Source organism: Oncorhynchus kisutch, linkage group LG6 (assembly GCF_002021735.2).
Source record: "Oncorhynchus kisutch isolate 150728-3 linkage group LG6, Okis_V2, whole genome shotgun sequence".
Taxonomy (NCBI): Eukaryota; Metazoa; Chordata; class Actinopteri; order Salmoniformes; family Salmonidae; genus Oncorhynchus; species Oncorhynchus kisutch.
Genome location: NC_034179.2, coordinates 1,325,748 through 1,397,836, shown reverse-complemented (window position 1 = coordinate 1,397,836; position 72,089 = coordinate 1,325,748).

Below are 72,089 nucleotides of genomic sequence, written 5' to 3'. Positions count from 1 at the left end.
CCTCTGTAAACTGGACATCTCTGTATACCCGTCGCAAGACACACTGGTTGATGCTCATTTTCAAACCCTCTTTGACCTCACTCCCCCCTGTATACCTAGTGCAGAATCATCCTCCACATACAACATCCTTTCTGCCAGTCACATTCTGTTAAAGGTCTCCAACACACACACATCCCTGGGTCGCTCCACTTTTCAGTTCGCTGCAGCTAGCGACTGGAATGAGCTGCAAAAAAACACTCAAACTGGACTGTTTAATTTCCATGCCCAATCAAAAACTAAATCATGGACAGTTGTCTCTGCTTCGTGTGATGTATTGTTGTCTCTACCTTCTTACCCTTTGTGCTGTTGTCAAATAATGTTTGTACCATGTTCTGTGCTGCTACCATGTTGTGTTGCTACCATTCTGTACTATCATGTGTTTCTGCGAGGCTGTTGTTGTCTTAGGTCTCTCTTTATGTAGTATTGTGGTGTCTCTCTTTTCGTGATGTGTGTTTTGTCATATTTATAAAAACTTGTTTTCCTTTATTTAACTAGGCATGTCAGTCAAGAACAAATTGTTTTCTCCCATGATGCTAGGAACAGTGGGTTAACTGCCTTGGTCAGGGGCAGAACGACAGGTTTTTACCTTGTCAGCTCGGGGATTTGATCTTGCAACCTCTAACCAATAGGCTACCTGCCTCCCCATATCATTTTTTAATTCCAGCGCCTGTCCCCGCAGGAGGCCTTTTGCATTCTGGCAGGCGACATAGTAAATAAGAATGTGTTCGTAAACTGCCTAGTTAAATAAATATATATATATATTGTTTTAGGGAGTATGTGAGCACAGCCAAGCCGACCTGAAGCTGATGCCTTTAAAGACAGCAGTCCTTCCTGCCAGCAGTAATCTTCTCTGATTGATTAAGAGATTGAAGGAGCTATAATCGTTTGGTAATAGATGGAAATCATTGAATATTTAAATTCATGCAGTTTGAAATAAATGATTTAACTTTGTCCCAGAAGCACTCAACTACAGGGCACTCCCACATCATATGAAGAAATGTACCTACCTGATTTAAGGGACACAGTGAACAGTTGGGAGTTGGGGCTAATTCATCATAATGTATATCCTTGGTGTTAACTACACAGTCTGTGAACAAACTTAAAATGTATGTTTATGGTTCTGATTACACAAGGTCACAAGGTCATATTTTTCCATATTCTGTTCGAGATAAATATTAAATGTTCAGATTCAATTAAATCTGTTGACCATATTTTTGTAATAGCTCCTTTCAGGAGCTAAGATAATTAATGTCAAAATGCCCTCATTGGAGGTTTCGGTAGTTGTGTTTCCCAAGGGACTTCATAGGCCTGCATTGCTGACTTAATTAAGTAGAAAATTGTCTGGTAATGTGTATGTATCTTTCAAATGTTGGAATGTTCTCAAACCATTATTGTCCATGATATTGGTAAGAGTACGGATTTGGACATTTGGACCACTGGGGCCGCCGTCCAGATCACAAGGCATTATTGTGAAATATTGGAGTATATGCATGTTAATTTGATTCCCAGTTAAAACAATGTTATAAAAAATTTGACAAATAAAAAGTGTCTGAGGAATAATAGGACAAAAGAGTAGTTTACATTGTTTAAGGGATATATCAGTGGAGACTACCTCTTCCAGTACAATACACCATATTACATTGTTTAAGGGATATATCAGTGGAGACCACCTCTTTCAGGGTAATAGGAGACACTATGTTACATTGTGTAAGGGATATATCAGTGGAGACCACCTCTTCCAGGGTAATAGGAGACACTATGTTACATTGTGTAAGGGATATATCAGTGGAGACCACCTCTTCCAGGGTAATAGGAGACACTATATTACATTATTTAAGGGGTATATCAGTGGAGACCACCTCTTCCAGGGTAATAGGAGACACTATATTACATTATTTAAGGGGTATATCAGTGGAGACCACCTCTTCCAGGGTAATAGGAGACACCATATTACATTGTTTAAGCGATATATCAGTGGAGACCACCTCTTCCAGGGTAATAGGAGACACCATATTACATTGTTTAAGGGATATATCAGTGGAGACCACCTTACCTTGCAATATACATTTTGAAACCACAACACAGATTTTATCCCATTAGCCAGAAGGGGGAGCCAAGGGAAGCATTAAACTACAGAAATTCAGACGTGGCAAAATATTAATTTTGGGGTCAGGACCCGGCGAAGGTGACCAGGAAAGCTGCCATTACCATCAATACTACTCGCCAACGTGCAATCATTGGACAATAAACTAGACGAGGTACGATCACGAATATCCTACCAACGGGACATCAAAAACTGTAATAAACTATGTTTCATGGCGCTCTGTGCATATTTGTAAACAACAGCTGGTGCACGAAATCTAAGGAAGTCTCAATAATTTATATTGTGATAAATTGCAGGCCACACTACTTACCTAGAGAGTTCTCAGCTATACTTTTCGTGGCTGTTTATATACCACCACAGACAGATGCTGGCACTAAGACCGCACTCAGTCAGCTGTATAGGAAACCGGAAACCACTTACCCAGAGACGGCGCTCCTAGTGGCCGGAGACTTTAATGCAGGGAAACTTAAATCAGTTCTACCACATTACCATCAACATGTTAAAGGTGCAACAAGAGGGAAAAAAATTCTAGATCACCTGATCTCCACACACAGAGGCGCGTACCTCGCCCTCCATTTGGTAAATCCGACCACAACTCTATTCTCCTGGGTTTCTGTACAGCACTTTGAGATATCAGCTGATGTACGAAGGGCTATATAAATACATTTGATTTGATTTGATTTGATTCCTGCTTACAAGCAAATATTAAAGAAGGAAGCACCAATAAATAATAATAAATAAATAATAAAAAAGTGGTCAGATGAAGCGATACCTCGGCGTTACTCTGGACCCTGATCTCTCTTTTGAAGAACATATCAAGACCATTTCGAGGACAGCTTTTTTCCATCTACGTAACATTGCAAAAATCAGAAACTTTCTGTCCAAAAATGATTTTTACTGTTGTTTTATTTCTTGAGAGGCAGTAGTGCTGATTTGGTTAGATACATATTACTTGAGATAAAACTGAATTGATCTTCAATACGTTTGGGAGCGATAGAGATACAGACAGATACAGTGAAATAATATCTGCGAAAAATGAGATTAAGGGATCAGTCAATTTTAGGGACATTTGAGTTATGTTCAATTGATGAATTGCCTATGTATTATTATTATTTATTCATTGTTTTACCAGGTATGAGATCCTATATTTAAATGTATACATTGAGACACTACAGCTGTACTATCCAGGTAAGACAACAGAGATCCTATATTTAAATGTATACATTGAGACACTACAGCTGTACTATCCAGGTCAGTTGACTGAGATCCTATATTTAAATGTATACATTGAGACACTACAGCTGTACTATCCAGGTAAGACAACAGAGATCCTATATTTAAATGTATACATTGAGACACTACAGCTGTACTATCCAGGTAAGACAACAGAGATCCTATATTTAAATGTATACATTGAGACACTACAGCTGTACTATCCAGGTAAGACAACAGAGATCCTATATTTAAATGTATACATTGAGACACTACAGCTGTACTATCCAGGTAAGACAAGAGATCCTATATTTAAATGTATACATTGAGACACTACAGCTGTACTATCCAGGTAAGACAACAGAGATCCTATATTTAAATGTATACATTGAGACACTACAGCTGTACTATCCAGGTAAGACAAGAGATCCTATATTTAAATGTATACATTGAGACACTACAGCTGTACTATCCAGGTAAGACAACAGAGATCCTATATTTAAATGTATACATTGAGACACTACAGCTGTACTATCCAGGTAAGACAAGAGATCCTATATTTAAATGTATACATTGAGACACTACAGCTGTACTATCCAGGTAAGACAACAGAGATCCTATATTTAAATGTATACATTGAGACACTACAGCTGTACTATCCAGGTAAGACAACAGAGATCCTATATTTAAATGTATACATTGAGACACTACAGCTGTACTATCCAGGTAAGACAAGAGATCCTATATTTAAATGTATACATTGAGACACTACAGCTGTACTATCCAGGTAAGACAACAGAGATCCTATATTTAAATGTATACATTGAGACACTACAGCTGTACTATCCAGGTAAGACAACAGAGATCCTATATTTAAATGTATACATTGAGACACTACAGCTGTACTATCCAGGTAAGACAACAGAGATCCTATATTTAAATGTATACATTGAGACACTACAGCTGTACTATCCAGGTAAGACAACAGAGATCCTATATTTAAATGTATACATTGAGACACTACAGCTGTACTATCCAGGTAAGACAACAGAGATCCTATATTTAAATGTATACATTGAGACACTACAGCTGTACTATCCAGGTAAGACAACAGAGATCCTATATTTAAATGTATACATTGAGACACTACAGCTGTACTATCCAGGTAAGACAACAGAGATCCTATATTTAAATGTATACATTGAGACACTACAGCTGTACTATCCAGGTAAGACAACAGAGATCCTATTAAATTCTATATTTAAATGTATACATTGAGACACTACAGCTGTACTATCCAGGTAAGACAACAGAGATCCTATATTTAAATGTATACATTGAGACACTACAGCTGTACTATCCAGGTAAGACAACAGAGATCCTATATTTAAATGTATACATTGAGACACTACAGCTGTACTATCCAGGTAAGACAACAGAGATCCTATTAAATTCTATATTTAAATGTATACATTGAGACACTACAGCTGTACTATCCAGGTAAGACAACAGAGATCCTATATTTAAATGTATACATTGAGACACTACAGCTGTACTATCCAGGTAAGACAACAGAGATCCTATATTTAAATGTATACATTGAGACACTACAGCTGTACTATCCAGGTAAGACAACAGAGATCCTATATTTAAATGTATACATTGAGACACTACAGCTGTACTATCCAGGTAAGACAACAGAGATCCTATACTTAAATGTATACATTGAGACACTACAGCTGTACTATCCAGGTAAGACAACAGAGATCCTATTAAATTCTATATTTAAATGTATACATTGAGACACTACAGCTGTTCTATCCAGGTAAGACAACAGAGATCCTATATTTAAATGTATACATTGAGACACTACAGCTGTACTATCCAGGTAAGACAACAGAGATCCTATATTTAAATGTATACATTGAGACACTACAGCTGTACTATCCAGGTAAGACAACAGAGATCCTATATTTAAATGTATACATTGAGACACTACAGCTGTACTATCCAGGTAAGACAACAGAGATCCTATTAAATTCTATATTTAAATGTATACATTGAGACACTACAGCTGTACTATCCAGGTAAGACAACAGAGATCCTATATTTAAATGTATACATTGAGACACTACAGCTGTACTATCCAGGTAAGACAACAGAGATCCTATATTTAAATGTATACATTGAGACACTACAGCTGTACTATCCAGGTAAGACAACAGAGATCCTATTAAATTCTATATTTAAATGTATACATTGAGACACTACAGCTGTACTATCCAGGTAAGACAACAGAGATCCTATATTTAAATGTATACATTGAGACACTACAGCTGTACTATCCAGGTAAGACAACAGAGATCCTATATTTAAATGTATACATTGAGACACTACAGCTGTACTATCCAGGTAAGACAACAGAGATCCTATTAAATTCTATATTTAAATGTATACATTGAGACACTACAGCTGTACTATCCAGGTAAGACAACAGAGATCCTATATTTAAATGTATACATTGAGACACTACAGCTGTACTATCCAGGTAAGACAACAGAGATCCTATATTTAAATGTATACATTGAGACACTACAGCTGTACTATCCAGGTAAGACAACAGAGATCCTATATTTAAATGTATACATTCAGACACTACAGCTGTACTATCCAGGTAAGACAACAGAGATCCTATATTTAAATGTATACATTGAGACACTACAGCTGTACTATCCAGGTAAGACAACAGAGATCCTATTAAATTCTATATTTAAATGTATACATTGAGACACTACAGCTGTACTATCCAGGTAAGACAACAGAGATCCTATATTTAAATGTATACATTGAGACACTACAGCTGTACTATCCAGGTAAGACAACAGAGATCCTATATTTAAATGTATACATTGAGACACTACAGCTGTACTATCCAGGTAAGACAACAGAGATCCTATATTTAAATGTATACATTGAGACACTACAGCTGTACTATCCAGGTAAGACAACAGAGATCCTATTAAATTCTATATTTAAATGTATACATTGAGACACTACAGCTGTACTATCCAGGTAAGACAACAGAGATCCTATATTTAAATGTATACATTGAGACACTACAGCTGTACTATCCAGGTAAGACAACAGAGATCCTATATTTAAATGTATACATTGAGACACTACAGCTGTACTATCCAGGTAAGACAACAGAGATCCTATATTTAAATGTATACATTGAGACACTACAGCTGTACTATCCAGGTAAGACAACAGAGATCCTATTAAATTCTATATTTAAATGTATACATTGAGACACTACAGCTGTACTATCCAGGTAAGACAACAGAGATCCTATATTTAAATGTATACATTGAGACACTACAGCTGTACTATCCAGGTAAGACAACAGAGATCCTATATTTAAATGTATACATTGAGACACTACAGCTGTACTATCCAGGTAAGACAACAGAGATCCTATTAAATTCTATATTTAAATGTATACATTGAGACACTACAGCTGTACTATCCAGGTAAGACAACAGAGATCCTATATTTAAATGTATACATTGAGACACTACAGCTGTACTATCCAGGTAAGACAACAGAGATCCTATATTTAAATGTATACATTGAGACACTACAGCTGTACTATCCAGGTAAGACAACAGAGATCCTATATTTAAATGTATACATTCAGACACTACAGCTGTACTATCCAGGTAAGACAACAGAGATCCTATATTTAAATGTATACATTGAGACACTACAGCTGTACTATCCAGGTAAGACAACAGAGATCCTATATTTAAATGTATACATTGAGACACTACAGCTGTACTATCCAGGTAAGACAACAGAGATCCTATATTTAAATGTATACATTGAGACACTACAGCTGTACTATCCAGGTAAGACAACAGAGATCCTATATTTAAATGTATACATTGAGACACTACAGCTGTACTATCCAGGTAAGACAACAGAGATCCTATATTTAAATGTATACATTGAGACACTACAGCTGTACTATCCAGGTAAGACAACAGAGATCCTATATTTAAATGTATACATTGAGACACTACAGCTGTACTATCCAGGTAAGACAACAGAGATCCTATTAAATTCTATATTTAAATGTATACATTGAGACACTACAGCTGTACTATCCAGGTAAGACAACAGAGATCCTATATTTAAATGTATACATTGAGACACTACAGCTGTACTATCCAGGTAAGACAACAGAGATCCTATATTTAAATGTATACATTGAGACACTACAGCTGTACTATCCAGGTAAGACAACAGAGATCCTATTAAATTCTATATTTAAATGTATACATTGAGACACTACAGCTGTACTATCCAGGTAAGACAACAGAGATCCTATATTTAAATGTATACATTGAGACACTACAGCTGTACTATCCAGGTAAGACAACAGAGATCCTATATTTAAATGTATACATTGAGACACTACAGCTGTACTATCCAGGTAAGACAACAGAGATCCTATATTTAAATGTATACATTCAGACACTACAGCTGTACTATCCAGGTAAGACAACAGAGATCCTATATTTAAATGTATACATTGAGACACTACAGCTGTACTATCCAGGTAAGACAACAGAGATCCTATATTTAAATGTATACATTGAGACACTACAGCTGTACTATCCAGGTAAGACAACAGAGATCCTATATTTAAATGTATACATTGAGACACTACAGCTGTACTATCCAGGTAAGACAACAGAGATCCTATATTTAAATGTATACATTGAGACACTACAGCTGTACTATCCAGGTAAGACAACAGAGATCCTATATTTAAATGTATACATTGAGACACTACAGCTGTACTATCCAGGTAAGACAACAGAGATCCTATATTTAAATGTATACATTGAGACACTACAGCTGTACTATCCAGGTAAGACAACAGAGATCCTATATTTAAATGTATACATTGAGACACTACAGCTGTACTATCCAGGTAAGACAACAGAGATCCTATATTTAAATGTATACATTGAGACACTACAGCTGTACTATCCAGGTAAGACAACAGAGATCCTATTAAATTCTATATTTAAATGTATACATTGAGACACTACAGCTGTACTATCCAGGTAAGACAACAGAGATCCTATATTTAAATGTATACATTGAGACACTACAGCTGTACTATCCAGGTAAGACAACAGAGATCCTATATTTAAATGTATACATTGAGACACTACAGCTGTACTATCCAGGTAAGACAACAGAGATCCTATTAAATTCTATATTTAAATGTATACATTGAGACACTACAGCTGTACTATCCAGGTAAGACAACAGAGATCCTATATTTAAATGTATACATTGAGACACTACAGCTGTTCTATCCAGGTAAGACATAGGTCAATGAGGTAGGTAGCCTCGTGGTTAAGAGCGTGTTTATTTATCCATTATTTTACCAGGTAAGTTGACTGAGAACACGTTCTCATTTGCAGCAACGACCTGGGGAATAGTTACAGGGGAAAGGAGGGGGATGAATGAGCCAATTGTAAACTGAGGATTATTAGGTGACCGTGATGGTTTGAGGGCCAGATTGGGAATTTAGCCAGGACACCGGGGTTAACACCCATACTCTTACGATAAGGGACATGGGATCTTTAATGACCTCAGAGAGTCAGGACACCCGTTCAACGTCCCATCTGAAAGACAGCACCCTACACAGGGCAGTGTCCCCAATCACTGCCCTGGGACATTGGGATCTTTTTTTTAGACCAGAGGAAAGAGTGCCTCCTACTGGCCCTCCAACACCACTTCCAGCAGCATCTGGTCTCCCATCCAGGAACTGACCAATGCCAACCCTGCTTAGTTTCAGAAGCAAGCCAGCACTGGTATGCAGGGTGGTATGCTGCTGCCAAAGGTTCCATGGATAACAAGAAGAGATGAACTTGGATCAGCTTGTCTGCTGCTTTGAGTGATTCTGAAAATAGCATAGCAGATATTACATGTTTTTACTCAGACTGAGGGATTGGCTTATAGTATTTTAATCATATTAATCAAATGGGAGACAAAAAGGCATAGCGCCTCAAGTACAAAGACATACTTTGCTATGTTTAGTTTTTTGATGGCTCATGTGTTTATTTATTTGTATTATTCTACCATTTTCTAAGTCATGCCCCCCTCCGTTCTTGTCTAAGTCTATATAACACACTGCTGTTATTAGAATCGTAATATTACAAACAGAACTGGAGCTACAACTAGTGATAGGAGGGCATGTCATTATTTGAATGGTTTTCTCCTGTTGCCACTCCTTCTCCCGACAGTAGGGCCTGCTCCACTCCTTCTCCCAACAGTAGGGCCTGCTCCGCTCATTCTCCCGACAGTAGGGCCTTCTCCGCTCCTTCTCCCGACAGTGGGGCCTGATCCGCTTATTCTACTGACAGTAGGCCTGCTCCGCTCATTCTCCCGACAGTGGGGCCTGCTCCGCTTGTTCTCCCGACAGTAGGGCCTTCTCCACTCCCTCTCCCGACAGTGGGGCCTGTTTCGCTCAGTCTCCCGACAGTGGGGCCTCCTCCGCTCATTCTCCTGACAGTGGGGCCAGTTTTGCTCATTCTCCCGACAGTGGGGCCTGCCCCACTCATTCTCCTGACAGTGGAATGTCCACCGGCCAGTTGATAATAACCCTGATAATTGCCTGGAAACTGAACCTAAACTGAACCAAAACAACAGATTAAATATATGAAGTAAAGTATGATGGGAGAAAGGGGGAGAATGGGGGAGAATGGGGGAGAATGGGGGAGAATGGGTGAGTCGGTGAGGGAGGGGAAACGAATTATACATAATTATGTAATCGCCAATTGTGAATAAAGAACAGGGCCATTCTACTGCACTGATCCATTCTAATTCTAATCTCTATATGGTCGTATTCTCTGGCCTACTGAGGGTACACAGTGAGAGCATGCGTAATTTACAATGGCAAGAAGACCATGACAAATGGACGCACATGCTGTGTTGGCGCTGCTTCAAGATCTGAAAGATCTGACTCAAAAATATATCATGACATCTCTGATGATTGATTTTCTGATTCTGAGCCTCAGCCTGAACCTACATTTCCAAGGCCTAATTGTAAAAAAGCCAGAACGGTACGCGCTGAACAACAGGTACCTGCGTCACTACTAAATGAAACGGTGAGACAGAAGATCAGGCAGTAGGTGTGCAGAATGTGGTGATGAAGTGATGGCTTGTTGGAACCTGACGTTGGGGAGAAATGTCACCATGGTGTAATGGCCTTTGGGGAAAGAAGGTGAGGACCAATGCGCAGCGTAGTATGTGTTCGTCATTTATTAAACAGAACTGAACACTAAATACAAAGTAACAAAAAGAACAACCGAAACAGCTCCGTCAGGTGCAAAACACAAAACAGAAAGCAACTACCCACAAAACCCATGTGGGCAATCATAGACAACAATAAACAGCTGGCCCTGATTGAGAAACATACCCGGCCAAACACAAAGAAATACAAAAACATAGAAAAAGGAACATAGAATGCCCACCCTAGTCACACCCTGACCTCACCAAAATAGAGAATAAAAGCCTCTCTATGGCCAGGGTGTGACACATGGACAATTTCTTCAGTTCACTGTCATTGGAGACAAGTTGATTGCAAATAAATGAACTCTGGCTGGCACCATGAACAAAGCGAGATGGGAGCTCCCTCCCTGTGCAAGATATGGCACCTGCTCTGTCGTGGCACTCCACAACGGTGCTGAAGAATGACAAGACAACACACACACTATAGCAAGGCTAGGGAGACCGTTTCTGTCATGAGCACCATTCATCCCACAGTTGCCATCAACCGGGACACAATAAGGAGAAAACCAGACACTGCTACGCATTACAACCAAACAAAGGTATGTCACTATTACACAATAAGCATCTCCATCTATAGATAAGCATTATGCTCTTCTATATAACGTGTTGCTTTTTCTATGGGAAAATAATCCTTATGTTTTCTTCTCTATTCTGTTCCATAGGTCGGTGTGGATCGATTTCAGAAGGAACAAAACTCCACTAACCCCTACGAAGATCATGATGACAGAGTGACCACATATAAGTACCTGGGAATCGAAACAGACAATAAACTGAAATCCAATGACTGTGCCTTTGCAAAGATAAGCAAGTTGCAACAGAAAATGTTTTTTTTAATGCAAACTGAGCCATTTTAATGTTGCCCGCCATATCTTACGAAGGTTCTATAAATCTGTCCTGCAGAGTGTGCTGTCCATTGGTCTGATATACGGGTTCGGAAACATGCGAATGCAACACCAAGTCAAGCTTCAGCTTTTGATTAAGGCGACGGGAAAGATAATTGGTATAGATCAAGAATCAGTCTCCAATCTGTACACAAACTCATCCTCTGAAAACGTGAAAGCATTTCACAGGACAGCGCTCATCCCCTTCACTCAGAACTCAGTCACAGCAGCAGCCGGACAAGGGGGAAGAGACTTCTTCAAAAGAAAATGAAAACAGATAGATAAGGGGACTGTTTTATTCAAACAGCCATTAGGATGTATAATATATAGTCTGTTGGTCCCTCCAGTATACTGCACTTTCACTTTAATATGTAGTTATAACACTCTGAATGAATTATTTTGTGTCATTTCTGTGTTTTCGTGTTTTATGTTCTGTCTTTTTAGGCACATGACAAAATTAATTTCCCCCTGGTGAAATAATAAAGTTGATGTCGATGTTTTGAATCAGATGGCTGTACTCTGTGAAAGGAGACACCTGCTGCTGGGTGTTTTAGATCAGATGGCTGTACTCTGTGAAAGGAGACACCTGCTGCTGGGTGTTTTAGATCAGATGGCTGTACTCTGTGAAAGGAGACACCTGCTGCTGGGTGTTTTTGATCAGATGGCTGTACTCTGTGAAAGGAGACACCTGATGCTGGGTGTTTTAGATCAGATGGCTGTACTCTGTGAAAGGAGACACCTGCTGCTGGGTGTTTTTGATCAGATGGCTGTACTCTGTGAAAGGAGACACCTGATGCTGGGTGTTTTAGATCAGATGGCTGTACTCTGTGAAAGGAACCAATGATGCTGGGTGTTTTAGATCAGATGGCTGTACTCTGTGAAAGGAGAAACCTGCTGCTGGGTGTTTTAGATTAGATGGCTGTACTGTTGCTGTGTTCTACAACTTGCTTAACTTGAATGCTATCAAGCAGTGGATAAACAACACTATGCTCAGGAGCGACTTCATCATGAGTCTGGCATATGGGCTACATGAGAGACATATGAGGGCCAAGGCAGCAGCAAAGATTCTATGCCTTTTCACGAGCAAATTATGCACTGCTCCTGCACAGCTCCCGGAAGGAGACAGTGCATGGTGGCCAGATGCACAAAGAACAGAACTCCTGCGATGTGTTTGTGGGATGTGTGTCAAGCAAGTAAAAGTGGTGAAGATTTGTGTTGACAGTCAGGGATAATCGCTAAATGAAATCCAACTGATGCCATTGTGTGAAAATGCTCACCATGCAAGCACAAGCTTTTTACCCAAATTTGCAAATTGTCCAAAAAAGATCAACAAGGTAGGGAGATTATTTTAAATATATCAATTAACAATAAACATCTATGCCTTACTAACCTATACGGTCCAAATAATGATTATCCAAGCGTCTTAGAAAATATAAATAAGAATTGATCAACTCTACAAACAACAGTAGACTCTATTATTATGATGGGAGATTTTAATACCTCTATGGACCATAAGGAAAATCACAATACAAACGATCTGTTAAGAGAATTATGTTCTCAATGTTCATAAACCAATTCAATTAAACTACTCAGTCTGTTAATCAGGATTGGTAAGATACTGATTGAAATGAAACAGACCGAGGCCCAGCTATGATAGTCAATAAGGTTTATTCACGGGAACGTTCTGAAGTCCAGAATACAAAGACATCCATTTTATAGCTGCGCACATACTTCCACACAAACAGTAGATATCCTATACACATACTACCACACAAACAGTAGGTATCCTACACACATACTTCCACACAAACAGTAGATATCATACACACATACTACCACACAAACAGTAGGTATCCTACACACATACTACCACACAAACAGTAGGTATCCTACACACATACTTCCACACAAACAGTAGATATCATACACACATACTTCCACACAAACAGTAGGTATCCTACACACATACACAGAAACAGTAGATATCCTACGCACATACATACACACACAAACAGAAGGTATCCTACACACATACTGTCTCACTATCCAGCCAACAGAGATTAGGGAGTGGTGTGGGGGCTGTGCTTTGGCAAAGTGGGTGGGGTTATATCCTTCCTGTTTGGCCCTGTCCGGGGGTGTCCGCGGATGGGGCCACAGTGTCTCCTGACCCCTCCTGTCTCAGCCTCCAGTATTTATGCTGCAGTAGTTTATGTGTTGGGGGGCTGGGGTCAGTTTGTTATATCTGGAGTACTTCTCCTGTCCTATTCAGTGTCCTGTGTGAATCTAAGTGTGCGTTCTCTAATTCTCTCCTTCTCTCTTTCTTTCTCTCTCTCGGAGGACCTGAGCCCTAGGACCATGCCCCAGGACTACCTGACATGATGACTCCTTGCTGTCCCCAGTCCACCTGGCCGTGCTGCTGCTCCAGTTTCAACTGTTCTGCCTTATTATTATACGACCATGCTGGTCATTTATGAACATTTGAACATCTTGGTCATGTTCTGTTATAATCTCCACCTGGCACAGCCAGACGAGGACTGGCCACCCCACATAGCCTGGTTCCTCTCTAGGTTTCTTCCTAGGTTTTGGCCTTTCTAGGGAGTTTTTCCTAGCCACCGTGCTTCTACACCTGCATTGCTTGCTGTTTGGAGTTTTAGGCTGGGTTTCTGGACAGCACTTTGAGATATCAGCTGATTTACGAAGGGCTATATAAATACATTTGATTTGATTTGATTTTAGGGAGACCTTGACCTTGAGACGTACTCCCCGTTCTCTCCAAAATCTCTAGTCAGATCGGCACCGAGCTCAGACAGTCTGTGTTGAAAATACCATAATGACATAAACATTAGCTATATTGTTTACCCTAATTCTGACTAGGACTACACATTTATTGATTATGATTTTATACATTCTAATCAATTCCATACAATTATATGTTTCAGGGTGGAATATTCTAAACATTCAATTAACAGATAAATCCCATTAACACAATCACCCTCAGGCACTTGTGGAAATCATGAATGTCATGGATATATTAGAATTAGTGGAAATATGGAGGCTTAAATACCCTGAACTAGTGAGATATACATGGCAGAGGCTTGATCAAGCTAGTAGTCTTATTGATTACTTTCGTATGCCATTCTCTCTGGCACCATTAGTAAAAAAAAAAGTGTTGATAGGGGACAGAATGCGGTCGGATCATCAAATAATTGGCATATATATTACTCTTACAGAATTTTCACGTGGGCTAGGATATTGGAAATGGAATCAAAGCCTACTGGATGATAACTTGTGTCATGTCTTTAGTATCATTAAAGACTGTTGTGAAGACTGTTATTTTATCAAATCAATTCTCTGTAATTATTATTATGTGATTAAACTAATCATGTAAATGTAAATAACTAGATGAAAAAAAAATGTAAAATGTTCAGATTAAAAAGTTGTAATTTTCCCAATATATCTCTTCAGCTATTTTAACATCTGGTCAATATATTTCACCTTTATTTAACCATGTAAGCCAGTTGAGAACAAGTTCTCATTTACAACTGCGACCTGGCCAAGATAAAGCAAAGCAGTACGACACAAACAACAACACAGAGTTACACATGGAATAAACAAACATACAGTCAATAACACAATATAAAAGTATATATACAGTGTGTGTAAATGTAGTAAGATTAGGGAGGCAATAAATAGGCCATAATGGCAAAATAATTACAGTTGATCAATAGTGCAGAAGATGAATGTACAAGTGGAGATACTGGGGTGCAAAGGAGATGGGGATGAGGTAGTTCGATGGGCTACTGACAGATGGGCTATGTACAGGTGCAGGGATCTGTGAGCTGTTCTGACAGCTGGTGATTAAAGTTAGGGTCTCCAGCTTCAATGATTTTTGCAATTCGTTCCAGTCATTGGCAGCAGAGAACTGGAAAGAAAGGCAGCCAAAGATGGAGTTGGCTTTGGGGGTGACCAGTGAAATATACCTGCTGGAGTGTGTGCTATGGCTGAGTGCTGCTATGGTGACCAGTGAGCTGAGATAAGGCAGGGCGTTACCTAGCAAAGACTTATAGATGTCCTGGAGCCAGTGGATTTGGCAATGAATATGAAGCGAGGACCAGCCAACGAGAGCATACAGGTTGCAGTGGTGGGTAGCATATGGGGCTTTGGTGACAAAAGAAAGGCACTGTGATAGACTGCATCCAATTTGCTGAGTAGAGTGTTGAATGCTATTTTGTACAATTACATTGCCGAAGTCCAGGATTGTTAGGATAGTCAGTTTTACGAGGGTATGTTTGGCAGCATGAATGAAGGATGCTTTGTTTTGAAATAGGAAGCCGATTCTAGATTTAATTTAGGATTGGAGATGCTTAATGTGAGTCTGGAAGGAGAGTTTACAATCTAACCAGACACCTAGATATTTGTAGTTGTCCACATGTTCTAAGCCAGAACTGTGCAGAGTAGTGATGCCTGACGGGCAGGCAGGTGCGGAAAGCGATCGGTTGAAAAGCATGCATTTAGTTTTGCTTGCATTTAAGAGCAGTTGGAGGCCACGGAAGGAGAGTTGTATGGCATTGAAGCTCATCTGGAGGTTAGTTAACACAGTGTCCAAGAAGGGCCAGATGTCATGCGTAGGTGTAATAGGTGGCAGGGAAGTCAGGTGCAGGAGAGTCAAATGGAGTGTAAAATGGAGTCTTTTAATAAAGTTCACGGAGTATGCTCCATAACACTCTATGTACATAAACACAAAACATGGGTACGAGGACCCGACGCGCACCTATACAACAATCACACTACACTGACAATAAAACAATCTCTGACAAAGACATGAGGGGAAACAGAGAGTTAAATACACAACAGGTAATGAATGGGATTGAAAAGACAAGACAAAACCAATGGAAAATGAAAAAAGGATCAATGATGGCTAGAAGACCGGTGACGTCGAACGCCGAGCACCGCCCGAACAAGGAGAGGCAACGACTTCGGTAGAAGTCGTGACACCAGAAGTATACAGAATGGTATCGTCTGCGTAGAGGTGGATCAGAGAATCACCAGCAGCAAGAGCGACATTATTGATGTATACAGAGAAAAGCGTCGGCCCGAGAATTTAACCCTGTGTCACAACCATAGAGACTGCCAGAGGTCCGGACAACAGGCCCTCCGATTTGACACACTGAACTCTGTGTGCGAAGTTGTTGCTGAACCAGGCGAGGCAGTCATTTGAGAAACCAAGGCTGTTGAGTCTGCCAATAAGAATGTGGTGATTGACAGAGTTGAAAGCCTTGGCCAGGTCGATGAATACAGCTGCACAGTATTGTCTCTTATCGATGGCAGTTATGATATCGTTTAGGTCCTTGAGCGTGGCTGAGGTGCACCCAAAACCAGCTCGGAAACCAGATTGCATAGCGGAGAAGGTACGGTGGGATTCGAAATGGTAGGTAATCTTTTGGTTAACTTTGCTTTCGAAGACCTTAGAAAGGCAGGGTAGGATAGATATAGGTCTGTTGCGATTTGGGTCTAGAGTGTCTTCCCCTTTGAAGAGGGGGATGACCGCGGCAGCTTGCTAATCTTTGGGGATCTCAGACGATACGAAAGAGAGGTTGAATAGGCAAGTAATAGGGGTTGCAACAATTGCGGACGATAATTTTAGAAAGAGAGGGTCCAGATTGTCTAGCCCGGCTGATTTGTAGTGGTCCAGATTTTGCAGCTCTTTCAGAACATCCGCTATCTGGATTTGGGTGAAGGAGAAATGGGGATGCTTGGGAAAGTTGCTGTGGGGGGTGCAGGGCTGTTGACCGGGGTAGTTGTAGCCAGGTGGAAAGCATGGCCAGCCATAGAAAAATGGTTATTGAAAGTCTCAATTATTGTGGATTTATTGGTGGTGACAGTGTTTCTTAGCCTCAGTGCAGTGGGCAGCTGGGAGCAGCTGGGAGGAGGTGCTCTTTTTCTCCATGGACTTTACAGTGTCCCTGATGCAAATTTCTGATTGAAAAAGCTAGCTAATCTCCTATTAATTAATTATTATTACCTTCGTCAGTCTCATCTGAACATTGTAAATTGTTGGTTATCTGCTTGAACCCAGACTTTACTATAAATCATCCAATTTTCTCAATTTCTTATTTACTAAATATTTAAACAATTACAGAATATACAATACGTAATAACATTATACCATCTCTAGTTGACTAAACAAAAACAATTGGGCTATAACACATTAGATTCAGAGAGAAGAGAAGGGGATTTCGGAAGGAAGACTAAGGGCCATTGTTCTTTGTCGGACCTGGGAACTATTCTCACATAAATACATATGCCAATAAAGATAAAATAAAGATTGCTCATTCAGAAAAGCAATGCACTGTATTTACGTGAAGCTGGTGATGTGAGACTCTGGTTTGCCCTGTCCTTTGTGGAATCTTCCGGGTCGTCAGGTGGTCTGAGAGGTTCATCTCACTCTGGAGATTTGTCCACGTCGATCAGTGTTCTCTTACTAGATTTGCTACCTTTCCAGCTGCAGTCTGTTAGGCTGTCATCTTGGACTCACTTCTTCTTGAGTCATCAATAGTTCAGAGTTCATACCATTTCACGTGTAGAGCAAGCTCCCACGTTTCCTGGCCTGTAGGGTTGACATTAGAATTAGCCCTTTTAAACGTGAGGACAAAACCTCAAGGTATTCGACCTGCAGTGACTTTTCGTTATGTACAGTGGATATTCAACAAGTCGCCACCACAGCTCATGCTGGGGTTTGCTTAGTAGAATTGGGTGGGAGAATCCCTTTGTCTTACTGTGAAAGTCTCTCTCTTTACAGAATTTATGACTGGGGGTAAAGTAGTAAAACTGCCCCCCCCCCCCTCCTCCTAACAGGAGAGGGGGGAGGTTGTTCACATCTCTGCTAGCCCATTCACTGAAAAGGCTAGCGTCATGACACTTGTTTATAACTAGGACAGAAGAATTCATAACTGACTTTTTCCGATATAGCATAGCTACAGCAAATCACATTATTGTATGGGACACTTTTAAATGTGCCTTTAGAGGCCAAGCAATTCAGTACTCATCTATAAAACAAAAGCAATTTAGGTCAAAGAGTCCATATTAACAAAGGGAATTGAAGGCCTAACAGTACAGTTAGATAGCAATAAAAACTCTACCATAGAGGCACAAATTAAGTTAGAGGAAAACTATACATAAATGGAGGAAATTATTCAAGAAAGATCCAAAATCTATAAAGAATAAAGTGAATATGAGGAAAAATGCACCATATTCTTTTTCAATATTCAACATAGAAATGCTGCCAAAAAAATGTGTTGAAACTTGTTACAAATGACGGAGTCACACATGATTCACCAAATGAATGATGGAGTCACACATGATTCACCGAATGAATGATGGAGTCACACATGATTCACCGAATGAATGATGGAGTCACACATGATTCACCGAACCATATTTTGAAAGTAAAGTACTTTAAGAATATGTTTTCGTATCCTCCATCTGCACTAACCGAATATAATTAATATAAAGGATTTTTTTCCTGTTAATAATGTACAATTATCTGTACAGAAAGAATCATGTTATCCTAGATATCCTTCATACCTATCTTCATTGACTCGACAATCAGCTGGTTGTTGCCTACAGTGCCTTCAGAAAGTATTCATAGCTCTTGATTTTTTTCACATTTTGTTGTGCTACGCCTGAATTCAAAATATATGTATTTTTTTTAATGATTTCTATATCAGCTCCCACAGTTGGCAGTTCATGTTAGAGCAGAAACTACTTGAGTGGTCCAGCAAAAGCCCAGACTTGAATCGCATTGAAAATCTGTGGAAAGACTTGAAGATTGCTGTTCACCGCTGCATGCTTGAACAAAATCTTCAAGGAAGAATGGGAGAAAATGCCCAAATCCAGATATGCTAGCTGATACAGACACACCTGGGGTAGCCTAGTGGTTAGCGCGTTGGACTAATAACCACTAGTTGCCAGATCAAATCCTCAAGCTGACAAGGTAAATATCTGTCATTCTGAACAAGGCAGTTAACTGTGACTAGGCTGTCATTGAAAATAAGAATGTGTTCTTCACTGACGGGCCAAGTTATATTAAGGTAAAATAAATAAATAGCCAAGATGACTTAAATTGCTGCCAAAAATGCTTCTACAAAGTATTGAGGGTTGTGAATGCTTATCCAAACTTGATATTTACTATTATAAATTAGATATTTCATTCTCAATCAATTTGCACAAATTTCAAAAAGCATGTTTTCACAATTATGGGGTAATGGGTACACACACACACACACACACACACACACACACACACACACACACACACACACACACACACACACACACACACACACACACACACACACACACAAAACCATGGATGCACACACACACTCTGATACACACACACACACACACACACACACACACACACACACACACACATGGGAAAAACTATGAAATCCTTTTTGAATTAAGGCTGTAACATAAATGTGGAATAAGTTAAAGGGTATGAATACTTTCTGTGACACCGTATTTATAAATTAGTACTTAAATCAATATTTGCTTAAGTTCGTTGCCTATTTATAAATGATTAATTAAAATCAATATGTTTTATTTAACTACGCAAGTCAGTCAGTTAAGAACAAATTCTTATTTACAGTAGGTTAACTGCCTTGTTCAGGGGATTCAGATTTACCTGTCAGCTCAGGTATTGAATCTAGCAACCTTTCCTTTACTGGCCCAATGCTCTAACCACCAGGCTACCTGCCACCCCTCTTCACTATTTACTGAACTTCTTGGCATCATTGAAATTCCGCTAGCTACATGCCAATTATTTGTTTAGCATAGCAACGGGGAATGAATATAAAACACAATTGGGTCAAATCATCCCAACAGAAATAACAACCAGCCTGTTTGCCAAAACTATATCATCTAGTGGAATTATTTACTAAACCTAATGTACTCATTAAAATAAAGTTGAATGAAAACATGTCGTTAATCTTTTCTTTATATATGTAGGCAACCAATTTATTAAAGCAATAAGGCACTCGGGAATTATCATGTGATCATTTCCTCCTAAAGCTTGTTTAGTCAAGAGGAAGACCACCAAGACCACCAAAAATGTTAATTCCAAACTACAACATTTTCAGACAAGGTAGAACTGCCAAAGGGGGCGGTGTTGCAATCTACTGCAAAGATAGCCTGCAGAGTTCTGTCCTACTATCCAGGTCTGTACCCAAACAATTTGAACTTCTACTTTTAAAAATCCACCTCTCTAAAAACAAGTCTCTCACCATTGCCGCCTGCTATAGACCACCCTCTGCCCCCAGCTGTGCTCTGGACACCATATGTGAACTGATTGCCCCCCATCTATCTTCAGAGCTCGTGCTGCTAGGCGACCTAAACTGGAACATGCTTAACACCCCAGCCATCCTACAATCTACATTTGATGCCCTCAATCTCACACAAATTATCAATGAACCTACCAGGTACCTCCCCAAAGCCTTAAACACAGGCACCCTCATAGATATCATCCTAACCAACTTCCCCTCTAAATACACCTCTGCTGTCTTCAACCAAGATCTCAGCGATCACTGCCTCATTGCCTGCATCCGTAATGGGTCATCCCGGGGTATCCTGGAAGGATATTGATCTCATCCCGTCAGTAGAGGATGCCTGCATATTGTTTTTGAATGCCTTCCTAACCATCTTAAATAAACATGCCCCATTCAAGAAATGTAGAACCAGGAACAGATATAGCCCTTGGTTCTCCCCAGACCTGACTGCCCTTAACCAACACAAAAACATCCTATGGCGTTCTGCATTAGCATCGAACAGCCCCCGTGATATGCAGCTGTTCAGGGAAGATAGAAACCATTATACACAGGCAGTTAGAAAAGCCAAGGCTAGCTTTTTCAAGCAGAAATTTGCTTTCTGCAACACTAACTCAAAAAAGTTCTGGGACACTGTAAAGTCCATAGAGAATAAGAGCACCTCTTCCCAGCTGCCCACTGCACTGAAGATAGGAAACACTGTCACCACTGATAAATCCACCATAATTGAGAATTTCAATAAGCATTTTTCTACGGCTGGCCATGCTTTCCACCTGGCTACTCCTACCCCGGTCAACAGCACTGCACCCCCAACAGCAACTCGCCCAAGCCTTCCCCATTTCTCCTTCTCCCAAATCCATTCAGCTGATGTTCTGAAAGAGCTGCAAAATCTGGACCCCTACAAATCAGCCGGGCTAGACAATCTGGACCCTTTCTTTCTAAAATGATCTGCTGAAATTGTTGCCACCCCTATTACTAGCCTGTTCAACCTCTCTTTCGTGTCGTCTGAGATTCCCAAAGATTGGAAAGCAGCTGCGGTCATCCCCCTCTTCAAAGGGGGGGACACTCTTGACCCAAACTGCTACAGACCTATATCTAATCTACCGTGCCTTTCTAAGGTCTTCGAAAGCCAAGTCAACAAACAGATTACCGACCATTTCGAATCTCACCATACCTTCTCTGCTATGCAATCTGGTTTCAGAGCTGGTCATGGGTGCACCTCAGCCACGCTCAAGGTCCTAAACGATATCTTAACCGCCATCGATAAGAAACATTACTGTGCAGCCGTATTCATTGATCTGGCCAAGGCTTTCGACTCTGTCAATCACCACATCCTCATCGGCAGACTCGACAGCCTTGGTTTCTCAAATGATTGCATCACCTGGTTCACCAACTACTTCTCTCATTGAGTTCAGTGTGTCAAATCGGAGGGTCTGCTGTCCGGACCTCTGGCAGTCTCTATGGGGGTGCCACAGGTTCAATTCTTGGACCGACTCTCTTCTCTGTATACATCAATGAGGTCGTTCTTGCTGCTGGTGAGTCTCTGATCCACCTCTACGCAGACGACACCATTCTGTATACTTCCGGCCCTTCTTTGGACACTGTGTTAACAACCCTCCAGGCAAGCTTTAATGCCATACAACTCTCCTTCCGTGGCCTCCAATTGCTCTTAAATACAAGTAAAACTAAATGCATGCTCTTCAACCGATAGCTACCTGCACCTACCCGCCTGTCCAACATCACTACTCTGGATGGCTCTGACTTAGAATACGTGGACAACTACAAATACTTAGGTGTCTGGTTAGACTGTAAACTCTCCTTCCAGACCCATATCAAACATCTCCAATCCAAAGTTAAATCTAGAATTGGCTTCCTATTTCGCAACAAAGCATCCTTCACTCATGCTGCCAAACATACCCTTGTAAAACTGACCATCCTACCAATCCTCGACTTTGGCGATGTCATTTACAAAATAGCCTCCAATACCCTACTCAACAAATTGGATGCAGTCTATCACAGTGCAAACCGTTTTGTCACCAAAGCCCCAGATACTACCCACCATTGCGACCTGTACGCTCTCGTTGGCTGGCCCTCGCTTCATACTCGTCGCCAAACCCACTGGCTCCATGTCATCTACAAGACCCTGCTAGGTAAAGTCCCCCCTTATCTCAGCTCGCTGGTCACCATAGCATCTCCCACCTGTAGCACACGCTCCAGCAGGTATATCTCTCTAGTCACCCCCAAAACCAATTCTTTCTTTGGCCACCTCTCCTTCCAGTTCTCTGCTGCCAATGACTGGAACGAACTACAAAAATCTCTGAAACTGGAAACACTTATCTCCCTAACTAGCTTTAAGCACCAACTGTCAGAGCAGCTCACAGATTACTGCACCTGTACATAGCCCACCTATAATTTAGCCCAAACAACTACCTCTTTCCCAACTGTATTTAATTTATTTATTTATTTTGCTCCTTTGCACCCCATTATTTTTATTTCTACTTTGCACATTCTTCCATTGCAAAACTACCATTCCAGTGTTTTACTTGCTATATTGTATTTACTTTGCCACCATGGCCTTTTTTGCCTTTACCTCCCTTCTCACCTCATTTGCTCACATTGTATATAGACTTGTTTATACTGTATTATTGACTGTATGTTTGTTTTACTCCATGTGTAACTCTGTGTCGTTGTATCTGTCGAACTGCTTTGCTTTATCTTGGCCAGGTCACAATTGTAAATGAGAACTTGTTCTCAACTTGCCTACCTGGTTCAAGGTAAAATAAATAAAATAAAAAAAAGTTACCACACAAATAATCCCCAGGTTCTCATGCCTTTTTGCTTAAATATATACCTGTTTCTATTCACTGGTTCCCCATAACATCAGGTATAGCACAAGGACTCACCCTAACCCTACATCCATAACCCTTCGACCAGAGTCATAACCCTTCTCGAAAGTCACAATCTCAATAGCACTCCACACTGCCCTTTCCCACCTGGACAAAAGAAACAGCTATATGAGAATGTTGTTAATTGACTACAGCTCAGAGTTCAACATCATACTGCCCACAAAGCTCATAAATAAGCTATGGACCCTAGGAATAAAAACCTCCCTCTGCAACTGGATCCTGGACTTCTTGACGGGCCGCCCCCAGGTGGTAAGGGTAGGCAACAACACATCTGCCACACTGATCCTTAACACTGGGGCCACTCAGGGGTGCGTGCTCAGTCCCCTCCTGTACTCCCTGTTCACCCACGACTGCCTGGCCAAGCACAACTCCAACACCATCATTAAGTTTGACGACACTTGTGAGAGGTAAAAATCCTTTGCATAAATTGCCTACATTACTACAAATATTAACAACAAATTATGGAAAATAAGATAAACAGGATTTTTATAATATATATATATTTTTTTATTGATATATATAATTTAAATCGAGGTGTGGTGATGGGAATGCATTTGGCTGATCTGGTTCTGTTCTGTGAGTGGCACTGTGAGCTTTCATTGAAGGATGTATCTCGGTCTCTCAAGGGGATCCGGGGGCTCGGTGGTGGTCTGCCAGGCATAATTGTGTTTCATTATGGTAAGTGGTGAAATAAGTATAGCCAGTTATAATTGTAATTGTCACACCCTGATCAGTTTCACCTGCCTCGTTATTGTCTCCACCTCCTCCAGGTGTCGCTTGTTTTCCCCATTGTATTTATCCCTGTGTTTCCTGTCTCTCTGTGCCAGCGTATTTATCCCTGTGTTTCCTGTCTCTCTGTACCAGTGTATTTATCCCTGTGTTTCCTGTCTCTCTGTGCCAGCGTATTTATCCCTGTGTTTCCTGTCTCTCTGTGCCAGTGTATTTATCCCTGTGTGTATTTATCCCTGTGTTTCCTGACGATCTGTGCCAGTGTATTTATTTATCCCTGTGTTTCCTGTCTCTCTGTGCCAGTGTATGTATCCCTGTGTTTCCTGTCGATCTGTGCCAGTGTATTTATCCCTGTGTTTCCTGTCTCTCTGTACCAGTGTATTTATCCCTGTGTTTCCTGTCTCTCTGTGCCAGTGTATGTATCCCTGTGTTTCCTGTCGATCTGTGCCAGTGTATTTATCCCTGTGTTTCCTGTCTCTCTGTACCAGTGTATTTATCCCTGTGTTTCCTGTCTCTCTGTGCCAGTGTATGTATCCCTGTGTTTCCTGTCGATCTGTGCCAGTGTATTTATCCCTGTGTTTCCTGTCGATCTGTACCAGTGTATTTATCCCTGTGTTCCTGTCTCTCTGTACCAGTTTATTTATCCCTGTGTTTGTCTCTCTGTGCCAGTTCGTCTTGTATGTTTGTCATGTCAACCAATGTGTTTTTCCCGTACTCCTTTTGCTATTCTCTTTTTGATAGTCCTCCCAGTTTTGACCCCTGCCTGACTCTGGACTACTTTCCCGTCTGCCTGATCATCCTGCCTGATCATCTTGCCTGATCATCCTGTTTGATAATCCTGCCTGATCATCCTGCCCGATCATCCTGCCCGATCATCCTGCCTGATGATCCTGCCTGATCATCCTGCCTGGTCATAATGCCTGATCATCCTGCCTGGTCATCCTGCCTGATCATCCTACCTGATCATCCTGGGGCGGCAGGGTAGCCTAGTGGTTAGAGCGTTGGACTAGTAACCGGAAGGTTGCAAGTTCAAACCCCTGAGCTAACAAGGTACAAATCTGTCGTTCTGCCCCTGAACAGGCAGTTAACCCACTGTTCCAGGCCGTCATTGAAAATAAGAATTTGTTCTTAACTGACTTGCCTAGTTAAATAAAGGTAAAATAAAATTTTAAAAATCCTGCCTGCCCTGACCTTGATTCTGCCCAATCATCCTGCCCTGACCTTGATTCTGCCTGCCCTTTGGTACCTCCTGGACTCTGATCTGGTTTTGACCTTTTTGCCTGTCCACAACCATTTGCCTGCCTTCCCCTGTTGGATTAATACATATTGTAAGACTCCAACCATCTGTCTCCTAGTAATGGCTTAGCAGATAATAAGAAAAGACGATCAGTATTTACCTGGCTAAAAGAGAAGGAATATAATATCTATTGTTTACTGGAAACTCATTCAACAATTTTAGATAAATGAAGTTTTGTGGGAAAAGGACTGGGGGGAGAAATATAAAAGACATTCAAAAGGGGTGATGATATTAATTAACAAAATTATCATTTTGATCCAAATGTACAAATTGTCCAAACAGATCCTCAAGGTAGATGGATGATTTTAAATATGGTATTGGACAATAAACAGATATGGCTTATTAACCTATTACGGTCCGAATAATGATGATCCAAGCTTCTTTGAAAATATATATACGAATTTATCAAGCAACACTAGACTATTATTTTGGTGGGAGATATTAATACGGTCTTAAATAACTCTATGGACCGTAAAGGAAATCACACTACAAACATCACCCTCAGGCACTTAAGGAAAACATGAATGTCATGGATATATTGGAATTAGTGGATATATGGAGGCTTAAATACCCTGAACTAGTGAGATATACATGGCAGAGGCTTAATCAAGCTAGTCGTCTTGATTACTTTCTTATGTCATTCTCTCAGGCACCAAAAGTTTAAAAAGTGTTTATAGGGGACAGAATGCGGTCGGATCATCACATAATTGGCATATATATTACTCTTATTACTCTATATTACAGAATTTCCACGTGGGCGAGGATATTGGAAATGTAATCAAAGCCTACTAGATAGTAAATTGTTTAGAACTAGGACAGAAGAATTTATAACTGACTTTTTCAGACATAACATAGGTACAGCTGATTCTCTTATTGTATTGGACACTTTAAATGTGCCTTTAGAGGCCAAGCAATTCAGTACTCATCTATAAAACAAAAGCAATTTAGATCAAAAGAGTCCATATTAACAAAGGAAACTGAAGGACTAACAGTAAAGATAGATAGCAATAAAAACTGTACTATAGAGACTCAGATTAAGTTGGAGGAAAAAATAAAGCGATTCACCAAATTATGTTTTGAAAAAGGAAGTAAAGTACTTTAAGAATATGTTTTCGTGTCAGTCTCCTCCATCTCCACTAACCGAAGCAAATATATATTTTCCTCTTAATAATGTAAAATTACATCTGCACAGAAAGACTTGTGCCAAATTACAGAGGAGTAACTTCTTGATGCAATTAAATACTTTAAGTCCAGGAAAACTCCAGGGCTGGATGGCATACCATGCCCTGACCTTAGAGAGCCTTTTTACTTCTCTATTTGGTTAGGTCAGGGTGTGATTTGGGTGGGCATTCTAGTTTTCTATTTCTTTATTTAAGGTTCCCAATCAGAGTCAGCTGTCTATCGTTGTCTCTGATTGGGAATCATACTTAGGCAGCCTTTTTCCCACCTTAGTTTGTGGGATCTTTGTCTAGTTGCTGTTTAGCGCTACAGAGCTTTACGTTCGTTTATATATCTATTTTTTTTGTGTTCATTTAATAAAGTACGATGAACAATTTTCACTCTGCGCTTTGGTCTCATTCAATTGACAACAGACGTAACAAGGGCTGGATGGCACACCAGTGGAGGTATATAAAAATATATATATATATACACTGCTCAAAAAAATAAAGGGAACACTAAAATAACACATCCTAGATCTGAATGAATGAAATATTCTTATTAAATAATTTTTTCTTTACATAGTTGAATGTGCTGACAACAAAATGAAAATAAGAAAAATTATCAATGGAAATCAAATGTATCAACCCATGGAGGTCTGGAATTGGAGTCACACTCAAAATTAAAGTGGAAAACCACACTACAGGCTGATCCAACTTTGATGTAATGTCCTTAAAACAAGTCAAAATGAAGCTCAGTAGTGTGTGTGGCCTCCACATGCCTGTATGACCTCCCTACAATGCCTGGGCATGCTCCTGATGAGGTGGTGGATGGTCTCCTGAGGGATCTCCTCCCAGACCTGGACTAAAGCATCCGCCAACTCCTGGACAGTCTGTGGTGCAACGTGGCATTGGTAGATGGAGCGAGACATGATGTCCCAGATGTGCTCAATTGGATTCAGGTCTGGGGAACGGGCAGGCCAGTCCATAGCATCAATGCGTTACTCATGCAGGAACTGCTGACACACTCCAGCCACATGAGGTCTAGCATTGTCTTGCATTAGGAGGAACCCAGGGCCAACCGCACCAGCATATGGTCTCACAAGGGGTCTGAGGATCTCATCTCGGTACCTAATGGCAGTCAGGCTACCTCTGGCGAGCACATGGAGGGCTGTGCGGCCCCCCCAAAGAAATGCCACCCCACACCATGACTGACCCACCGCCAAACCGGTCATGCTGGAGGATGTTGCAGGCACCAGAACGTTCTCCACGGCGTCTCCAGACTGTCACGTCTGTCACATGTACTCAGTGTGAACCTGCTTTCATCTGTGAAGAGCACAGGGCGCCAGTGGCGAATTTGCCAATCTTGGTGTTCTCTGGCAAATGCCAAACATCCTGCACAGTGTTGGGCTGTAAGCACAACCCCCACCTGTGGACGTTGGGCCCTCATACCACTCTCATGGAGTCTGTTTCTGACCGTTTGAGCAGACACATGCACATTTGTGGCCTGCTGGAGGTCATTTTGCAGGGCTCTGGCAGTGCTCCTCCTGCTCCTCCTTGCACAAAGGCAGAGGTAGCAGTCCTCCTCCACGTCTCCTGATGTACTGGCCTGTCTCCTGGTAGCGCTCTGGACACTACGCTGACAGACGCAGCAAACCTTCTTGTCACAGCTCACATTGATGTGTCATCCTGGATGAGCTGCACTACTTGAGCCACTTGTGTGGGTTGTAGACTCCGTCTCATGCTACCACTAGAGTGAAAGCACCGCCAGCATTCAAATGTGACCAAAACATCAGCCAGGAAGCATAGGAACTGAGAAGTGGTCTGTGGTCACCACCTGCAGAACCACTTCTTTATTGGCGGTGTCTTGCTAATTGCCTATAATTTCCACCTGTTGTCTTTTCCATTTGCACAACAGCATGTGAAATTTATTGTCAATCAGTGTTGCTTCCTAAGTGGACAGTTTGATTTCACAGAAGTGTGATTGACTTGGAGTTACATTGTGTTGTTTAAGTGTTCCCTTTATTTTTTTGAGCAGTATATATACTCAGAGGACCATTATTATCATGTTTTAACCACTCCTATATAAATGGTTACTGAAACAGGATCCAAGTGGTGTAACTACAAAGATCCTCTCCAAAAAATTGGAGGCCTCTTACACTTCAGTATTGTGATGTAACAATTCGAGCTCAATGCTTGGCGCATAGAATTGAAAAGGTATTGTCAGATATTATTCATCCTAATTAGACATGTTTTTTACATGGGCGATACATTGGAGAAAATATAAGACAAGAACTGGAAACAATAGAATACTATGAAATATTGGGGAAACCAGGCATGGTTTTCATGGCTGATTTTGAAAAGGCTTTTGATAAAGTACGACTGGATTTTATATATACATTTCTGGAATATTTCAATTTTGTTATACCATTATAACCATTATAAAATGGGTTAAAGTTGTGTATGGTAAAGCTAGTTTTGAACTGTCAGGAGGAGTAAAACAAGGGTGTCCAGTATCAGCATATCTATTTATTACTGCCATTGAAATGTTAGCTGTTAAAATTAGATCCAACAATAATAAATGTACTCTGATGATTGTACACTGATGATTCATGTTTTCTTTTAAAATCACAATTAGACTTCCTCCATGGCCTCAGAGGATCAAGAGCCTTTCATCAAGATACTTTTTTTCTAAACTCTATGGATTAACATTCTTTTTTTATACGTATTGGATCACAAAATGTTTTAACTTTTACATTGCTGTGTAGTTTACCAACAAAATGGTCTGACGGGGATGTGGACATACTCTGTATACAAATCCTGAAAGAAAGAAATGATCTCACTCCAATACATTTTTATAGAAAGTTAGCAAAACTAGATAAGATCTTGCTACCATTGACGGGAAATACCTGTCTATTTGTGGAAAAATCACCCTGATTGACTCTTTAGTCATACCACAGTTTACCTATTTGCTTATGGTTTTACCTACACCTAGTGACCTGCTTTTTAAATTATCTGAACAAAAAATATAGCATTTTATTTGGAATGGGCAAGCCAGACAAAATTAAAAGGGCCTATTTATATAACAAATATGAATTCGGAGGGCAGAAATGATTAAATATTAAAGCATTAGACCTCTCACTAAAGGCATCAGTCATACAAAAGTTATACTTAAATCTGAAATGGTTCTCTAGTAAATTGGTAGGAATGTCTCACCCTATGTTCAAGAAAGGCCTTTTTCCCTTTATTCAGATTACAACCTGCTCACTTTTGGTTATTTGAAGATGAAATATTCTCCAAAATAGTGTTTTTTTTTAAACAGGCCTTAGAAAGTTGGTTGCAATTTCAGTTTAATCCACCTGAAAAGACAGAACAAATAATACAACAAATATTCTGGTTATACTCAAATATACTAAGTGATAAAAAAAAAAAGGATTTTTCACAAAAGTAAAAAAAATGTTTTATCTCTCTACAATGATATCGTAAATAGGACTGGTGGAGTTATGTCACACATGCAATTAACACAGACATACCCAAAATTACAACCAACTAATTGCAGCCTTACCACAAAAACGCAAGTCAAGTGGAAGGGGAAAAGTAATGAACTTGAACTCTGTCGGCCCTGCATTAAAGACCAAAAATGGTTAAAGAAAACGATCAATACAAATATATACCAATTTCATTTAAGGACCAAAAAATTGACAGCTGTGCGATATAAATTGCAAAATAATTGGGAAGAGATTTTTGATGTACTGATTCCATGGCACCAGGTTTATGAATTGACTCGCAAAACAATGCTTCAAAACTTCTAATTTCTCTATTTAAATTATTATACAAAGTTCTTGCATCCAATATAATGTTAAATATATAGGGGATACAATCTTCCCAGCTCTACAGATTCTACTGTGAGAATCCAATATAATGTTAAATATATAGGGGATACAATCTTCCCAGCTCTACAGATTCTACTGTGAGAATCCAATATAATGTTAAATATATAGGGGATACAATCTTCCCAGCTCTACAGATTCTACTGTGAGAATCCAATATAATGTTAAATATATAGGGGATACAATCTTCCCAGCTCTACAGATTCTACTGTGAGAATCCAATATAATGTTAAATATATAGGGGATACAATCTTCCCAGCTCTACAGATTCTACTGTGAGAATCCAATATAATGTTAAATATATAGGGGATACAATCTTCCCAGCTCTACAGATTCTACTGTGAGAATCCAATATAATGTTAAATATATATGTGGGATACAATCTTCCCAGCTCTACAGATTCTACTGTGAGAATCCAATATAATGTTAAATATATATGTGGGATACAATCTTCCCAGCTCTACAGATTCTACTGTGAGAATCCAATATAATGTTAAATATATAGGGGATACAATCTTCCCAGCTCTGCAGATTCTACTGTGAGGAGGCAGAGTCAATAGATCATTTATTTTGGTACTGTCCATATAGAGCTCGTTTTTGATCACAGGTCCAGGAATGGGAACATTTACCTAGAACTAACGCTGCAGATAGCAATACTGGGTGATTTGAAAAGTCATAGTCAATTGATCAATAATATAATAATTATTTTAGCAAAAAATGTTATCTGTCATTTCCAATCTGTCACACCCTGACCATAGTTTACTTTGTATATTTCTATGTTTTGGTTGGTCAGGGTGTGAGCTGAGTGGGCATTCTATGTTTCATGTCTAGTTTGTCTATTTCTATGTCTGGCCTGATATGGTTCTCAATCAGAGGCAGGTGTTAGTCATTGTCTCTGAGTATAACCATATTTAGGTAGCCTGGGTTTCACTGTGTGTTTGTGAGTGTCCTTGTTCCTGTCTCTGTGTTAGCACCAGATAGGACTGTTTCGGTTTTCGTTACGTTCTTTGTTTTGTAGTGTTTGTATTGATTCGTGTTTTTACGTTTGTTTATTAAACATGGACCGTTACACAATCTTTATCTTTAATTTACAATCTGTAGAAGCTATGAGAATAGAAAGGTTCAATACTTTTGTGAAGGATAACAGCACAGTTGAAAAATATATGGCAAATAGAAATCCATAATGAATGGTGTTGAGAGATACATGGGAGGGGTTGAATGGCTCTGAAGGCTGGGACTAATAACAAGATAACCAATGTAAAACATATGGGGTCTGTACAATGTATATAGGTTCAGAAATGTTGTGAAGTAGCACAGTTTCAAATAGAAACCAAACTGGATGGACAAAAAACGAACTAAATATTACTATTGTAAAATAGATTCTGTAAAATGTGTATAGTAAGTATAAACTGAAGCCTAAGTTGTAGTTTTTTATTTTACACCAATTGGAGCAGTGGTTTGGGGGGAATAAGTATATATATATTTTTTAATTGTGTTTGTGCATTTGTATGTGTGTACACTACCATTCAAAAGTTTTGAAAAACAGACACCTCACTAGTCCTCAACTGGCAGCTTCCTGCAAAACACCAGTCTCAACGTCAACAGCTTTTCTTTGCAACTCTGCCTAGAAGGCCAGCATCCGGGAGTTGCCTCTTCACTGTTAACGTTGAGACTGGTGTTTTGTGAGCAAATGAGGTGAGATAAGGGAGGTAAAGGCAAAAAAGGCCATGGTGGCAAAGTGAATACAATATAGCAAGTAAAACACTGGAATGGTAGATTTGCAATGGAAGAATGTGCAAAGTAGAAATAAAAATAATGGGGTGTAAAGGAGCAAAATAAATAAATTAATTAAATACAGTAAGGAAAGAGGTAGTTGTTTGGGCTAAATTATAGGTGGGCTATGTACAGGTGCAGTAATCTGTGAGCTGCTCTGACAGTTGGTGCTTAAAGCTAGTGAGGGAGATAAGTGTTTCCAGTTTCAGAGATTTTTGTAGTTCGTTCCAGTCATTGGCAGCAGAGAACTGGAGGGAGAGGCGGCCAAAGAAAGAATTGGTTTTGGGGGTGACTTGAGAGATATACCTGCTGGAGCGTGTGCTACAGGTGGGAGATGCTATGGTGACCAGCGAGCTGAGATAAGGGGGGACTTTACCTAGCAAGGTCTTGTAGATGACATGGAGCCAGTGGGTTTGGCGACGAGTATGAAGCGAGGGCCAGCCAACGAGAGCGTACAATGGTGGGTAGTATATGGGGCTTTGGTGACAAAACGGATTGCACTGTGATAGACTGCATCCAATTTGTTGAGTAGGGTATTGGAGGCTATTTTGTAAATGACATCGCCAAAGTCGAGGATTGGTAGGATGGTCAGTTTTACAAGGGTATGTTTGGCAGCATGAGTGAAGGATGCTTTGTTGCGAAATAGGAAGCCAATTCTAGATTTAACTTTGGATTGGAGATGTTTGATATGGGTCTGGAAGGAGAGTTTACAGTCTAACCAGACACCTAAGTATTTATAGTTGTCTACATGTTCTAAGTCAGAGCCGTCCAGAGTAGTGATGTTGGACAGGCGGGTAGATGCAGGTAGCGATCGGTTGAAGAGCATGCATTTAGTTTTACTTGTATTTAAGAGCAATTGGAGGCCACGGAAGGAGAGTTGTATGGCATTGAAGCTTGCCTGGAGGGTTGTTAACACAGTGTCCAAAGAAGGGCCAGAAGTATACAGAATGGTGTCGTCTGCGTAGAGGTGGATCAGAGACTCACCAGCAGCAAGAGCGACCTCATTGGTGTATACAGAGAAGAGAGTCGGTCCAAGAATTGAACCCTGTGGCACCCCCATAGAGACTGCCAGAGGTCCGGACAGCAGACCCTCCGATTTGACACACTGAACTCTATGAGAGAAGTAGTTGGTGAATCAGGTTTCAGGTACTATGAAGCTGCCAGTTGAGGACTTGTGAGGCGACTGTTTCTCAAACTAGACACTCTATTGTACTTTTCCTCTTGCTCAGTTGTGCACCACTCCTTTCTTTTCTGGTTAGGGCCAGTCTGCGCTGTCTTGTCTCTTGTCTCTAAAGCTGGAGACTTACATTTGCCTCACTAACTTTAAACATCAGCTATCTGAGCAGCTAACCGATTGCTGCAGCTGTACATAGTCCATCTGTAAATAGCCCACCCAATCTACCTACCTCATCCCCATACTGTTTTTATTTACTTTTCTGCTCTTTTACACACCAGTATTTCTACTTGCACATCATCTGCTCATCGATCACTCCAGTGTTAATCTGCTAAATTGTAATTACTTCACTACTATGGCCTATTTATTGCCTACCTCCTCACACCATTTGCACACACTGTATATAGACTTTTCTATTGTGTTATTGACTGCACGCTTGTTTATTCCATGTGTAACTGTTTCTGTGTTGTTGTTTCTGTTGTGTTATTGACTGTACTCTTGTTTATTCCATGTGTAACTGTATGTGTCGCACTGCTGTGCTTTATCTTGGCCAGGTCTCGGTTGTAAAACAGAACTTGTTCTCAACTAGCCCACCTTGTTAAATAAAGGTTAAATTAACCAAATATTTTTTTTGTATGTGTTATGTCATGTTTCATGTTTTGTGTGGACCCCAGGAATAGGTGCTGCTCTCAGCTAATGGGGATCCTAATAAAATACCAAATAATAATCTGTCATTCAGCTCCTGAACAAGGCTGTTAACCCACTGTTCCTAGGCCATAATTGAAAATAAGAATTTGTTCTTAACTGACTTGCCTAGTTAAATGAATAAAAACGGATCCAGGAACCCAAATGATTTGGGTGGATCCCATCCTCTTAATACGATCTTTGTTTCCAGAAGGTTTCAAAATTGTCAATAAATGTTACACCCACAGAGCTGCAATAGTCTGGTAGCCAGTTATGGAGGGATAAACGTCTGCAGAACCGTTTAATGCCGTTGATCCAGAGCATCCCAAACATGCTCAATGGGTGACATATCTGGTGAGTACGCAGTCCATGGAAGAACTAGGACATTTTCGGCTTCCAGATTCTTGCAACATTCAGCATTATCATGCTGAAACATGACGTTTCGACGCGGACTGCAGTCAGGTCAAGACCCTGGTGAGGACGACGTGCAGATGAGCTTCCTTGAGATGGTTTCTGACAGTTTGGGTATAAATGTTTAGGTTGTGCAAACCTACCGTTTCATCAGCTGTCTGGGTGTCTGGTCTCAGACGATCCCGCAGGAGAAGAAGCCAGATGTGGTGGTCCTGGGCTGGTGTACACGCGGTCTACGGTTGTGAGGCCAGTTGGACATACTGACAAATTCTGTAAAATGACGGAGGCGGCTTATGGCAGAGAAATGAACATTAAACAGCTCTGGTCGACATTCCTGCAGCCAGCATGCCAATTGCAAGCTCCTGCAAAATTTGAGACATCTGTGGCATTGTGTTATGTGACAAAACTGCACATTTTATTGTGGCCTTTTACTGTTCCCAGCACAAGCGGCACCTGTGTAATGCTCATGCTGTTTAATCAGTTTCTTGATATGCCACACCTGTCAGGTGGATGGATTATCTTGACAAAGGAGAAATGTTCACTAACAGGAAACGTAAGCAAATTTTTGAAAACAATGAGAGAAATTGTTTTTTTGTGCATGTGAAAAATGTCTGGGATCCTTTATTTGAGCTCATGAAACATGGGATCAACACTTTACATGTTGCATTTATATTTTTGTTCAATCTCGATCAGTGATCACTAGCGTCGAGTGGTATTCATATTGTAGAGAATTTGTAGAAAATTCATTCTGAAGGTGACAATCCCCCATTATGGTTAAAACAAGAAGAAAGATGCCGCAGAGCAGACAGACTCCCAAATGGCACCATGGGGCTCTGGTCTAAAGTAGTGCAAATCAAATCAACATTTGTGTCACGTGCGCCGAATACAACAGGTGTAGTAGACCTTACAGGGAAATGCTGAATACAACAGGTGTAGTAGTGTTACGGTTTTATTCCGGTGAAGGAGAGGCGGACCAAAATGCAGCGTGGTAATTTTTAACGAATAAACACGAACAATACAAAAACAAGAAACGTAACGCGCAATCCTAAACAGCCTATCTGGTGCAAACAAACACAGCGACAGGAACCATCACCCACGAAACACTCAAAGAATATGGCTGCCTATATATGGTTCCCAATCAGAGACAACGATAAACACCTGCCTCTGATTGAGAACCACTTCAGGCAACCATAGACTTTTCTAGAAAACCCCACTATACCACAATCCCAATACCTACAAAAAAAACAAGTCTAAACACACCACAGAATAAACCCATGTCACATCCTGGCCTGAACAAAATAATAAAGAAAACACAAAATACTAAGACCAGGGCGTGACAGAACCCCCCCCCCCCCCAAGGTGCGGACTCCCACCGCACACCTAAACCCATAGGGGAGGGTCCAGGTGGGCGTCTGTCCACGGTGGCCGCTCCGGCGCGGTACTTGGACCCCACTCCAACAAAGTCTTAGTCCACCTGCATCGCGTCCTTTGATTGGCGACCCTCGCCGCCGACCTTGGCCTAGTAACCCTCACCAAGGACCCCACTGGACTGAGGGGCAGCTCGGGACTGAGGGGTAGCTCGGGACTGAGGGGAAGCTCGGGACTGAGGGGAAGCTCGGACTGAGGGGAAGCTCAGTACTGAGAGGAAGCTCAGGCAGGTAGTTGGATCTGGCAGATCCTGGCTGGCTGGTTGTTCTGGCAGATCCTGGCTGACTGGCGGTTCCGGCAGATCCTGGCTGACTGGCGGATCCTGGCTGACCTGGAAGATTCTGGCTGACTGGCAGCTCTGGCTGCTCCATGCAGACTGGCAGCTCCATGCAGACTGACAGCTCTGGCTGCTCCATGCAGACTGGCAGCTCTGGCTGCTCCATGCAGACTGGCAGCTCTGGCTGCTCCATGCAGACTGGCAGCTCTGGCTGCTCCATGCAGACTGGCAGCTCTGGCTGCTCCATGCAGACTGGCAGCTCTGGAAGAGCTGAACAGGCGGGAGTCTCCGGCAGCGCAGTAGAGGAGGAAGGCTCTGGCAGCGCAGAACAGGCGGGAGACTCCGGCAGCGCTGGAGAGGAGAATGGCTCTGGCAGCGCTAAACAGGCGGGAGACTCCGGCAGCGCTGGAGAGGAGGAAGGCTCTGGCAGCGCTGGACAGGTGAAGGGCACTGAAGGCCTGGTGCGTGGTGCTGGCACTGGTGGTACTGGGCCGAGAACACGCACAGGAAGCCTGGTGCAGGGAGCTGCCACCGGAGGGCTGGTGTGTTGAGGTGGCACAGGATGGACCGGACCATGAAGGCGTACTGGAGATCTTGAGAGCAGGGCTGGCACAGGACGTGCAAGGCTAGGGAGATGCACAGGAGGCCTGGTGCGTGAGGCTGGCACAATCTTCACCAGCCGACTAACACGCACCTCAGGACGAGTATGGAGCGCTGACCCAGGTGCCATCAAATCCCCGACACGCTCCGTCGGGCGAATTCCGTGCCTAATGTACCAACACAGCAACTCCCTCATAACTCTCTCCTTCAATTTCCCCATTAACTCCTTCACAGTCTCTGCTTCGCTCACCTCCAACACCGGCTCTGGTTCTGGTTTCCTCCTTGGCTCCTTACGATAAACAGGGGGAGTTGGCTCAGGTCTGACTCCTAACTCTGCCACACTCTCCCTGTGGGCCCCCCCCCCCCAATACGTTTTTGGGGCTGACTCTCTTCCATCCACATCGTCGTGCTGCCTCCTCATACCAGCGTCTCTCCGCTTTCGCCACCTCCAGTTCTTCTTTGGGGCGGCGATATTCTCCAGGCTGTGCCCAGGGTCCCTTTCCATCCAATATCTCCTCCCATGTCCAGAAATCCGGATTTCGCTGCTCCTCCAGCCACTGCCTCTCACCACGCCACTTGGTCCTGTTGTGGTGGGTGATTCTGTTACGGTTTTCTTCCATTTTTTAATTTTTTTATTTTATTTCACCTTTATTTAACCAGGTAGGCTAGTTGAGACAAGTTCTCATTTGCAACTGCGACCTGTCCAAGATAAAGCATAGCAGTGTGAACAGAAAACACAGAGTTACACATGGAGTAAACAATTAACAAGTCAATAACACAGTAGAAAAAAGAGAGTCTATATACATTGTGTGCAAAAGGCATGAGGAGGTAGGCGAATAATTACAATTTTGCAGATTAACACTGGAGTGATAAATGATCAGATGGTCATGTACGGGTAGAGATATTGGTGTGCAAAAGAGCAGAAAAGTAAATAAATAAAAACAGTATGGGGATGAGGTAGGTAAAAATGGGTGGGCTATTTACCGATAGACTATGTACAGCTGCAGCGATCGGTTAACTGCTCAGATAGCAGATGTTTGAAGTTGGTGAGGGAGAAAAGTCTCCAACTTCAGCGATTTTTGCTTTACCTAGCATGGACTTGTAGATGACCTGGAGCCAGTAGGTCTGGCGATGAATATGTAGCGAGGGCCAGCCAACTAGAGCATACAGGTCGCAGTGGTGGGTGGTATAAGGTGCATTAGTGACAAAACGGATGGCACTGTGATAAACTGCATCCAGTTTGCTGAGTAGAGTGTTGGAAGATACTTTGTAGATGACATGGCCGAAGTCGAGGATCGGTAGGATAGTCAGTGTTATTAGGGTAAGTTTGGCGGCGTGAGTGAAGGAGGCTTTGTTGCGGAATAGAAAGCCGACTCTAGATTAGATTTTTCGATTGGAGATGTTTGATATGAGTCTGGAAGGAGAGTTTACAGTCTAGCCAGACACCTAGGTACTTATAGATGTCCACATATTCAAGGTCGGAACCATCCAGGGTGGTGATGCTAGTCAGGTGTGCGGGTGCAGGCAGCGAATGGTTGAAAAGCATGCATTTGGTTTTACTAGCGTTTAGGAGTTGGAGGCCACGGAAGGAGTGTTGTATGACATTGAAGCTCGTTTGGAGTTAGGGTTGTACCTGGTGGGTTCCTTGATGATTTGTGTGAGATTGAGGGCATCTAGCTTAGATTGTAGGACTGCCGGGGTGTTAAGCATTTCCCAATTTAGGTCACCTAACAGAACAAACTCTGAAGCTAGATGGGGGGCGATCAATTCACAAATGGTGTCCAGGGCACAGCTGGGAGCTGAGGGGGGTCGGTAGCAGGCGGCAACAATGAGAGACTTATTTCTGGAGAGAGTAATTTTTTTAATTAGTAGTTCAAACTGTTTGGGTATGGACCTGGAAAGTATGACATTACTTTGCAGGCTATCTCTGCAGTAGACTGCAACTCCTCCCCCTTTGGCAGTTTTATCTTGACGGAAAATGTTATAGTTGGGTATGGAAATCTCAGAATTTTTGGTGGCCTTCCTGAGCCAGGATTCAGACACGGCAAGGACATCAGGATTAGCAGAGTGTGCTAAAGCAGTGAGTAAAACAAACTTAGGGAGGAGGCTTCTGATGTTGACATGCATGAAACCAAGGCTTTTTCGATCACAGAAGTCAACAAATGAGGGTGCCTGGGGACATGCAGGGCCTGGGTTTACCTCCACATCACCCGCGGAACAGAGGAGGAGTAGTATGAGGGTGCGGCTAAAGTCTATCAAAACTGGTCACCTAGAGCTAATCAGCTAGCACAACAACAGCAGGTAAAATGGCGTTGACTAGGCAGGGAGGGTCGGATTAACTACACACAGAGCCTGAGTGCGGCTGGGGCAGTCAGATAAAACATAAACAAGCAGAATGGAGTACCGTGATTAATGGACATTCCAGCATGCATCAGCTATGTAGCCAAGTGATCAGTGTCCAGGGGGCAGCGGTGGATGGGGCAGGGAAGCTAGACTGGCGAGTATTATCCAGGTAAAAAAAAACTGGCTGGCTGTGCAGAAGGTAAAAGCCGCTAGCAGTGGCTAACAATGACTAAATAGCTTGTAGCTAGTTAGCTGGTTAGCTTCTGGAGGTTCTTGAATGTGTTCTAAAAATAAAAAATAATAGCGATTCCGTATCACATTGGGTGAGGCAGGTTACCGGAAGGTATAATCGAATTAAAAATCGAAAAGAGATTGAAAGTAAATATGGGTCCAGTGAGTGGTTGGGCTGGCTGGGGACGCGGCGATTCAGACAGTTAGCAGGCCTGTGCTAAAAAGCTAACAGTTAGTAGGCCGGGGCTAAACAAGCTTGCAGTTATCGGACCGGGGCTAAACAAGCTAGCAGTTAGCAGGCCGAATTAGCAAGCAAGCAGATAGCAAGGGCTAGAAGGTTAGCCTTTGGGGGACGTCGCGATGGGGTTAAGTCTGTTTATGCCTCTTCATGCGGTGACATCGATAGACCGGTCGTGGGTCCGGATATTGTAGCCCAGGAGTATGCTTCGGTGGTAGCACAGCAGCTCTGGCCGGGCTAGCTTCAAGCTAAGTGGATGGAAACGCTAGACAGGAGTAAACATTCGGGTTGCGGTTAGCTTGTTAGCTAGTTGTGAAGATCCAGCTGAAAATGTTCCGTTTGCGGTGGGAATCCGGTGGGAATCCGGGGATAAAAAATAATAGGTCCGTTATGCTCTGGTTAGAGTATTCGAACTGGCGAGAGCTTTCCGAGCTAAAGGTTAGCTGATGACCGGTTAGCAATGGTTTGCTGACTGATAGCTGGTAGTTAGCTGGCTAGCTTCAGTTGAGGGGTTCCGGATACAAAGTAAATATAAATTCTTTAGAAAGAAAAGCAGATCCTCGCTACATTGGGTGAGGCGGGTTGCAGGAGAGTATTTAGATGTTGAGGTTTAGCAAAATGTTTTAAAAGATATGCGAAGAAAATTATGTAAAAAAAACTATATATACAAGGGACACGACACGACAAGACGTCTGAATGCTACGCCATCTTGGATCCTCATCCAGTGAAGGAGAGGCGGACCAAAATGCAGCGTGGTAATTTTATACATGTTTAATTAACAAATAAACACGAACAATACAAAAACAAGAACGTAACGCGCAATCCTAAACAGCCTATCTTTTTTAAATCTTTTTTTTAATAAAAAATAATTTATTATCTTCAATACCATTCATTCTTTACAACTCATAATTTTCATACATACTCCAACAATGGGATTTTAATTTAACTAAACAAAAACCCCAAACAAAACCTCAGGGGATTATCTTCCCTTCCCGTCACCCTACAAACTACCTTTCCCTATCTCCCCGTCCCTAATCTATCCCCTTACAAATCTAAATGACACCCAGCCCTAAACCCCCCTTCCACCTCTCCCGAGCAGCATGCTGCCCCCACTTCCTCTCCTCCCTCTTCACCTCCCCCTCAAATCTCCTTCCACCCTCCTCACTATCCCTTCCACCCCCCAATCTCTCCCTGTCTTCACCATGTTCTGCCTGGCTTCCCACAGCCCCCGTTTAAAGAGACTCATGAGAAGCCAGAGCAGAAACCTGTCCCTATCCATCCCTCTCCCTCTCCCTACACCTCTCTCTAACCTGGCCCACGTCAATACAAAATCCCCCCTTACCAAACCTAACAACACCCGTGCCCTAGCCCATACTACTCCGGCAAAGGCACAGTCCCAAAAGACATGGCGCACAGTCTCCTCCCTGCCACAAGAGGATCTTGGACAGGTGGGGGATTGCACCAAACTATACCGGTACATGATGGAACGTACTGGCAAGTACTTATGGAGGCTCAACCAATTCAGGTCCTTGAGCCTGTTGTCCAGACCCCGCGCCTGCACTCCCTCCCAGACCACTTCCGAGATGCCCACTACAGGCGCCGGACTCCCTGCCTTTCTGACCTCCTCGTACAGGTGCCTGTGATCTAAACCTACTCGGGCAACTTCAACCTCAGGGTGCGCACGCAGCCACTTGGCCGCATGACCAAAGTGCCACGGCAGCTGTTCCGCCCGAGGACCCGTGTTAGACCACACCATTACGCTTCTCGCCTGATACGAGAAGAACACCCGCAGGAGGTAACCGGAAGGGTGTATCACTGGATGAGCAAGCTCCGTTAACAAGAAAGAAACAAAAATTGCGTCCAGCTTGAGGGGGAAATGTGGTACCCCCTACTTCCCTCCCCGATGGGACAGAGCATGCGTGCCCTGGCGACCCACTCGCACCTGCCACTCCACATGAACTGAAACACAAGCCTCACTAGAGGCCTCCTCAGACAAGCCGGCAATGGGTAGATGTACGCCAAATACAAAAGAGATGGCAACACATCCACCTTTAGGACCAGGACTTTGCCCATAAAAAACAAATACCTAGTCTTCCACATTACTAGCTTCCTCTGTACCACTGCGATACGCATGTTCCAGTTTAGCGTCGCTGAGCCGGAGGTCTCAAAATGGACCCCGAGAATCCTCACGGCCCCCTCACAGACAGATAACCCCCCAGGCACATCCGTTCTACCGCTCCATCTTCCGAAAAACTTGACGGAAGACTTTGCATGGTTCAGAACCGCTCCCGACGCTCGGGTGAAATCCCCAAAGATGGCAAGGGACCTTGTCAGGCACGAGTCCTTGCACAGCAGCAAGGAGGTGTCGTCGGCGTACTACGTCATCTTAACACGCAGCCCACCACTTCCAGGGATCAACAAGCCTTCCACCCCTGGCAGCCCCCAGAGGCTCCATGTACAGAACGAAGAGGAGAGCCGAGAGTGGGCACCCCTGCCTGACCCCAGACGAGAGGTCAAGTGACTATTTACACTAACTCGGCACCCCGCTCCGACATATAATATACGAATCCATCCTATGAACTTCTCCCCAAATCCTAATCGACCTAACACTCTGAATAAAAAGGATCTATTCACGCGGTTGCCTTCTTCCGCCGCTTTTCCTGGTTCTCCTACTCCCGTGCCTTCCGTTTCCTTCTATCTTCAATCCGCCGCTTCTTGCTCCTCCTCCTTCCTTGCGGCCTTCCCCTCTGGACCTGTACTCTGGTCATGAGGCGTGCTTCCTTCCCCTCCTCTTCTTCCCCCATCCCCCGCTCCTGCTCCCCCCCCAGCCGCAGACGCATATGACCTCTGACGAGCCGGGCACCCCCGCCACAGGTGTGCTGACGAGCCACACCCGTGGCACGCCTTAGGCTTGTCACAATCCCTCGCCTCGTGTTCCTCAGATCCACAAAATCTGCATTTTCTTGTGCTGCACGAGGCGAATATGTGGCCGTAGGCCATACAGCGCCGGCAAAATGGGGGCTGACATGCATAAAACAACGTCCCCCTGTCAGCCCCTAGGGAGAACATAGCAGGAGGATGGAGGTAGCCACCATGTCCCTTTGGGTCCTCCCTGAGGAGGGCCTGGAAGCCTCTCCTCCCATTCCATAACCCAAGGGAGTCTTTGAGGTGCCTTGCTGAGGAGACGTTATCCATGTATCTCCCCAGAAAGGCCCTCACCTCTTCATCCTTAACGTATGGGTTGTAAATGTTGACAGTTACAACCCTAAAGTTGTTCTTCGCCAGGCTTGTTATTTCATAGTGGCTCATCGGCCTCTCACCTCCCACTGCTCTTGTCCTTCTCAGGATATCATCGTGTTTCTCCTATGTATATAGTGCCACATCGTATGCTCCCTCCAACGAGTTGCCTTGGAAACAAAATAATGCTGAATACAACAGGTGTAGTAGACCTTAGAGTGAAAAGCTGAATACAACCGGTGTAGTCGACCTTACAGTAAAATGCTGAATACAACAGGTGTAGTAGACCTTACAGTGAAAAGCTGAATACAACAGGTGTAATAGACCTTACAGTGAAATGCTGAATACAACAGGTGTAATAGACCTTACAGTGAAATGCTGAATACAACAGGTGTAGTAGACCTTACAGTGAAATGCTGAATACAACAGGTGTAATAGACCTTACAGTGAAATGCTGAATACAACAGGTGTAATAGACCTTACAGTGAAATGCTGAATACAACAGGTGTAGTAGACCTTACAGTGAAATGCTGAATACAACAGGTGTAATAGACCTTACAGTGAAATGCTGAATACAACAGGTGTAGTAGACCTTACAGTGAAATGCTGAATACAACAGGTGTAGTAGACCTTACAGTAAAATGCTTACTTACAGGCTCTAACCAATAGTGCAAAAAAGGTATTCGGTGAACAATAGGTAAGTAAAGAAATAAAACAACAGTAAAAAGACAGGCTATATACAGTAGAGGCTATATACAGTAGAGAGGCTATATACAGTAGAGAGGCTATATACAGTAGCGAGGCCACATACAGGCACCGGTTAGTCAGGCTGATTGAGGTAGTATGTAGATATCGTTAAAGTGACTGTGCATATATGATGAACAGAGAATAGCAGAAGCGTAAAAGAGGTGTTAGCGGGTTGTGGGTGGGACAAAATGCAGATAGCCCGGTTAGCCAATGTGCGGGAGCACTGGTTGGTCGGGCCAATTGAGGTAGTATGTCCATGAATGTATAGTTAAAGTGACTATGCATATGAGATAAACAGAGAGTAGCAGCAGTGTAAAAGAGGGGTTGGGAGGGGCACACAATTCAGATTGCCCGGGTAGCCATTTGATTACCGCTTCAGGAGTCTTATGGCTTGAGGGTAAAAACTGTTGAGAAGCATTTTTGTCCGAGACTTGGCACTCCGGTACCGCTTGCCATGCGGTAGTAGAGAGAACAGTCTAAGACTGGGGTGGCTGGGGTCTTTGACAATTTTTAGGGTCTTCCCCTGACACCGCCTGGTGTAGAGGTCCTGGATGGCAGGCAGCTTTGCCCCAGTGATGTACTGGGCCGTATGCACTACCCTCTGAAGTGCCTTGCGGTCGGAGGCTGAGCAATTGCCAAACCAGGCAGTGATGCAACCAGTTCTCGATGTTGCAGCTGTAGAACCTTTTGAGAATCTCAGGACCCATGCCAAATCTTTTTAGTTTCCTGAGGGGGAATAGGCTTTGTCGTGCCCTCCTCACAACTGTCTTGGTGTGTTTGGAGCATTCTAGTTTTTTGTTGATGTGGACACCAAGGAATGTGAAGCAATCAACCCTGTCTGCACTATATAGGGAAAAGGGTTCCATAAGAATCTTGTCTAAAGTAGTGCACTATATAGGGAATATGGCTCCATAAGGCTCCGGTCTAAAGTAGTGCACTATATAGGGTTCCATTAGAATCTTGTCTAAAGTAGTACTGTCACGAATCCCGTTTCCTGAGTCTGTTTTTTGCCTGTGTTCTGTCCTGGAGTGTTTTTTCCGGCGTCCTGGAACGCACCCTGTCTGGTTGCCGGGCAATGTAGCCAGTTGGGAGTTCTGATTACCCGCACCTGTATCCTATTAGCTATCTGCACACCTGGTCCTGATCATCATCTCTCCTCTTCATAAGCCCGGACCTGTCATCCATTCCCTGCCGGATCGTTAGCCATGAACAGTATGTTGTGCCATAGTATCAGCCTCAAGTTGGATAGAATTTGTTTGTGGGTTCGATTTTGAAAGAACGTGACAAGTGCACTACATAGGGAATATGGTTCCATAAGGCTCTGGTCTAAAGTAGTGCATTAAATAGGATATATGGTTCTATAGGGCTTTGGTCTAAAGTAGTGCACTATGTAGGGAATAGGGTGCCATTTGAGCCTCCCCCAGGCAATAGCTAATCAGAGGGACACTAAAAATGGCTTAAATCAGTCTACTTATTTAGATTATTGGAATGTGACTGCACCCTATTCCCTACATAGTGCACTATTATAGGCCCTGATATAAAGCAGTGCACTGCGTAGGGAATAGGGTGTTATTGGGATACACACTGAACTTCTGCTCACAGCAGGTGGCTTACATCTAATCAAAATTACAATGATGAAAACATTATCTTCTGATTAACTAAGTTTTACCAGCAGCAACCATGTGGGGAATCATCTAGCGTCAGCCATTACAAAAAAAATTATGACATGGTTTATAGTGTTAAAGCTGTAATTCATCAAACAATACAAGGACAAACTCATCAGAGTACAGGATAACTCATTGCCTGATTAAAAGACGAGACACACAGCCCATGACGTTAACACAACACAACTGTCTCCTGTCAAAAGTAGTTCACTATGAGGGTTTAAATTGGGAAAGAGGCCTCTCTGTCCACCGCCCCCCTCATGATCCTCTCCAAGGTTACCTCCTTTCTGTCCACCGCCCCCTCATGATCCTCTCTGTCCACCGCCCCCTTCTGATCCTCTCTGTCCACCGCCAACTCATGATCCTCTCTGTTCTCCGCCCCCTCATGATCCTCTCTGTCCACCGCCCCCTCATGATCCTCTCTATCCACCGCCAACTCATGATCGTCTCTGTCCACCGCCCCCTCATGATCCTCTCTGTTCACCACCCCCTCATGATCCTCTCTGTCCATCGTCCACTCATGATCCTCTCTGTCCACCGCCCACTCATAATCCTCTCTGTCCACCGCCCCCTCATGATCCTCTTCAAGGTTACCTCCTCTCAGTCCACCACCCCCTCGTGATCCTCTCTGTCCACTGCCCCCTCATGATCCTCTCCAAGGTTACCTCCTCTCTGCCCACCACCCCCTTATGATCCTCTCTGTACACCGCCCCCTCATGATCCTCTCCAAGGTTACCTCCTTTCTGTCCACCACCCCCTCATAATCCTTTCTGTCCATCACCCCCTCATGTCCCTATCTGTCCGCCGCCCCCTCATGACCCTCTCTGTCAACCGCCCCATCATGATCCTCTCCAAGGTTACCTCCTCTCTGTCCACCACCCCCTCATGATCCTCTCTGTCCACCGCCCCCTCATGATCCTCTCTGTCCACCTCTCCCTCATGATCCTGTCTGTCCACCGCCCCCTCATGAGCCTCTCTGTCCACAGCCCCCTCATGATCTTCTCCAAGGTGACCTCCTCTCTGTCCACCACCCCCTCATGTTCCTCTCCAAGGTTACCTCCTCTCTGTCCACCACTCCCTCATGATCCTCTCTGTCCACCGCCCCCTCATGATCCTCTCCAAGGTTACATCCTCTCTGTCCACCACCCCCTCATGTTCCTCTCCAAGGTTACCTCCTCTCTGTCCACCGCCCCCTCATGATCCTCTCCAAGTTCACCTCCTCTCTGAACACAGCTCCCTCATGATCCTCTCTGTCCACCACTCCCTCATGATCCTCTCTGTCCACCGCCCCCTCATGATCCTCTCCAAGGTTACATCCTCTCTGTCCACCACCCCCTCATGGTCCTCTCCAAGGTTACCTCCTCTCTGTCCACCGCCCCCTCATGATCCTCTCCAAGGTTACCTCCTCTCTGAACACAGCTCCCTCATGATCCTCTCTGTCCACCGCCCCCTCATGATCCTCTCTGTCCACCACCCCCTCATGATCCTCTCCAAGGTTACCTCCTCTCTGTCCACCACTCCCTCAGGATCCTCTCTTTCCACCGCCCCCTCATGATCCTCTCTGTCCACCGCCCCCTCATGATCCTCTCTGTCCACCGCCCCCTCATGATCCTCCCCAAGGTTACCTCCTCTCTGTCCACCACCCCCTCATGATCCTCTCTGTCCACCGCCCCCTCATGATCCTCTCCAAGGTTACCTCCTTTCTGTCCACCACCCCCTCATAATCCTTTCTGTCCACCGCCCCCTCATGTCCCTCTCTGTCCACTGCCCCCTCATGATCCTCTCCAAGGTTACCTCCTCTCTGTCCACCACCCCCTCATGATCCTCTCTGTCCACCGCCCCCTCATGTCCCTCTCTGTCCACTGCCCCCTCATGATCCTCTCCAAGGTTACCTCCTTTCTGTCCACCACCCCCTCATGATCCTCTCTGTCCACTGCCCCCTCATGTCCCTCTCTGTCCACCGGTCCCTCATGATGCTCTCTGTCAACCGCCCCCTCATGTTCCTCTCCAAGGTTACCTCATCTCTGTCCACCGCTCCCTCATGATTTTCTATGTCCACTGCCCCCTCATGATCCTCTCTGTCCACCACCCCCTCCTGATCCTCTATGTCCACCGCCCCCTCATGATCCTCTCTGTCCACCGCCCCTCATGATTCTCTCCAAGGTTACCTACTCTCTGTCCACCGCTCCCTCACGATCCTCTCTGTCCACTTCCCCCTCATGATCCTCTCTGTCCGCCGCCTCCTCATGATCCTCTCTGTCCACCGCCCCCTCATGATCATCTCTGTCCACTGCCCCCTCGTGATCCTCTCTGTCCACCGCCCCCTCATGATCCTCTCTGTCCACCGCCCCCTCATGATCCTCTCTGTCCACCGCCCCCTCATGATTCTCTCCAAGGTTACCTCCTCTCTGACCACCGCTCCCTCATGTTCCTCTCTGTCCACTGCCCCCTCATGATCCTCTCTGTCCACCGCCCCCTCATGATCCTCTCTGTCCACCACCCCTCATGATCCTCTCCAAGGTTACCTCCTCTATGTCCACCTCTCCCTCATGTTCCTCTCTGTCCACTGCTCCCTCATGATCCTCTCTTTCCACTGCCCCCTCATGATCCTCTCTGTCCACTGCCCCCTCATGATCCTCTCTGTCCACCGCCCACTCATGATTCTCTCCAAGGTTACCTCCTCTCTGACCACCGCTCCCTCATGTTCCTCTCTGTCCACTTAACAGGAGGGCCAATAGGGAATAGGGATTCAGCACCAGGGTTTAACAGGAGGGCCAATAGGGAATAGGGATTCAGCACCAGGGTTTAACAGGAGGGCCAATAGGGATTCAGCACCAGGGTTTAACAGGAGGGCCAATTGGGATTGAGCACCAGGGTTTAACAGGAGGGCCAATGGGGAATATGGAGTCAACACCAGGGTTTAACAGGAGGCCCAATAGGGAATAGGGATTCTGCGCCAGGGTTTAACCGGGGGGCCAATAGGGAATAGGGATTCAGCACCAGGGTTTAACAGGAGGGCCAATAGGGAATAGGGATTCAGCACCAGGGTTTAACAGGAGGGCCAATAGGGAATAGGGATTCAGCACCAGGATTTAACAGGAGGGCCAATAGGGAATAGGGATTCAGCACCAGGGTTTAACAGGAGGGCCAATAGGGAATAGGGATTCAGCACCAGGGTTTAACAGGAGGGCCAATAGGGAATAGGGATTCAGCACCAGGGTTTAACAGGAGGGCCAATAGGGAATAGGGATTCAGCACCAGGGTTTAACAGGAGGGCCAATAGGGAATAGGGATTCAGCACCAGGGTTTAACAGGAGGGCCAATAGGGAATAGGGATTCAGCACCAGGGTTTAACAGGAAGGCCAATAGGGAATAGGGATTCAGCACCAGGGTTTAACAGGAGGGCCAATAGGGAATAGGGATTCAGCACCAGGGTTTAACAGGAGGGCCAATAGGGAATAGGGATTCTGCACCAGGGTTTAACAGGAGGGCCAATAGGGAATAGGGATTCAGCGGTAGGCTTTAACAGCTGTTGTACTGGTAGTGTGTTTTCATCTTGTTTTACAGATAAAGCCTTTTTGAAATCCTATAATTTGTTTCCATGTGAAATGTGTCAGTTGGAGCCACAGAAACTGCCTCTGCTTTCAAGTTGTCATCAAAAAAGCCAGTCTGCAATTATGTACCTTCTGTTGGAGACGTTCACTTCCTGCCGTACATGCAACAGAACTCTCCCTGAACCACATTGCAGCAGTCCCCATAAAACCCACTGCATTCTAGCGTTGAGAGAGAACACAGCCTGAACCACACAGCACTCCAGTCCTGAAAGAACACAGCCAACATCTCAACCCAGCCTGTCTGAGAGAACCCAGCCAATATCTCAAACCAGCCTGTCTGAGAGAACACAGCCAGCATCTCAACCCTGCCTGAGAGAACACAGCCAACCTCAAACCAGCCTGCCTGAGAGAACACAGCCAACCCCTCAACCCTGTCTGAGAGAACACAGCCAACCCCTCAACCCTGTCTGAGAGAACACAGCCAACCCCTCAACCCTGTCTGAGAGAACACAGCCAACCCCTCAACCCAGCCTGTCTGAGAGAACACAGCCAACATCTCAACCCTGTCTGAGAGAACACAGCCAACATCTCAACACAGCCTGTCTGAGAGAACACAGCCAACCCCTCAACCCTGTCTGAGAGAACACAGCCAACCCCTCAACCCTGTCTGAGAGAACACAGCCAACCCCTCAACCCAGCCTGTCTGAGAGAACCCAGCCAACCCCTCAACCCAGCCTGTCTGAGAGAACACAGCCAACATCTCAACCCAGCCTGTCTGAGAGAACCCAGCCAGCCCCTCAACCCTGTCTGAGAGAACACAGCCAACCCCTCAACCCAGCCTGAGAGAACACAGCCAACCCCTCAACCCAGCCTGAGAGAACACAGCCAACCCCTCAACCCAGCCTGTCTGAGAGAACCCAGCCAACCCCTCAACCCAGCCTGTCTGAGAGAACACAGCCAACATCTCAACCCAGCCTGTCTGAGAGAACCCAGCCAGCCCCTCAACCCTGTCTGAGAGAACCCAGCCAACCCCTCAACCCTGTCTGAGAGAACACAGCCAACCCCTCAACCCAGCCTGAGAGAACACAGCCAACCCCTCAACATTGCATGTCTGCATTCACCACCACGAGTATCTGGAATTCAAGTTCACCTCAGGATCTTCAGGATCTCCAGATTGTGTCTCCAGGCTCCATACATCAGTCACATCCATTTATAAAGCCTGTTTTACATCAGCAATTTGTCACAATGTGCTTATACAGAAACCCAGCCAAAAACCCCAGAGAGTAAGCAATGCAGACGGACAGTAGTAGCACGGGGGTTAGGAAAAACTCCACCGAAAGGCAGGAACCTCTGAAGAAATCTAGAGAGGAACCAGGCTCTGAGGGGTGGCCAGTCGTCTACGGATGTACTGGGTAGAGAGGAACCAGGCTCTGAGGGGTGACCAGTCCTCTTCTGGCTGTACTGGGTAGAGAGGAACTAGGCTCCAACAGAAACAGGATGAGTTGGGGAGGTGGGGGTCTCCAACAGAAACATCATGAGTGGCGGAGGGGAGGGGGTCTCCAACAGAAACAGCATGAGTGGGGTAAGGCGAGGGGGTCTCCAACAGAAACAGCATGAGTGGGGGAGGGGACTGGGTCTCCAACAGAAACATCATGAGTGGGGGAGGGGAGGGGGTCTCCAACAGAAACAGCATGAGTGGGGGAGGTGGGGGTCTCCAACAGAAACAGCATGAGTGGGGGAGGGGAGGGTGTCTCCTACAGAAACAGCATGAGTGGGGGAGGTGGGGGTCTCCAACAGAAACAGCATGAGTGGGGGAGGGGAGGGAGTCTCCAACAGAAACAACATGAGTGGGGTAAGGCAAGGGGGTCTCCAACAGAAACAGCATGAGTGGGGGAGGGGAGTGGGTCTCCAACAGAAACATCATGAGTGGGGAAGGGCAGGGAGTCTCCAACAGAAACAGCATGAGTGGGGGAGGGGAGGGGGTCTCCAACAGAAACAGCATGAGTGGGGGAGGGGAGGAGGTCTCCAACAGAAACAGCATGAGTGGGGGAGGGTGTCTCCAACAGAAACATCATGAGTGGGGGAGGGGGTCTCCAACAGAAACAGCATGAGTGGGGGAGGGTAAGAGTCTTCAACAGAAACAGCATGATTGGGGGAGGGGGAGGGGTTCTAAAACAGAAACATCATGGGTGGGGGAGGGTAGGGGGTCTCCAACAGAAAGAGCATGAGTGGGGGAGGGGAGTGGGTCTCCAACAGAAACAGCATGAGTGGGGGAGGGGAGGGGGTCTCCAACAGAAACAGCATGAGTGGGGGAGGGGAGTGGGTCTCCAACAGAAACAGCATGAGCGGGAGAGGGGTCTCCAACAGAAACATCATGAGTGGGGGAGGGGGTCTCCAACAGAAACATCATGAGTGGGGGAGGGGGTCTCCAACAGAAACAGCATGAGTGGGGGAGGGGAGTGGGTCTCCAACAGAAACATCATGAGTTGGGGAGGGGGGGTCTCCAACAGAAACAGCATGAGTTGGGGAAGAGGAGGTCTCCAACAGAAACAGCATGAGTGGGGGAGGGGAGGAGGTCTCCAACAGAAACAGCATAAGCTGGGGAGGGGGTTTCCAACAGAAACAGCATGAGTGGGGTAGGGGGGGAGGTCTCCAACAGAAACAGCATGAGTGGGGGAGGGGAGGGAGTCTCCAACAGAAACAGCATGAGTGGGGGAGGGGAGGGTGTCTCCTACAGAAACAGCATGAGTGGGGGAGGTGGGGGGGTCTCCAACAGAAACAGCATGAGTGGGGGAGGGGAGGAGGTCTCCAACAGAAACAGCATGAGTGGGGGAGGGTGTCTCCAACAGAAACATCATGAGTGGGGGAGGGGGTCTCCAACAGAAACAGCATGAGTGGGGGAGGGTAAGAGTCTTCAACAGAAACAGCATGATTGGGGGAGGGGGAGGGGTTCTAAAACAGAAACATCATGAGTGGGGGAGGGTAGGGGGTCTCCAACAGAAAGAGCATGAGTGGGGGAGGGGAGTGGGTCTCCAACAGAAACAGCATGAGTGGGGGAGGGGAGGGGGTCTCCAACAGAAACAGCATGAGTGGGGGAGGGGAGTGGGTCTCCAACAGAAACAGCATGAGCGGGAGAGGGGTCTCCAACAGAAACATCATGAGTGGGGGAGGGGGTCTCCAACAGAAACATCATGAGTGGGGGAGGGGGTCTCCAACAGAAACAGCATGAGTGGGGGAGGGGAGTGGGTCTCCAACAGAAACATCATGAGTTGGGGAGGGGGGGTCTCCAACAGAAACAGCATGAGTTGGGGAAGAGGAGGTCTCCAACAGAAACAGCATGAGTGGGGGAGGGGAGGAGGTCTCCAACAGAAACAGCATAAGCTGGGGAGGGGGTTTCCAACAGAAACAGCATGAGTGGGGTAGGGGGGGAGGTCTCCAACAGAAACAGCATGAGTGGGGGAGGGGAGGGAGTCTCCAACAGAAACAGCATGAGTGGGGGAGGGGAGGGGGTCTCCAACTTAAACATCATGAGTGGGGGAGGGGGTCTCCAACAGAAACAGCATGAGTGGGGGAGGTGGGGGTCTCCAACAGAAACAGCATGAGTGGGGGAGGGGAGGGTGTCTCCTACAGAAACAGCATGAGTGGGGGAGGAGGGGGTCTCCAACAGAAACAGCATGAGTGGGGGAGGGGAGGGAGTCTCCAACAGAAACAACATGAGTGGGGTAAGGCAAGGGGGTCTCCAACAGAAACAGCATGAGTGGGGGAGGGGAGGAGGTCTCCAACAGAAACAGCATGAGTGGGGGAGGGTGTCTCCAACAGAAACATCATGAGTGGGGGAGGGGGTCTCCAACAGAAACAGCATGAGTGGGGGAGGGTAAGAGTCTTCAACAGAAACAGCATGATTGGGGGAGGGGGAGGGGTTCTAAAACAGAAACATCATGAGTGGGGGAGGGTAGGGGGTCTCCAACAGAAAGAGCATGAGTGGGGGAGGGGAGTGGGTCTCCAACAGAAACAGCATGAGTGGGGGAGGGGAGGGGGTCTCCAACAGAAACAGCATGAGTGGGGGAGGGGAGTGGGTCTCCAACAGAAACAGCATGAGCGGGAGAGGGGTCTCCAACAGAAACATCATGAGTGGGGGAGGGGGTCTCCAACAGAAACATCATGAGTGGGGGAGGGGGTCTCCAACAGAAACAGCATGAGTGGGGGAGGGGAGTGGGTCTCCAACAGAAACATCATGAGTTGGGGAGGGGGGGTCTCCAACAGAAACAGCATGAGTTGGGGAAGAGGAGGTCTCCAACAGAAACAGCATGAGTGGGGGAGGGGAGGAGGTCTCCAACAGAAACAGCATAAGCTGGGGAGGGGGTTTCCAACAGAAACAGCATGAGTGGGGTAGGGGGGGAGGTCTCCAACAGAAACAGCATGAGTGGGGGAGGGGAGGGAGTCTCCAACAGAAACAGCATGAGTGGGGGAGGGGGTCTCCAACAGAAACAGCATGAGTGGGAGAGGGGAGGAGGTCTCCAACACAAACAGCACGAGTGGGGGAGGGTAGGGGGTCTCCAACAGAAACAGCATGAGTGGGGGAGGGGAGAGGGTCTCCAACAGAAACAGCATGAGTAGGGGAGGGGAGGGGGTCTCCAACAGAAACAGCATGAGTGGGGGAGGGGGTCTCCAACAGAAACAGCATGAGTGGGGGAGTGGGTCTCCAACAGAAACAGCATAAGTTGGGGAGGGGGTTTCCAACAGAAACAGCATGAGTGGGGTAGGGGGGGAGGTCTCCAACAGAAACAGCATGAGTGGGAGAGGGGAGGAGGTCTCCAACAGAAACAGCATGAGTGGGGGAGGTGGGGGTCTCCAACAGAAACAGCATGAGTGGGAGAGGGGAGGGGGTCTCCAACAGAAACAGCATGAGTGGGGGAGGGGAGGAGGTCTCCAACAGAAACAGCATGAGTGGAGGAGGGGAGGGGGTCTCCAACAGAAACAGCATGAGTGGGGGAGGGGAGGAGGTCTCCAACAGAAACAGCATGAGTGGGGGAGGGGGTCTCCAACAGAAACAGCATGAGTGGGGGAGGGGGTCTCCAACAGAAACAGCATGAGTGGGGGAGGGGAGGAGGTCTCCAACAGAAACAGCATGAGTGGGGTAGGGTAGGGGGTCTCCAACAGAAACAGCATGAGTGGGGGAGGGGGTCTCCAACAGAAACAGCATGAGTGGGGGAGGAGGTCTCCAACAGAAACAGCATGAGTGGGGGAGGGTAAGAGTCTTCAACAGAAACAGCATGATTGGGGGAGGGGGAGGGGTTCCAAAACAGAAACATCATGAGTGGGGTACTGGAGTCTCCAACAGAAACAGCATGAGTGGGGGAGGGGAGGAGGTCTCCAACAGAAACAGCATGAGTGGGGTAGGGGAGGGGGTCTCCAACAGAAACAGCATGAGTGGGGGAGGGGGTCTCCAACAGAAACATAATGAGTGGGGGAGGGGAGTGGGTCTCCAACAGAAACAGCATAAGTTGGGGAGGGGGTTTCCAACAGAAACAGCATGAGTGGGGTAGGGGGGGAGGTCTCCTACAGGAACAGCATGAGTGGGGGAGGGGAGGGAGTCTCCAACAGAAACAGCATGAGTGGGAGAGGGGAGGAGGTCTCCAACACAAACAGCACGAGTGGGGGAGGGGAGGGAGTCTCCAACACAAACAGCATGAGTGGGGGAGGGGAGGGGGTCTCCAACAGAAACATCATGGGTTGGGGAGGGGAGGGGGTCTCCAACAGAAACAGAATGAGTGGGGGAGGGGAGTGGGTCTCCAACAGAAACAGAATGAGTGGGGGAGGGGAGAGTTTGACCAACATTCTTTATTGTACACAGAAGGGAGTCTGACACAAGAAAAACATTTACCTCAGAAGGAACAAACTGAGTGTACAACAAGACACCCTATTCCCTACATAGTGCACTACTTTAGATCAGAGCCCTATGGAACCCTATTCCCTACGTAGTGCACTACTTTAGAACAGAGCCCTATGTGTGGTGGGGAGAATCTCCCTGAGGAGAACCAACTGTGTTCTGTATGGAGGTGAGTCTCCTTTTCATTAAAGTGGAGGAGAATAAACGTTGTGTTTATTCTGTCACAACATTGATGACTTAATGTTACCCAAACTGAACCGTAGCCTGAACTAACGCATTTAGAAACGCTTTAATGACAAATGCCTCCTGGATATTGTGCTTCTAAGTATTCTCTTCCCTCACAGCTTTGTTTTGATTTTCAATGTTTTTCTCAAACAACATTTATTTCATTTCGTCAAATTTCATGTGTTAAATATTTCAAATGCTGTAATCCTGCAGTTATGCTTTTCTCCCCCCGCCTCTCTCCCTTCACTCACTTCCTCTCTCACGCTCTCGCTACCGTCTCTCTCTTACTCTCTCTCTGTTCATCAAAGCAACGCCTCAGAGTAAGAACAACACTTCAAATCTACGTTTTCTGAATGATTGAAGGAGCTTCAGACACAAACACAATGCAAACTAATGTTCTGTCAACTCCCTAACGTATACAGCCCTACCTCTAACACTAACCCTACCTCTAACACTAACCCTACCTCTAACACTAACCCTACCTCTAACACTAACCCTACCTCTAACACTAACCCTACCTCTACCTCTAACACTGACCCTACCTCTAACACTAACCCTACCTCTAACACTAACCCTACCTCTACCTCTAACACTGACCCTACCTCTAACACTAACCCTACCTCTAACACTAACCCTACCTCTAACACTAACCCTACCTCTAACACTAACCCTACCTCTAACACTAACCCTACCTCTAACACTAACCCTACCTCTAACACTAACCCTACCTCTAACACTAACCCTACCTCTACCTCTAACACTGACCCTACCTCTAACACTAACCCTACCTCTACCTCTAACACTGACCCTACCTCTAACACTAACCCTACCTCTAACACTAACCCTACCTCCAACACTAACCCTACCTCTAACACTAACCCTATCTCTAACACTAACCCTACCTCTAACACTAACCCTACCTCTAACACTAACCCTACCTCTAATAATAACCCTACCTCTAATAATAACCCTACCTCTAATAATAACCCTACCTCTAATAATAACCCTACCTCTAACACTAACCCTACCTCTAACACTAACCCTACCTCTAACACTAACCCTACCTCTAACACTAACCCTATCTCTAACACTAACCCTACCTCTAACACTAACCCTACCTCTAACACTAACCCTACCTCTAACACTAACCCTACCTCTAACACTAACCCTACCTCTAACACTAACCCTACCTCTAACACTAACCCTACCTATAACACTAACCCTACCTCTAACAATAACCCTACCTCTAACACTAACCCTATCTCTAACACTAACCCCTACCTCTAACAATAACCCTACCTCTAACACTAACCCTACCTCTAACACTAACCCTATCTCTAACACTAACCCTACCTCTAACACTAACCCTACCTCTAACACTAACCCTACCTCTAACACTAACCCTACCTCTAACACTAACCCTACCTCTAACACTAACCCTACCTCTAACACTAACCCTACCTCTAACACTAACCCTACCTCTAACAATAACCCTACCTCTAACACTAACCCTATCTCTAACACTAACCCCTACCTCTAACAATAACCCTACCTCTAACAATAACCCTACCTCTAACACTAACCCTACCTCTAACACTAACCCTACCTCTAACACTAACCCTATCTCTAACACTAACCCTACCTCTAACAATAACCCTACCTCTAACAATAACCCTACCTCTAATAATAACCCTACCTCTAACACTAACCCTACCTCTAACACTAACCCTACCTCTAACACTAACCCTACCTCTAACACTAACCCTACCTCTAATAATAACACTACCTCTAACACTAACCCTATCTCTAACACTAACCCTACCTCTAACACTAACCCTACCTCTAACACTAACCCTATCTCTAACACTAACCCTACCTCTAACAATAACCCTACCTCTAACAATAACCCTACCTCTAATAATAACCCTACCTCTAATAATAACCCTACCTCTAACACTAACCCTACCTCTAACACTAACCCTACCTCTAACACTAACCCTACCTCTAATAATAACCCTACCTCTAATAATAACCCTACCTCTAACACTAACCCTACCTCTAACACTAACCCTACCTCTAACACTAACCCTACCTCTAATAATAACCCTACCTCTAACACTAACCCTACCTCTAACACTAACCCTACCTCTAACACTAACCCTACCTCTAATAATAACCCTACCTCTAACAATAACCCTACCTCTAACACTAACCCTACCTCTAACACTAACCCTACCTCTAACACTAACCCTACCTCTAACACTAACTAGTGTTCTGTCAACTCCCCTAACGTCCAACGCTGTGAACATGGAAATAAAGAGATGATTGTGTGTTCTGATAATGAAGATGTATAATCTCCATAAAATGACTACTGACATACTGTTGTTATGATTAGTTCTACATGAATACTTTCTTTCAGACCATACTGTTGGTAAAGTGGACTCTTGGTCATCTGGACACAGTAAAATTATAATTCTGAGTGTGATTGAGGGTTGCACAATTCTGGTAACTTTACCCAAATTCCCAGCTTTTCCAGAAATCCCCATTGGAGGATTACTGTGTTACCTTTTAATCCAATCAGATTCCAGAAATCCCCATTGGAGGATTACTGTCTTACCTTTTAATCCAATCAGATGACAGGAATCCTCCAACTGGGTACTCTAGAAACCCTGTTGATTTAACAACCCTAGTGTGGTTGACGTCATCACCTCTCCTGTTGATTTAACAACCCTAGTGTGGTTGAAGTAATCACCTCTCCTGTTGATTTAACAACCCTAGTGTGGTTGAAGTCATCACCTCTCCTGTTGATTTAACAACCCTAGTGTGGTTGAAGTAATCACCTCTCCTGTTGATTTAACAACCCTAGTGTGGTTGAAGTCATCACCTCTCCTGTTGATTTAACAACCCTAGTGTGGTTGAAGTCATCACCTCTCCTGTTGATTTAACAACCCTAGTGTGGTTGAAGTCATCACCTCTCCTGTTGATTTAACAACCCTAGTGTGGTTGAAGTCATCACCTCTCCTGTTGATTTAACAACCCTAGTGTGGTTGAAGTCATCACCTCTCCTGTTGATTTAACAACCCTAGTGTGGTTGAAGTCATCACCTCTCCTGTTGATTTAACAACCCTAGTGTGGTTGACGTCATCACCTCTCCTGTTGATTTAACAACCCTAGTGTGGTTGAAGTCATCACCTCTCCTGTTGATTTAACAACCCTAGTGTGGTTGAAGTCATCACCTCTCCTGTTGATTTAACAACCCTAGTGTGGTTGAAGTCATCACCTCTCCTGTTGATTTAACAACCCTAGTGTGGTTGAAGTCATCACCTCTCCTGTTGATTTAACAACCCTAGTGTGGTTGAAGTCATCACCTCTCCTGTTGATTTAACAACCCTAGTGTGGTTGAAGTCATCACCTCTCCTGTTGATTTAACAACCCTAGTGTGGTTGAAGTCATCACCTCTCCTGTTGATTTAACAACCCTAGTGTGGTTGAAGTCATCACCTCTCCTGTTGATTTAACAACCCTAGTGTGGTTGAAGTCATCACCTCTCCTGTGCTACCCCACCCCTCTTTTTAACACTGCTGCTACTCACTGTTTACTATCTATTATGTATGTAAGGACTGACACTGGAGTAGAGAATCAGGAACTGGGAGTCAAACCAGAAACAAGACAGGGACGGCGCCAGCACAAGGTTATTGAATGGATTTATGACAATCAATACTGAAGCGGTGAACAGAGTGGGGGAACAGACAGTTATAGGGGAGGTATGACAGAGGTGATTGAGTCCAGGTGAGTCCAATAATCGCTGAAACGGGAGAAGGCAGGTGTGCGTAATGAAGGGGAGCCAGGCACCCTCGAGTGCTGGGGGAGAGAGCGGGAGTAGGTGTGACAATCTCTTGACTCTATCGGTACCCCCTGTATATAGCCTCGTTGTTGCTCTCTATATATATATTTTACTTTATTTTATTCAGCAAATACTATACTAACACTTATTTTTCTTAACTGCATTGTTGGTTAAGGGCTTGTCAGTAAGCATTTCAAGAGAAGGTCTACACCTGTTAGATTCGGCCCATGTGTTTCCATAGCCTTGATCCATCCATCTACTACCTGGTGTCTCCATAGCCTTGATCCATCCATCTACTACCTGGTGTCTCCATAGCCTTGATCCATCTACTACCTGGTGTCTCCATAGCCTTGATCCATCCATCTACTACCTGATGTCTTCATAGCCTTGATCCATCCATCTACTGCCTGGTGTCTCCATAGACTTGATCCATCTACTACCTGGTGTCTCCATAGCCTTGATACATAGTAGGATAAGGCTTGTGCTACAACCTCAGTGTCAGTAGATGCTCTTCATGGGGTCAGTATGTTTTGCGTGTTGCGTTAGCAGTATGCTTATGGACATTGTCCTGCTGGAAGGTGAACCTCCGTCCCAGTCTCAAATCTCTGGAACACTGAAACAGGCTTCCCTCAAGAATTTCCCTGTATTTAGCGTAATCCATCATTCCTTCAATTCTGACCAGTTTCCCAGTCCCTTCCGATGGAAAAACATCCCCACAGCATGATGCTGCCACCACCATGCTTCACTGTGGGGTTGGTGTTCTCAGGGTGATGAGAGGTCTTGGGTTTGCGCCATATATAGTTTTTTCCTTGATGATCAAAAATCTCGATTTTAATCTCATATAACCAGAGTACCTTCTCCATATGTTTGGGGAGTCTCCCATATCCCTTCTGGCAAACACCAAATGTGTTGGCTTATTTTTTCTTTAAAAAGCAAATGCTTTTTTCTGGCCACTCTTCCATAAAGCCCAGCACTGTGGAGTGAATGGCTTCAAGTTGTCCTATGAACAGATACTCTGATCTCTGCTGTGGAGCTTTGCAGCTACATCAGAGTTATCTTTGGTCTATTTGTTGCCTCTCAGATTAATGCCCTCTTTGCCTGGTCTATGAGTTTTTGTGGGTGGCCCTCTCTTGGCAGGTTTGTTGTGGTGCTCCGAGGGATGTTCAAAGTTTCAAATATTTTTTTATAACCGAACCCTGATCTGTACATCTCCACAACTTTGTCCCTGACCTGTTTGGAGAGCTCATTGGTCTTCATGGTGCCGCTTGCTTGGTGATGCTCCTTGCTTAGTGGTGTTGCAGACTCTGGGGCCTTTCAGAACAGGTGTGTATATATACTGAGATCATGTGACAGATCACATAGATTGCACATGTGACTTCTGAAGGTACGTGGTTGCACCAGATCTTATTTAGAGGCTTAATAGTAAAGGGGGTGAAAACATATGCACGCACCACTTTTCTTTATCTATTCATTTTTTATTTATTTAAACAAGTAATTTTTTTATTTCACTGCACCAATTTGGTCTATTTTGTGTATGTCCATTACATGAAATCCAAATAAATATCCATTTAAATTACAGGTAGAAATGAAACAAAATTAGATTTTTTTATAGCTAATGTTTACAGGCCTCCTGGGCCATATACAGTGTTCCTCATTGAGTTCCCTGAATTCCTATCGAACCTTGTAGTCATAGCAGATAATATTCTAATCTTTGCTGACTTTAATATTCGTATGGAAAAGTCCGCAGACCAGCTCCAAAAGGCTTTCGGAGCCATCATCGACTCAGTGGGTTTTGTCCAACATGTCTCTGGACCCACTCACTGTCACAGTCATACTCTGGACCTGGTTTTGTCCCATGGAATACATTTTGTGGATCTTAATGTTTTTCCTCATAATCCTGGACTATAGGACCACCATTTTATTACGTTTGCATTTGCAACAAATAATCTTCTCAGACCCCAACCAAGGAACATCAAAAGTCGTGCTATAAATTCACAAACAACACAAAGATTCCTTGATGTCCTTCCAGATTCCCTCTGTCTAACCAAGGATGCCAGAGGACAAAAATCAGTTAATCACCTAACTGACTGATCATCCTATTTTTCCAACTTAATTGAGGAAACTTAGAACAATCCGAAATTCCTCTTTGATACTATCGCAAAGCTAACTAAAAAGCAGCATTCCCCAAGAGAGGATGGCTTTCACTTCAGCAGTGATAATTTCATGAACTTCTTTGAGGAAAAGATCATGATTATTAGAAAGCAAATTACGGACTCCTCTTTAAATCTGCGTATTCCTTCAAAGCTCAGTTGTCCTGAGCCTGCACAACTCTACCAGGACCTAGGACCAAGAGAGACGCTCAAGTGTTTTAGTATTATATCTCTTGACACAATGATGAAAATAATCATGGCCTCTAAACCTTCAAGCTGCATACTGGACCCTATTCCAACTAAACTACTGAAAGACCTGCTTCCTGTGCTTGGCCCTCCTATGTTGAACATAATAAATGGCTCTCTATCCACCGGATGTGTACCAAACTCACTAAAAGTGGCAGTAATAAAGCCTCTCTTGAAAAAGCCAAACCTTGACCCAGAACATATAAAAAATGATTGGCATTAGAAAAGGCTGTTGCGCAGCAACTCACTGCCTTCCTGAAGACAAACAATGTATACGAAATGCTTCAGTCTGGTTTTAGACCCCATCATAGCACTGAGACTGCACTTGTGAAGGTGGTAAATGACCTTTTAATGGCATCAGACCGAGGCTCTGCATCTGTCCTCGTGCTCCTAGACCTTAGTGCTGCTTTTGATACCATCGATCACCACATTCTTTTGGAGAGATTGGAAACCCAAATTGTTCTACCCGGAGAAGTTCTGGCCTGGTTTAGATCTTATCTGTCGGAAATATATCAGTTTGTCTCTGTGAATGGTTTGTCCTCTGACAAATCAACTGTAAATGTCGGTGTTCCTCAAGGTTCCGTTGTAGGACCACTATTGTTTTCACTATATATTTTACCTCTCGGGGATGTCATTCGAAAACATAATGTTAACTTTCACTGCTATGCGGATGACACACAGCTGTACATTTCAATGAAACATGGTGAAGCCCCAAAATTACCCACGCTAGAAGCATGTGTTTCAGACATAAGGAAGTCGATGGCTGCAAACTTTGTACTTTTAAACTCGGACAAAACAGAGATGCTTGTTCTAGGTACCAAGAAACAAAGAAATCTTCTGTTGAATTTATTAATCTTAATGGTTGTACAGTCATCTCAAATAAAACTGTGAAGGACCTCGGCGTTACTCTGGACCCTGATCTCTCTTTTGAAGAACATATCAAGACCATTTCAAGGACAGCTTTTTTCCATCTACGTAACATTGCAAAAATCAGAAACTTTCGGTCCAAAAATGATGCAGAAAAATTAATCCATGCTATTGTCACTTCTAGGTTAGACTACTGCAATGCTCTACTTTCCGGCTACCCGGATAAAGCACTAAATAAACTTCAGTTAGTGCTAAATACGGCTGCTAGAATCCTGACTAGAACCAAAAAATGTGACCATATTACTCCAGTGCTAGCCTCCCTACAATGGCTTCCTGTAAAGGCAAGGGCTGATTTCAAGGTTTTACTGCTAACCTACAAAGCATTACATGGGCTTGCTCCTACCTATCCCTCTGATTTGGTCCTGCCGTACATACCTACACGTACGCTACGGTCACAAGATGCAGGCCTCCTAATTGTCCCTAGAATTTCTAGGCAAACAGCTGGAGGCAGGGCTTTCTCCTATAGAGCTCAATTTTTATGGAATGGTCTGCCTACCCATGTAAGAGACGCAAACTCGGTCTTAACCTTTACGACTCATCTCTTCAGTGGGTCATATGATTGAGTGTAGTCTGGCCCAGAAGTGGGAAGGTGAACGGAAAGGCTCTGGAGCAACGAACCGCCCTTGCTCTCTCTGCCTGGCCGGTTCCCCTCTTTCCACTGGGATTTTCTACCTCTAACCCTATTACAGGGGCTGAGTCACTGGCTTACTGGTGCTCTTTCATGCCGTCCCTAGGAGGGTTGCGTCACTTGAGTGGGTTGAGTCACTGATGTGATCTTCATGTCTGGGCTGGCGTCCCCCCTTGGGTTGTGCTGTGGCGGAGATCTTTGTGGGCTATAGTCGGCCTTGTCTCAGGATGGTAAGTTGGTGGTTGAAGATATCCCTCTAGTGGTGTGGGGTCTGTGCTTTGGCAAAGTGGGTGGGGTTATATCCTTCCTGTTTGGCCCTGTCCGGGGGTTTCCTCGGATGGGGCCACAGTGTCTCCTGACCCCTCCTGTCTCAGCCTCCAGTATTTATGCTGCAGTAGTTTATGTGTCGGGGGGCTAGGGTCAGTTTGTTATATCTGGAGTACTTCTCCTGTCCTATCCAGTGTCCTGTGTGAATTTAACAATGCCCTCTCTAATTCTCTCTTTCTCTCTCCCGGACCTGAGCCCTAGGACCATGCCTCAGGACTACCTGACATGATGACTCCTTGCTGTCCCCAGTCCACCTGGCCATGCTGCTGCTCCAGTTTCAACTGTTCTGCCTGTGATTATTATTATTTGACCATGCTGGTCATTTATGAACATTTGAACATCTTGGCCATGTTCTGTTTTAATCTCCACCCGGTACAGCCAGAAGAGGACTGGCCACCCCACATAGTCTGGTTCCTCTCTAGGTTTCTTCCTAGGTTTTGGCCTATCTAGGGAGTTTTTCCTAGCCACCGAGCTACTACACCTGCATTGCTTGCTGTTTGGGGTTTTAGGCTGGGTTCCTGTACAGCACTTTGAGATATCAGCTGATGTACGAAGGGCTATATAAATACATTTTTATTTGAGTACAGTATAGTCTAGAAGTGACAGTATTCAGTACACTATAGTCTAGAAGGGACCATATTCAGTACACTATAGTCTAGAAGGGACAGTTGTCAGTACAGTATAGTCTAGAAGTGACAGTATTCAGTAAAGTATAGTCTAGAAGGGACAGTAGTCATTCCACTTTAGTCTAGAAGGGACAGTATTCAGTACAGTATTGTCTAGAAGGGACAGTATTCAGTACAGTATGGTCTAGAAGTGACAGTATTCAGTACAGCATAGTCTAGAAAGGACAGTTTTCAGCACAGTATTTCCTAGAAGGGACAGTATTCAGTACAGTATTCCCTAGAAGGGACAGTAGTCATTACACTTTAGTCTAGAAGGGACAGTATTCAGTACAGTATAGTCTAGAAGGGACAGCAGTCATTACACTATAGTCTAGAAAGGACAGTATTCAGTACAGTATAGTCTAGAAGGGAGAGTATTCAGTACCGTATAGTCTAGAAGGGACAGTATTCAGTACAGTATTCCCTAGAAGGGACAGTATTCAGTACAGTATTCCCAGAAGGGACAGTATTCAGTACAGTATTCCCTAGACGGGACAGTAGTCATTACACTTTAGTCTAGAAGGGACAGTATTCAGTACTGTATAGTCTAGAAGGGACAGTATTCAGTACAGTATAGTCTAGAAGGGACAGTATTCAGTACAGTATAGTCTAGAAGGGACAGTATTCAGTACAGTATAGTCTAGAAGGGACAGTATTCAGTACAGTATAGTCTAGAAGGGACTGTATTCAGTACAGTATAGTCTAGAATGGACAATTGTCAGTACAGTATAGTCTAGAAGGGACAGTATTCAGTACCGTATAGTCTAGAAGGGACAGTAGTCATTCCACTATTGTCTAGAAGGGACAGTATTCAGTACAGTATTGTCTAGAAGGGACAGTATTCAGTACAGTATGGTCTAGAAGTGACAGTATTCAGTACAGTATAGTCTAGAAAGGACAGTTTTCAGCACAGTATTTCCTAGAAGGGACAGTATTCAGTACAGTATTCCCTAGAAGGGACAGTAGTCATTACACTTTAGTCTAGAAGGGACAGTATTCAGTACTGTATAGTCTAGATGGGACAGTATTCAGTACAGTATAGTCTAGAAGGGACATTATTCAGTACAGTATAGTCTAGAAGGGACAGTTGTCAGTACAGTATAGTCTAGAAGGGACAGTATTCAGTACATTATGGTCTAGAAGGGACAGTATTCAGTACAATATAGTCTAGAAGGGACAGTATTCAGTACAATATAGTCTAGAAGGGACAGTATTCAGCACAGTATTCCCTAGAAGGGACAGTATTCAGTACAGTATTCCCTAGATGGGACAGTATTCAGTACAGTATTCCCTAGAAGGGACAGTAGTCATTACACTTTAGTCTAGAAGGGACAGTATTCAGTACTGTATAGTCTAGATGGGACAGTATTCAGTACAGTATAGTCTAGAAGGGACATTATTCAGTACAGTATAGTCTAGAAGGGACAGTATTCAGTACAGTATGGTCTAGAAGGGACAGTATTCAGTACAATATAGTCTAGAAGGGACAGTATTCAGTACAATATAGTCTAGAAGGGACAGTATTCAGCACAGTATTCCCTAGAAGGGACAGTATTCAGTACAGTATTCCCTAGATGGGACAGTATTCAGTACAGTATTCCTTAGAAGGTGCAGTAGTCATTACACTTTAGTCTAGAAGGAACAGTATTCAGTACAGTATAGTCTAGAAGGGACAGTAGTCATTACACTATAGTCTAGAAAGGACAGTATTCAGTACAGTATAGTCTAGAAGGGAGAGTATTCAGTACCGTATAGTCTAGAAGGGACAGTATTCAGTACAGTATTCCCTAGAATGGACAGTATTCAGTACATCATTCCCTAGAAGGGACAGTAGTCATTACACTATAGTCTAGATGAGACAGTATTCAGTACAGTATAGTCTAGAAGGGACAGTATTCAGTACAGTATAGCCTAGAAGGGACAGTATTCAGTACAGTATAGTCTAGAAGGGACAGTAGTCATTCCACTATAGTCTAGAAGGTACAGTATTCAGTACAGTATAGTCTAGAAGGGACAGTATTCAGTACACTATAGTCTAGAAGGGACAGTATTCAGTACAGTATAATCTAGAAGGGACAGTAGTCATTACACTATAGTCTAGATGGGACAGTATTCAGTACAGTATAGTCTAGAAGGGACAGTATTCAGTACAGTATAGTCTAGAAGGGACAGTATTCAGTACAGTATAGTCTAGAAGGGACAGTAGTCATTACACTATAGTCTAGAAGGGACAGTATTCAGTACAGTATAGTCTAGAACTAGAAGTGACAGCATTCAGTACAGTATAGTCTAGAAGGGACATTAGTCATTACACTATAGTCTAGAAGGGACAGTATTCAGTACAGTATTCCCTAGAAGGGACAGTAGTCATTACACTGTACAATACACTGTTGTCTTGACAGTATTCATTCCACATTAGTGTAGACGGGACAGTTGTCAGTACTATTCTGTACACTGTAGAAGGGACAGAAGTCATTACACTGGGGTAAGGAAGGGGCGGGTGGTCAGTTCACCATAGTCTAGAAGGGACAGTATTCAGTACACTGTAGTGTACTTTCTGAAGGCACTGTACATCATATGAAGAAACAGGTTTCAGTATAGTAAGCATCACTGTTGAATAATCCGGCCCTTTTGAGGAACTCTTCAGAACAGGAAGGGGTTGTGTTGTGTTGTTGTGAAGCAGTAATTAAATTGGCTCTTGTACTATGTATGCACTGCAGGTTGATGATGATCGATTGTCATGACATCCATACCTGTCACTCTGAGGTATTGCTCAGCAAAGCCGGACTGAAATACTCTCGCTGAACCTCCAATCATTCCCCAGCCTCCTTCTGATTGCTAACAGGAGACAGAGAGAAGAAACAGTCCAACATGGTGTTGCTAGGAGACGTGGGACTGCGTCCCAAACGGCACCCTATTCGTTCCGGCCCTGGTCAAGCCTAATGCACTACACAGGTAATAGGGTACCATTTGGGATGCAGATTATGAGAGTGGGTCTGCATTGAGCACTAGTTTGTATTAAGCAGGTAGGTATGGTGAACGAGACATAGATGTATAAAATATCTCCTTTCAGTTCTAGTCGTGATTCTGTGGGTGTGTCAGCGGTTTGAAGGGCTTATCGACTGCCTGTCTTTGTCAAACGTCTAAATCCCATTACGGCAGAGTCAATCATGTTTCACTGTAAATACTACATGCAAAGGGAGTGTCCATGTGCATTACAACATGCTCTTTCATACAACCCACTACTCAATACGACCTGCTACTCAATACGACCCGCTACTCAATACGACCCGCTACTCAATACGACCCACTACTCAACATGACCCACTACCCTATATGACCCACTACTCAATACGACCCACTACTCAATACAACCCACTACTCAATACGACCTGCTACTCAATACGACCCGCTACTCAATATGACCCACTACTCAATACGACCCACTACCCTATATGACCCACTACTCAATACGACCCACTACTCAATACAACCCACTACTCAATAAGACCTGCTACTCAATACAACCCGCTACTCAATACGACCCACTACTCAATACGACCCGCTACTCTATATGACCCACTACTCAATACGACCTGCTACTCAATACGACCCTCTACTCAATACGACCCGCTACTCAATACGACCCACTACTCAATACGACCCGCTACTCTATATGACCCACTACTCAATACGACCCGCTACTCAATACGACCCGCTACTCAATACGACCCACTACTCAATACGACCCACTACCCTATATGACCCACTACTCAATACGACCCACTACTCAATACGACCCACTACTCAATACGACCCACTACTCTATATGACCCACTACTCAATACGACCCACTACTCAATACGACCCGCTACTCAATATGACCCGCTACTCAATACAACCCGCTACTCAATATGACCCGCTACTCAATACGACCCGCTAATCAATACGACCCGCTACTCAATACGACCCGCTACTCAATATGACCCACTACTCAATACGACCTGCTACTCAATACGACCCGCTACTCAATACGACCCACTACTCTATATGACCCACTACTCAATACGACCCACTACTCAATACGACCCACTACTCAATACGACCCACTACTCAATACGACCCACTACTCAATACGACCCACTACCCTATATGACCCACTACTCAATACGACCTGCTACTCAATACGACCCGCTACTCAATACGACCTGCTACTCAATACGACCCACTACTCAACACGACCCACTACCCTATATGACCCACTACTCAATACGACCCACTACTCAATACAACCCACTACTCAATATGACCTGCTACTCAATACGACCCTCTACTCAATACGACCCACTACTCAATACGACCCACTACCCTATATGACCCACTACTCAATACGACCCACTACTCAATACAACCCACTACTCAATACGACCTGCTACTCAATACGACCCGCTACTCAATACGACCCACTACTCAATAAGACCCGCTACTCTATATGACCCACTACTCAATACGACCTGCTACTCAATACGACCCGCTACTCAATACGACCCACTACTCAATACAACCCACTACCCTATATGACCCACTACTCAATACGACCCACTACTCAATACGACCCACTACTCAATACGACCCACTACTCTATATGACCCACTACTCAATACGACCCACTACTCAATACGACCCGCTACTCAATACGACCCGCTACTCAATACGACCCGCTACTCAATACGACCCGCTACTCAATACGACCCGCTACTCAATACGACCCACTACTCAATACGACCTGCTACTCAATACGACCCGCTACTCAATACGACCCACTACTCTATATGACCCACTACTCAATACGACCCCCTACTCAATACGACCCACTACTCAATACGACCCACTACTCAATACGACCCACTCTCCAGATGTGTGTTTGTGGTTATTCTACCATTGATTTGTCTCCTAGCAGCATGTATTCTAGTGGTGGGTCGCTGCTTCGTATCCACGTGTGGCAAGGTGGATTAATCTGCCTTACTTCCCTAGAGCAAGGCAGTCAACCCCCAATAACAACTTTTCCCCGGGCACTGATAACGTGGATTAAGCCTCCCCCTGCACCTCTCTGATTCAGACGGGTTGGGTTAAATGTGAAAAATAGATTTGGATTGAACTGACTAGGTTTTTACTTTTTCCCTTTTTATATAAATACTTTGGCTTCAGAACTACACTAGGAGTGTAGAGTGTCAACCGGTGGTGGTGAAAAGGGAAACTCCAACACCGATAGAAACCAACTGTATTGTTTGATTAGACAGATTCTGTTTTTAATAGTGTAGGTGTGGCTTTAGTCAACTGTCCAAATAGTAGGATGACCTCTGTCTACTTCCTGTACTGCCTGTCCAAATGTTAGGAAAACCTCTGTCTGCTTCCTGTCCTACCTGTCCAAATGCTAGGAAAACGTCTGTCTCCTTCCATCCTGTCCTACCGGTCCCCAACTTAGTCCGCTTACTTAGCGTCCTTTGAGGGGCGACCTTGGCCTAGCACGGGCCCACCTAACCCTAACAAAGGGCCCACCTGGACTGAGGGGTGCCTCATTACTAAGGAAGCTCAGGCCTGAGGGGTAGCTCAGGACTGAGAGGTAGCTCAGGACTGAGAGGCAGCTCAGGACTAAGAGATAGCTCAGGCAGGTTGACGGCTCTGGCAGATCCTGGATGAATGGAGACTCCGGCGGCTCTGGACAGACGGGAGACTCCGGCGGCTCTGGACAGACGGGAGACTCCGGCGGCTCTGGACAGACGGGAGACTCCGGCGGCTCTGGAAGGACGGGAGACTCCGGCGGCTCTGGACAGAGGGGAGACTCTGGCGGCTCTGGACAGACGGGAGACTCCGGTGGCTCTGGACAGATGGGAGACTCCGGCGGCTCTGGACAGACGGGAGACTCTGGCGGCTCTGGACAGACGGGAGACTCTAGCGGCTCTGGACATACGGGAGACTCCAGCGGCTCTGGACAGACGGGAGACTCTAGCGGCTCTGGACAGACGGGAGACTCTAGCGGCTCTGGACAGACGGGAGACTCTAGCAGCTCTGGACAGACGGGAGACTCTAGCGGCTCTGTACAGACGGGAGACTCTAGCGGAACAGGGAGTACTGGGCTCTGGACACGCATAGGAAGCCTGGTGCGGGGAGCTGCCACCGGAGGGCTGGTGTGTGGAGGTGGCACTGGATGGACCAGACCATGAAGGCGTACTGGAGATCTTGAGAGCAGGGCTGGCACCAACCACCCTGGCTGGATCTTTACCCTAGCCCGGCAGATGTGGGGAGCTGGGATGTAGCGTACCGGGCTAAGCACGCGTACTGGGGACACCGTGCGTTCCACCGCATAACACGGTGCCTGACCAGTACCACGCCTGCCACAGTTAGCACTGCTAGGAGCACTGTAGCGCTGAGCTGGCACAGGACGTGCAAGGCTAGGGAGGTGCACAGGAGTCCTGGTGCGTGAGGCTGGCACAATCTTCACCAGACGACTAGCACGCACCTCAGGACGAGTATGGAGAGCTGACCCAGGTGCCATCAAATCCCCGGCACGCTCCGTCGGGCGAATGCCGTGCCTCATGCACCAACACAGCAACTCCCTCATAACTCTCTCCTCCAATTTCTCCATTAACTCCTTCACGGTCTCTGCTTCGCTCACCTCCAACACCGGCTCTGGTTCTGGTTTCCTCCTTGGCTCCTTACGATAAACAGGGGGAGTTGGCTCAGGTCTACTCCTGACTCTGCCACACTCTCCCTGTGTTCCCCCCCCCCCCCCATACATTTTTGGGGCTGACTCTCAGGCTTCCATCCGCGCTGCCGTGCTGCCTCCAGCTCTGCCTTTGGGCGGCGATATTCCCCTGTCTGTGCCAGGGTCATTTCCCATCTAGGATCTCCTCCCACGTCCAGGAGTCTTGATTCTTCGGCCGCTGTTGCTGCTGCCCGTTACCACGCTGCTTGGTCCTTGGCTGGTGGGTGATTCTGTAACGCCTTTCTTCCTGGGAAGGAGAGGGGGACCAAAATGCAGCGTGGTTATGGTTGAACATCTTTAATAAAGATGATAACGTGAACAATATATATAAACAAAATAATAAAATGTGGAAAAACTGAAACAGTCCTAACTGGTGCAAAACACAGAGACAGGAAACAATCACCCACGAAATACCCAAAGAATATGGCTGCCTAAATATTGTTCCCAATCAGAGACAACACCTGCCTCTGATTGAGAACCACTCTAGGCAACAATAGAATACTACACTGAACACAACCCCATCAATCTACAAAAAACAGTAGGCCTAACCACAATAATAAAGAAAACACAGAATACTAAGGCCAGGGCGTGTCAATAGGTCTACTAAATACACTCGGTTGTAGGTCTACTACTAAATACACTCGGTTGTAGGTCTACTACTAAATACACTCGGTTATAGGTCTACTACTAAATACACTAGGTTATAGGTCTACTACTAAATACACTCGGTTATAGGTCTACTACTAAATACACTCGGTTATAGGTCTACTACTAAATACACTCGGTTGTAGGTCTACTACTAAATACACTAGGTTATAGGTCTACTACTAAATACACTAGGTTATAGGTCTACTACTAAATACACTAGGTTATAGGTCTACTAACTACACTAGGGTATAGGACAACTAACTACACTAGGTTATAGGACTACTAACTACACTAGGTTATAGGACTACTAACTACACTAGGTTATAGGACTACTACTAAATACACTAGGTTATAGGACTACTAACTACACTAGGTTATAGGACAACTAACTACACTAGGTTATAGGACTACTAACTACACTAGGTTATAGGACTACTACTAAATACACTAGGTTATAGGTCTACTACTAAATACACTAGGTTATAGGTCTACTAC